The sequence below is a fragment of the Lissotriton helveticus genome, chromosome 3_1, assembly GCF_964261635.1.
Source record: "Lissotriton helveticus chromosome 3_1, aLisHel1.1, whole genome shotgun sequence".
NCBI lineage: Eukaryota > Metazoa > Chordata > Amphibia > Caudata > Salamandridae > Lissotriton > Lissotriton helveticus.
In genome coordinates, this window is record NC_136061.1 from 1,572,212,175 (window position 1) to 1,572,284,263 (window position 72,089).

The following is a 72,089-nucleotide window of genomic DNA, read 5'->3' on the forward strand; positions in this document are numbered from 1 at the left end:
GAGACTTGCCAACTATTGGCCTGGCTTCTTTGCAGCACATGTCCCTGCACACCAATCACCTTGATTCCCCAATCCCCAACCTATATTGTTACTAGTTAGTCGGATATCCATAGCACCTTTACAACATATTACAGATCCCTTTATGACCCTCCTGCCACCGATCGTGCTGCCAGTATACAGACCTCTTTTTGAGGGCCTCTTGCTGCCAACTGTTGTTCCGATGGTCTGAGAGAATCTGCAGCTGGTGTGCAGACAGAATATCGAGTTTAAAATATCGAGTTGCACAATTAGCGCGTCAGAAATATTGTGGTTCAGAAATATCGACAGCAATAATATAATGGTCAAGAATACCGAATTAAGATAAGTAATATAGATTTTAAAAAATTCGAAGTGTTTAATATTGTTTTAAAAAATATAGTTGTTACAAATATCGATTTTTTAATTAGTGTTATGTTCTTTAGTATATGTTTTAACCCCTTGGCTGTGGCGGTAATTCCGCTGCAGCGCTAGGGGGGAGAGGGGCCGCGCGGCGCCGCCATGCTCGTGACGGAACCACTCCATCACGAGCCACGGGCGCGCTGTGCTTGTGACGGAGTGGTTCCGACACGGCCCCGCCCGCTCAATAGAACGCTCAGAGCAGATGCGAAATCGCTGCCGCGCAGGCGTAGCAGCCCGGGCTGTGATGGAACCACTCCGTCATTAGCACAGCCCGTCCGTGGCTGGTGACGGAGTGGTTCCGTCACCAGTACTCAAAGGGTTAAATGTATGTGATGTATGTTTTTGTATAAGAATTGTTTGCATTTTTTATATATGTGTTCCATTTTTAGTAGTTATAAAAAAAAATCTTAGAATTTTGCTTTTTTAGTTCCCTAGGGGGTTGAGCGCTTTATAGGAGAATCGGGTGGAAAGTAATTTACTCATAATAAATTAATTGATTATTTTTAATTGACTAATATGTGTTTAATTGAGATGTTATAGTGTTAAACATGTAAAGTAAATTATTATTCATTAATAATTTGCTGTTAATAAATTAAAATTATTTAATTTGTAATTAATTATGGTAATTGTGTAATTAATTTTAGGTGTGTGTTTTGGTGTTTATAGGTGTGAAGGCTGGGAATTAATTTATTTTTAAATGACAAATTATTAGTTGGTTGTTGATTAATTATAATGAAGCAATTGGTAATTAATTATGGTAGCTGTGTGATTCATTTTGGGTGTGTGCTTTGGGGTTTACAGGGGTAAAGGGTGTTAAGAAGTTTATTTATGTTTTATTAATAATTATTTGTGAACTGATAGTAATTAAATTAATTAAACATTTATCATGGTAATTGTGTAATTAAGTTTAGGTGTGTGTTGTGGTGTTTATAGGGGTAATGGATGGGAAGTAATTTGTGTTTAATAAATTAATATATAGTTGTTAATTAATGTTAATTATTTGATATTTATTTTGGGTAATTGTTTATTATGTGTGTGTTGTTTTTAATTTTAAAGGAGTAAAGGGTGGGTATTAAATAGATTTTAATTACTTTATAATTAGTTGTTAATAGTAATAGTTGTTTAATTAAAAATATGTTTTAATTGTGTTTTATTATTTGATAGTTTAATGTAGGTGTGTGTTGTGGACATTATAGTGTTAAAGTGTGTGTGGTTAATGTTTTATTCGTTTTTTATATTCTTTCTATTGATTATTAATTATGTTAACTATGGAAGTAAATTTAATTTAACATTTTGAAGTGTGTTGTTATTGGTCTGATGTTATAGGGTAGGAAATAAAATAAATACATTTATGTTTTAAGTAATGTTTTTCTTTGTAAATATTTTCTAGTTGAAACGTTCTTTTTTTAAATTATATTTATAATTTTTTTATATAATATTTGTATGTCTTTGTTATATGTAATTAATATATGTTTTCTTAATATATATTCAATATATATTTTTTCAATTTTTAAAATATTATTTATTTATTTTTATACGTTTTTCTTAAATTTTAATATTTTTTAATAATTTTTTAACTGTTGGAGCGTGAATAGTAATTTTTACCCCTCCGCTACCCAGCACTTTCCCAATTATTGCACTCACTGGAGTGGGAATAGTTATTTGTACCCCTCTGCTATCCAGCACTTACCCTACTGTTGCACTGACTGTATTGTGAAATTTAAGTGTAAATATTTATACAGTTTAATGTTTTCATTTATTATAGATTTTAGTTTTTTAATATTTTAAACCATTGATAAATATTTGTATTTTTTATATAACTTTAAACATTTAACATAAATAAAAAATAATAGTTTATTAATTGTTTTAAAGTAAATATATAAGTACAAATAATTGTTTGTGTGTTTATCTTTTTTATTAAGTTTATTTGTTATATTTTATTACGAGGTATATTACATTTATTTTATTTAGTTAAAATTAAATCTAATATTTAATATATTTAATATGTATTCTTTTATTTTATATTAATATTAATCGATATTTTTAGTTGATATATTTGTACTTACCTGTTTAAGTATAGAATTATATTTTTGTTGTCTATATTTTTTATTCAATATTTTTTTCATCAATATTTATTACATCGATGTGTCAAGGAACCTCTGCAGCTGCCCAGCACAGAACAGGAGATCAGAGCAGCCATTCAGGGATCAGCTACATGTAGAACTCCCGACTAGATAGCTTTCCAGTTACATTTTACAAAGCCAATGAAGACATTCTGGTCCCTAGGTTGCTGGAGTTGTATCAGACAGTGCTGGAGGAGAGCAGCCTACCTCTGACACTTTGCAAATCCCTTATAGTTTCATTGCCGAAGCCTGACAAGTACCCGCTGGAAGTGGCATCTTACTGTCCTTTGTCCATGTTAGGGACAGATTATAAGATACTCGGCAAGGTAATTGTGAGCTATCTTCTGAAGCACATACCCCAACTAGTTCACTCAAATCAGAACAGTTTCAAACCCAATCATTCAACTATCCTCAACATCTGTAGACTCCATAAAGTGTTGGAGGTAGCACCGGCCCACTAGCCTTGTGCAGCTTGCTTAGTAAACGACTTGGAAAGAGCGTTTAACACTGTGGACTGGACCTACATGTTTGCAATGTTCTTGTGGTCCGGCATCCCAGGGCACCTACTACATCTCATCCGTCTATTCAATATAATCCCCATGGCCTGTGTAAAAATAGGTCCACTATTTTTTTTTTAACGCTTTATTTAGATCGGGGCATAAACTAATCACAGAGCACTTACATACATTGCAGTTCATTGTTACACATTCCTTCGACATTTTACCCCCTTAATGTCACAATACAAAAGGCATAGTATTATTCCACATATTAATCTTGCAGCGTCCCTCTATCCTAACCATCAGATACCTCGTCTGTCTGCATTCTTGGTGGTTCACAGATGTAGCCCCTAAATTTATTCCAGGCCCCCTGTAGAACCGCGTATACCCATTTACTGGGTCTCGGTGACGGGGGAACCCCCCAAATCTACCATACCCATTCTTATATAGTAAACAGGAGACACCGGAGCTTTCGTCTGCAGGAGGAACAAAGTGTTATTAGAATAGCCCGGCCGGGCTATGGAACAGAGTCCCAAGCTCATCAGAGACAAGACAGAGGAGGCTGCTGCTTCACTCTGCAGCTTACAGGCCTTATATACACATTTCCCCACCCTAAGAAACCAGTTTGGGTGGTGCTTGGCGCCTCCGAGTCAGAACGCAGTTATGCCATTCTTTGTTCAGGCAGGGCGGTGTTGCAACAGATAGTGCAATAGATCACGGACAGATCTTGCAAAACAGGATATGTATCAAGTCTTTGTTCTCTTCCAGTGTTGAAAGCAAAATGACAATCGTGAACATTGCCTGCGCCATCTTGTCTGGTGGAAATTTCTATGTGGATATAAGCTGCAGTCATTTTAATCTATCACAGCCATTTTGTACTCTGTTGGTTAACTTTGTTTCACCCTGCCCTTACTAGTATCCCTCTGACCCTCTGACCGACCTGGTATGTGTGCTGGGGGCTATAAACCCTATTGCCACGACAAACCTCAGCGCCACTTGCTGCCACAAACTAGTTTTTCCTTTCATCTCTATTTGCAGGCAAACCTTTGGATACTCTACCCCTCACCAGACCTAGTTACACAAACAGGTTCCAGACACTAAAAAGACCCTTTCAACATGATTTATTGCACTGCAAACAGCAAGACTTGTTTTTACCAACAATGGGACCTGTTTTTATCAACAGAACGGACTCTTGGATCTGCCCGGTCTCATGTGTTTTAGACCCTGAAGCAAGGTCCAGCTGCAAGATAAGATTGTCTGTTTGACCTGGGTGGGAAGAGAATTACTGTTGGCTTGTGTGACAACCTCCCAGGGGCGGGGACCCCAAGCTTGTGTAACCATGTTGATTAAACAAATGCATTGTGTTAAACCTACATAAAAGGAAAAGCCAAAGGAGTTATCAGCAGAACACCTCCCTCAGACATCCCGGTGTCTGCAGTTTATGTGGTCTCCTCATGAGAAATAAACCTTTTTCTTGTCTTCCAGTTCCCAGCGCTTGCCTCATTATTTTGATAGCGAACCCGAAGTGAATTAGAGGTGAAACCCTGCACCGGGCAGCATTGAGGGTCTTAGAAGGCTCGCTGCTTTTCACAATTTGGCGCCCAAACATGAGGGCCCATCAGCGACGCGTGGGTCTGGTAGAGAGGTCCTAACGACGGAGTAAATGTTTAAACGATTGGGGTATACCTGCCTGAGAAGACCCTTGTCTAGCTGCCGATCGACTGAACTTCACCGGTTCCGAACGGTCCTCTCTCTCGTGACCTGCGGTCCTGTCTGGCACCTTAGAGGAACGCCGCATTGATTGTTGGAGTGAGAGGACAACCAGGCACTGGAAGGGGAAAACGAAGAACTGTCCATACGGTCCGGGTAAGGTCGTGAAAAAAACGACTTAAATTGATTGATTGATTGAATAGTTTGATCGAAATACTAGTATTCCTTTTTGATATAGAGTTATTTGAGACATTCCCTGCTTGCAAACAACGAAGATTAGGAATATTGTCTCTCTTTGCAGACAGCAAAGGACAGGTAGTGCAGACTTTTTGTCTAAATTGATTGATTAAGATATTCATTTTGACCGATAAATACGTCATGCCTGTTTTCTCTAGATTGTTTGATTGTAATTGTTTTAGACCGGACCGTTTGTTAGAGGTCAGTCAGCCGGCGCCGCCAGAAGGCACCCCTAAGAAGGACATCTACGTAAAGTATGGATTAGCCACCGTAGCTTATAGCAAACTGTGGCATAAATACACTAGGAAGGACCGGGTAAATCAGTGGCCACTGACGGGATATTTCGATCCCACTAAAATAGAAACATTAGAATTAGCTCTCCACAAAAAGAAAACTAGACCAGCCATGCTCGACAGTTTTGGTTTATAGCGAAAAGAGGCAGCTCAAAGAAAGAAAAGAGACGAAGCTAGACAAAATAAAGAAACGCGAAAATCGGCTTACCAAGCCTGTAAAAGATTAGAAGAAGAACTAAAAGAAAAGGAAACCGATAAAAAGGAATTGGAAGCAAAAATATCAGGTCAATACCCTGTTAGAACGCCCTCAACTCTTTACCCCGAGTTACCAGCAAAACAAAGGGTAGATGATGATTTATTATTAGGTCCCCCAATCATATACATGTCACCCCTTACGCCCCTACTCATCGCCTCGGTCTCCACCACCTCTGCCCCCACCGAGTCACTCACACCAAATGCCTCATCAAAGGATACAGTAGTAGAAGTAGGATCAAATGAAAAATGAGTGCCCAGGGTCCCGCGATTAAGTACAAAAATGAGCGAGCAGGCATTGATTAAATAGTTAAATACCTCATGGATAGGAAGGAGACAGAAGAGTATGTAACTGACATGCAAATCCTATGCCGAAAACCACAAACGAGACTTTATTGTACGTCTCTGTTACCACACTCTTACTGCATATGAAGAGAAGTACCAGGATGTAGGGCCCGAGCGACTAGTGGCTCTCTATAGGACGGTAGACACCGAAGATAAAGGCGACAATGATGTGACAGAACTCTTTTCATCCACACTGGAAGTTTTCCGTCACCTCGTGGAACAAGGACGGATAGCTAAGGACAGGACATCTAAAATAGCAGGACCCCCGGTGGAAAAACCAGATAGCATGATGCCGATAAAAGAAGCTGCCCCTTATTGGGTACCTCCTAGAGGACAAGGGACTCATGACGATATGACCCATCAAGACGCTAGAGGAAGGGTGGTCTACAATTGGGTGTATAAGCCATGGGACAGACCGGACATCTTGATGTTCCGTAAATCTTTACCTGATTTACCAAATAACCCCAGTACTATGAGCATTAGAAAAATGAAAAAATGACAGGGCTACAGAAAGGAGAAAGAAGGACTTGAAGGAAAGGGTAATGATAGCACAACTCCAGGGGAAGAATACAGGAAGGGAGCAATATAAGGGAGGATACCAGCTGAATACCCCTAGAGTACAGCCACCTAGAAACAATTCATCGACATCAAATGTAGGACGCGAAGACCTAGGACAGGATCAATGTGTATTTTGCAAAGAATATGGACACTGGAAATCCCAATGCCCGGCTTTGTTAGGAGCTGGTAGGGGCAGAGGGGCAAGGGAAATAGCAAGTGAACTGAGAGGAAGAGGACGTGGGAGAGGGTACGCGAGTGAAGCAAGAGAGGAAAGGCCAGGAAGAGTGAACGCATTTGACCATCCCAAACAGAATCAGTACCAACAGACAGATTATGACAATACGTACGACTTTGCATAGGACAGCCAGGGGCAAGGGAGGGATCCAGTCGAGCTCTATGTTGATCAGCAAGGCCCTTATGTTACCGCTGAGGTCCTGGGCACAAAGTCACCATTTTTGGTAGACACAGGAGCAACACGTAGTGCACTATCCAAATGACTGATTCCAAGGGCACCCTTGTCAGGCTCACATGGACCTCAATAGGATTTGACGGTACGCCCTCCACCAACCCTTTGTCCCGACCAATCCCTTTTAACCTTGACAACAATATAGTCGAAACAACATTCCTCCTCTCTTCTAACACCCCAGACGCCATTATGGGTCTCGAACTTTTGAAACACTTCCATGCGACTATCTGATGCTCACCGGACGGAGTGCGTGTCATCCTGTATGACAACCCCCAGCGCCATAGAGAGAACCCTTCTCAGCACATGTTTCCCTCTCTGAGACTGACGCATCTCTACTGGACACTTTGCCCTCACACTTATGGGTTAGGGCTGATTCAGATGTAGGACGAATGATGATTGACCCAGTACATGTAACAATACGACAGGACGCAACCCTACCGAAAGTACCGCAGTACAAAATATCGCCAGAGGGTGAGAAGGCACTGACAGAGATCATACACTCTTTGGTAGAGGCAGGGGTGGTAGAGGAAGTAGTGAGCAACGTTTGTAATAGTCCCATACTACCGATTGTAAAGAGACAGGGAGAGGGAGACGGAAAAGCCTACCGCTTCATCATTGACCTGCGAGAGATAAACAAAATCATAGTACCACAATACCCAGTAGTTTCCAACATCACAACAATTTTGACTTTAATCCCCTCCACTGCCACCACCTTCACTGTGATTGACCTCAAAAACGTGTTCTTTTCCATACCTATACACAAGGACAGCCGCTATCTATTTGAATTCACCCTAAACTCTTGTTCGTACAGATTTTGCAGAGCACCTCAGGGGTATACTGAGAGCCCAAGCATCTATAGCCAGGCACTTAAAAGACAGTTGGACGCCATACAATTGCCAGATGGAGTGGCACTAATACAATATGTAGACAACATCCTTCTAGCAGCAGACACCATACCAATAGCCGTCACAGCCAACATCAAACTACTCAATTTTCTTGCTGAGAGTGGTCACATGGTCTCCCGAAAGAAATTGCAGTTCTGTAAATCACAAGTGACCTATTTGGGTCACCTTTTATCAAAAGAAGGGAGGAAACTCACACCTGACAGGATCCAGACAATTCTAGACACCCCTGTCCCCAAAGATCAGAAGCAAGTCCGCTCTTTGATAGGTCTCACCTCGTTTTGCCGACAGTGGTTACTGAACTTTATCCTCGTTGTCAAACCCCTTCTCTCCCTCCTAACTAAAGACATTACCTCACCTCTCCCCTGGACCCCCGAATGCCAGTCAGCCTTTAAAGAACTACGCAATCCCCTTTGTTCAGCGCCTGTCCTACGAACTCCAGATTACTCCAAACCATTCTTCCTCTACATGCACGAGAGGGAGGTATGTGCATTGTCTGTCCTAACACAATCAATTGGTCACAAACAACGCCCTTGTGCATATTTCTCTGCCACCCTCGATCCAGTAGCCAGAGCACTGCCAGCATGCCTGCGCGCTGTGGCAGCTGCAGAAGTATCAATATCAATACACCAGAGTGAAGGAATAGTGCTCTCCAATCCAGTCACTGTTTTAGTACCCCATGCAGTCGACACACTGCTAAACCAGACCAAAACCCAACACTAGACTAGCGCCCGACTGACAGGATATGAGTTGATCCTGCTAGCACTGCACATTACCCTAAAACGATGCACCACCCTCAATCCAGCCACACTGTTACTCCTACCCGAAAATGATCCTAGAGTGACTCCACTACACGACTGTGTAACACTAACCGATGAACAAACAAAGAGTAGAATAGATCTCAGAGACACTGCCTTTCTAGAACCAGATGGAGAACTAGGGGTGGGTGGTTGGTGCATCAAACTCCCCGACTGCACCACCTCAGCTGCATATGCTGTCACCACAGTCGGAACCGTTTTGGAAACAGCCCGTATTCCCCAACGTTCAGCACAGGCTGCAAAACTCATTGCCCTCACACCAGCATGTTTCTTAGCAACTGGCACAACAGTTAACATATACACCGACAGCCAATATGCCTTCGGGGTGGTTTCCCAGTTTGGGATCTTATGGAAAGAAAGAGGGTTCCTGACTTCACACAGTACACCCATCCTGCATGAAGATTTAGTCTCCGCCTTGACGCAAGCAGTCCTCCTCCCCAAGAAGTTAGCAGTGATAAAATGCCAAGCACATAGGAAAGTGACTGTCCTCATTGGACAGGGAAATGCACTAGCAGACGTTACTGCCCGAGCCACGGCAAGAGACAGAACTACGACACAAATGTATGTAACCAGGTCACAAGCTGAAAAATGGACTGACGCTAGGACCACTGTAAGGGACATACAGACTACAGGCACACAAGACGAATTGACAGAGTGGGAAAGGGTGGGACTAAAAGACGAGAAAGATTGCTGGAGAACTAAAGACGGAAATAAATGGCTGTGACTCAATGCCTACCTCAACCCCATATTGACCATGGCACATTTACCAGCACACATAGGCTCCACCCCCATGATTGAACTAATCACCAGAGTATGGCATAATGTCAAGATAACAGAATCTGCAAAACACCTAGTACAACAATGTATAGTTTGCCTACAACACCACCCAGGGAAGGGGACAGTAGTACCACGGGGAGGGTTTGTAGTCCCTGACCACCCCTTTGAAATCCTTCAAATGGATTGCATCCAACTAGAGAGATGCCATGGTCTAAAATATGTCCTGGTGGTTGTGTGCGCTTTTAGCAAATGGGTGGAGGCATACCCCACCCACGACAATACCGCCTTAGCCACTGCAAAAGTATTGCTGAAAGAATTCGTCCCCCGATACGGCATTTGCAGAATTTTATGGAGCGACAACCACCCTCACTTCGTAGCCGAGGTGTTATCGAACATACTGAGAGGGTTGGGGGTAAAGCAAAAGTTCCATGCCTTCTTCCACCCCCAATCAGCAGGCCTGGTAGAGAGACACAATGCAACATTGAAACTAAAACTAGCCAAAATAGTTGCCACTACCGGGTTGAAATGGCCCAACGCCCTCCCATTGGCGTTGCTGTTGATGTGCTCCACCCCAATCAAACACAGACTGACCCCGTATAAGGTGGTCTTCGGCAGGCCTATGAGCCTTTAGGCGGCACCAAGACCCACCTCCATTAGCAATGTCCCGATCATATTAATGTCGGATTATTTGCATAAATTGACAAACGAGCTAACAATTATCCACCAACAGGTGCAGCAAGCCTTGCCTGACATATCCAGGGTCCCGGGACATGAAATAAAGCCTAGCAACTATGTATTGATTCGCAACTTCCAAAGAACGAAGAATCTGGAGCCTAGGTGGACGGTTCCCTGGCAAGTCCTGATCGCCACCCGAACTGCCCTCCAAATGGAAGGAAAACGAAACTGGCTGCACGCTCATCACTGCAAGCGATTCCCTCCAACACTGGCAACCTGTGAAGAAGTGGAGGAGCAAGAGGAAGTACTCGCGAAGCACCGACCAGCTCTAAGTTGCTATCAACAAGAAGACACCCTCGTACTATCAGAATTTCCTGACCCCACGGTGCCATCCAAGAAAGGGTACAACCTAAGATCGACGAAAGGAGGGTGCTCCAACGACCAGGCCACTGAGTCAAGGTCTCAGATCGGTAGCACAGTCAACCAATGCTACCAGGAAAGCGCCAGACAAAAGTCTCTGGTCCTAACAGTTATTGAGCCCCTCGAAGATGATGGAAGAAACTGAGCACCTTCAAAGCCGCCACAAAGACACCAAGACTGCCAACCTGCACAGCACAAAGACAATTGCACTTGTAGCTGCATTTCTCACCTGTCACCTGCTAATGGTCGCATTCTGGATCATTGAAGAGAATGCACCTGCATACAGAACATTGTCACCCACTATGCAACCAACCACCAAGAAAGAACACTACCTGGTATCACTACTGCCACATCTCCGAGAACGACACAAAGAATTCTGGAATAATTCTTTCGTGCAGATGCTGCACCAGCACAATCTTGCCACCAATGCTACCAACTGTTGGGTCTGTGGGCTGTTACCACATGCCACTGAACATTCCATCCCATTCATCCCTTCGCCCTTTTCTATTCACGGATCTTGCCTTGCCTGGATGATGCTCCTACAAGAAAGTTACAAAGACAATGCCACTTCCGACGGACAATCGCCCAGTTCTACAACGAGTTCTGGCTAAACAAAACAGGTAGAACAGCCGCCCCCTTCTGCCCTCACACCTCCAATGCGACATTCCCGATGAATGTCCCCTCCAAAGAATGAGTGGAAATACAAGTGTTCAATAATCCTATCAGAGCCACATTTTCCTACCTGAAGAAAAGAACTGCTGCAACACTGACTGTGGCCCTATCTGTGGTGAACGTCTCTGGCCTTGTATTCATTAAAGGCCGTGGGACTAAGAATGTGGGTCGCAGCACTTGCAGCATTGTAAGGACTTTGAACACTGCCAACCCCCCAGCGCTTGTTGCATCCCCCAATATGTACTTTGTTTGTGGAACCAAAGCCTACACCTGGCTCCCAAGAAACTGGGGGGGCACGTGCTACATCGCCTTTGTTTTGCCACCAACCTACACAGCCCATGCAGAGCATCATCGAGAAAAGCATTCTAAAGACACTGATCAAGCAGACTCTGCCTCATCACAGTTCCTCAACGCAGCAAAAGGGCTTGTCCCGCTATGGGGTCCAATGGCAAACAGCCGAGCCATCAGACATTTGTCCCAAGCGGTAGAGACCGCCCTAAACATCACTGCTGGCATCCTCACCAACAACACTGCTGAGCTCCAAGCGGTCCGTCTGGTTACCCTGCAAAATCGCATGGTCCTGGACGTGGTACTTGCGGACTGTGGAGGAGCATGCCGCATCATCGGAGTCAGCTGCTGTGTATACATTCCTGATAATTCACCTTCTGTCTATGAAGCAATCGAACATCTCCATAGACTGTCTTCAGAAATTCATCAAGGATCAGAGACTTGGAAAATTGGAAGTTGGCTTTGGGGCATGTTGAAGGAGTGGGGTTGGAAAATATCAATGATTCTCTTGATCCCAGTATTGACAATATGTGATTGTTGTCTGGGTATACACTGTATACCACCTTTGTGTTCTCTTTGCATAACTACCTTGCACCCTAAGACTATGGACACTCAGCTAACAAAAATGAGAATAATGTCTGATCAAGAGATACAGGACATTATGGAGATCGAAATAGACTGGCAAGCTGGCTAGTTATGTTTAAAGGGGCCACTGTTAAAAGCAAAATTACAATCGTGAACATTGCCTGCGCCGTCTTGTCTGGTGGAAATTTCTGTGTGCATATAAGCTGAAGTCATTTTAGTCTATCACAGCCATTTTGTACTCTGTTGGTCACCTTTGTTTTACCCTGCCCTTACTAGCATCCCTCTGACCCTCTGACCGACCTGGTATGTATGCTGGGGGCTATAAACCCTATTGCCACGACAAACCTCAGCACCACTTGCTGCCACAAACTCGTTTTTCCTTTCATCTCTGTTTGCATGCAAACCTTTGGATACTCTATCCCTCACCGCACCTAGTTACACAAACAGGTTCCAGACACTAAAAAGACCCTTGCAACATGATTTATTGCACTGCAAACAGCAAGACTGGTTTTTACCAACAATGGGACCTGTTTTTATCAACAGAACGGGCTCTTAGATCTGGCCGGTCTCACGTGTTTTAGACCCTGAAGCAAGGTCCAGCTGCAAGATAAGATTGTCCGTTTGACCTGGGTGGGAAGAGAATTACTGTTGGCTTGTGTGACAACCTGCCCGGGGCGGGGACCCCAAGCTTGTGTAACCATGTTGATTAAACAAATGCATTGTGTCAAACCTGTATAAAAGAAAGAGCCAAAGGAGTTATCAGCAGAACACCTCCCTCAGACATCCCGGTGTCCGCAGTTGACGCGGTCTCCTCATGAGAAATAAATCTTTTTCTTGTCTTCCAGTTTCCAGCGCTTGCCTCATTATTTTGATAGCGAACCCAAAGTGAATTAGAGGTGAAACCCTGCACCGGGCAGCATTGGGGGTCTTTGAAGACTCGCTGCTTTTCACACCAGGAATCGGCTTAGCCGCAAGGAGCGGGGAGGGAAGGGGGTATGTGACAAAAGGAACATCAGCAGAAAATCAAGCCAGGCTTTTTGTCACGGTATGGCAATCAAAATGGAGCCATGAAAACAAAATGGACACTTGAAAGGAGGCATTTCTTCAGACCCTCCTTTTGCCATTGAGTGGAGAAAAATTTGTATCCTCCATCCCCACTGGGACAGAAGACCCCACATCCAACTGGTGAGGGACCAACTGCCTACATCCTGATGGACTTCGGTAGAGAGCCGATGCAGGCGTTGGATGGCATCATAGAATGTAGGCGCGTTGTCTGGAATATACACACAGCAGCTGGAGCCGATCAATTTGCATACACCACCACGTTCAGCTAGGATGACGTCAAGTACCATTCTGTTCTGCAACGTCATAAGGCGATCCGCCGGAAGCTCCGCGGTGATGTTGCCCAGTGCCCCTGCCATTTTGTTAATGGTGGCTTCCACCACCCGAGTGAGATGGTGTAAATTACGGCTGTTGGTCATAGGGCCCGAGAATGTCAGAAAACCTTTGAAGAAATCACCCGCCTCTTGTCCTGCTGTATCGTCGGCATATATGACCCCGCACTTGGCCCGACCAGGGCGGCGGTGGTCAGTTAGATGATAAGCAGGTGTAGTTGTATATGTTGGTGGGAGCAACCAGGCTAAGAAACAGGTGCCTGACCAGGGCGTTGGCAACCAGGTATATGCCTTTTCGCCACACACAAAATAGGTATTGAGTGATGAGACCGCCGCAGCTGTTGAGGCATTCAGTTGAAGTGTAGCTGTACAGGTACTTACTCCTACCGAAATCTTCCCAGGGCTCTTGATGCAGAACAGCCCATGGTGGCGGTAGACTGGTATTGTTCTGAGTGGTGGGGACCACCTTTCCCCTGTCCCACCATTAAAGCTGGATGGGTAGAAGGACCTGTGGTTGTTTTCGTATTCATTCTTTTCGGGCGAACTATTATTCATTCGTGGCCATTCTGTACGCAGGATGTGTAGACGAGCCTGTTTCGTACTATTCACCTCCAGTGTCCCTCTGCTCTCGCCATCCTTTGAGCCATTCAGGGCCATATAGAAAGCGTCAAAGTATACAGTGTACCAGGCATAATCTGAGTCGTTATAGGAAAAGGGTGCGGGTATCAGAGGTATCCCTGTCTCGGCAGCATGAGGCAGCAGGCCGCATATCCAGCAGTTAGTAGTATTTACCACTAGCTGATGTTGGTGAAGCATTTGGATAAAGGTGTTGTTGAAGAATTCCCTGCTGTGTGGCTGTTCATAGACAGGCAATGTAAAATGCTGATGTTCTACAGGACTTGGTGTTGGCGTAGACATAGCAGGTGGGTAGGTTGTTAGCAACACTCACCCAATGACAGACAGAACGAGGAAGACAGAAAGGGTCACCACAGTAGTCATGAAGCATTTGTTATGGAGAAGGCTGACATATCTCTTCTGGACTGGAGTGTACTGAACAGCTGCCATTGTGCTAAGCCAGATACCACTAGCGGCTGTCTGTGATTGGTGATTGCTTCACTGGATGCAGATAACAAGAGCCCTAGAGGCGTACCTCAGTCTGACACGCCAGCACAGGTCTCAGCCGGAGAGATCACAGCCCTACAGCCTATAGGTACCGGGCGAAGTCAAGGGCCAGCCTTCTTGCTTGACCAAAGGTTGTAGCCAGTTGAAGAGGGAACAGTATGATCTGGAAACAACTGTGCTTGCGGCGTGGTGAGGTCAGGATGGGGTACTACAGTCCCCTTCAATACAGCATCACTTTCTGCCTCTGTAGATGTAAAATGCAGTCTTGCAACACTGAAAGGAACAAATGTAGGAACAGTTTCTGTCTCTGAATCTCCTTGTCCTTCCCTTACCCACTGATCATAGGGGAGGGGCAGAGGCACCCGTTTGCAGTGGGTCGCATGTATCCAATTTTTCCGACCTTCAACTTTCACAGCTGTGCGGGTGGCCAATAAGACTTGTCGAGGTTGTGTCCATCGAGCCTCGAGGCTCCTAGTGCGTTGGAAATTTCGGATTAGGACCCGGTCGCCTGGTTGGATGACGTGTCCTGGGCCTTCACTTTTATCTGGGATAGCCTCGTGCACCTGGTGGTAAAGAGTACGAAAGTTATCAGTCAACTGGTACAAATAATCCGTCAATACAGGGTACTCGACATCTGACAATTTCTTAGGACGTGGAAGACCCCATACATTGGCAGGCCTATCAAACACTATCTCATGGGGGGGATAGTCCTATCCTAGTATGGGCTGTTGTCCTGACAGATAGTAAGGCTAGGGGCAATGCATGTTACACCTGTCTCTGCCACTATTTTGGCCATCTTTGTTTTGAGGATACCATTGTATATTTCCACTAGACCTGCTGACTGGGGATGATTAGCTGTATGGAATTTCTGCTTAATACCCAGCCCTGAACAGACATACTCAATTATCTTAGCCGTAAAATGTGTTCTGTTATCACTCCAGACCAGACGGGGTAAACCAAATCGTGGGAAGTACTCCTTTAATGACACTTTAGCAGTAGTGATGGCAGTGCAGTCCTTAACGGGATAGGCCTCCACCTACCGACTAAAGGTGCAGACCACCACCTGAACGTACTTCAAGTTATTACACCTGTCCATCTGGATATAATCCATCTGGAGAGCTTCAAAGGGAAAGGTGGGAGGAGAGAATCCCCCTTGTGGAGTAACTGTGCCTTTCCCAGGATTATGCATAAGGCACACCATGCAAGTCTTAACTAATCTCTCGACATATATGGGAATTTTTTAGTTGTACCAGGTGGGTTCCAATAATTTGCATATTCCCTTCGCACTGATGTGGGCGGGACCATGGGCCATTGTGACTACTGGTAGGACATGGCTGTCCGGGAGCATTCACTGCCTCTCCATAGTAATGCAGGCCCAGCAGCCATCAACTTCCTTTACAGCCAGATGCTCCTCCCACATCCTCAGTTCCTCGGGAGTAGCATGGGACTGTATGTCAATCACACTCTGTACCGTGTCCTCAACCATGCCACCTTCAACCACCCATCGGGCTGGACCTCCCACATACATCCCATTTATTTTGCCAAGAGCTGTTTGGCCGTCTGGTCTGCCAGGGCATTGCCTCTACCGACATCATCCGTCATTTTCTTGTGCGCTTTACATTTTACGATGGATACCCTAGCGGGGAGCATCAGAGAGTCCAATAATCGATGATGTGTGATGTAAGGAAATCCCTCTCCTTCCATAACCTTCTAAAATTATGGGCCACCCCAAACGCATACTGGCTGTCACTGTAGATATTAACTGTTAACCCTTTACTTAATTCACGGGCTCTTGTAAGGGCCACAAGTTCCGTGGCTTGGGCAGAGCATTGCGGTATCTGGGCTGTTTCCACTACTCGCTCTAAAGTTGTAAGAGCGTAAGCGGCAGACGCGTTTCCATCTTGTTTCCTTGGGCATGACCCATCAACATACAATGTGCCTTCTGCATCTGCTGTCGGGGTATCCTGCAAATCCACCCATCCCTTTGTTTCCTCCTCTGTCCTTAATATGCAGTCATGAGGGTCAGAACGTAAATCCTGAGTGTCAAATGGAAGCAGGGTAGCGGGGTTCAGTACAGTACACTTTTTGATGTTTATGTGGCTGGCAAAAAGTGTCAGTTCGTATCCTGTAAGCCTGGCACTAGTGAGGTACTGGGTCTTAGTGTTATTAAGAAGGGTGTCCACGGAATGGAGAACCATTAGTGTCAAGGGTGAGTTCATTACAATGCCCGCACTCTGACAGACCAGAAGGGCAGCTGCTGCTGTTGCTTGAAGACACCCTGGAAGAGCCTTGGCCACAGGATCTAAGGTAGCTGAAAAATACGCACAGGGTCGGTGATGGCCCCCGAACATTTAGGCCAAGACTGCGCAAGTGCAGCCGTCCGTCTCATGTGCACAAAGAAAAAACTTGCTTGCTGTAATCTGGGGTGCCCAGGACCGGAGCAGTACATAAAGCCAGTTTCAAACAGTGAAAGGCCTGTGCATGCTCGTCTGTCCATGGAAAAGTACTATCTGATATTTCCTTAGTAGTAAGAGCAAGGAGGGGCTTGACTATGGCTGAATAATTGGGAATCCACTGCCTACAATAAGAGGTGAGGCCTACGAAAGCACGCACCTGATTTTAGGTTTGCGGGGCCGCCAAAGCATTGATGACAGGCACACGATCCGCTGTGAGTTGCCTTCCCTCCTTCGAGAGGAGATGACCTAAATAGGTCACCTTCTCTTGACAAAACTGTAGTTTATTTAAGGAAACCTTATGGTGGTGTAAGGCGAGGTGGTGCAACAGGCGAAGGGTGGCATCCTTACGTGCGGAGTCACTATTAGCAGCTTTAAGATCATCAACATACTGAAGTAGTGTGGAGCCGTCAGGGAGTCCCAAGGAATCTAACTGGTTTTTGAGGGCTTGACTGTAAATACTAGGGCTTTCTGTGAACCCTTGAGGAGCAGGACAAAATCTGAACCTCCGCCCACCAAGAGAAAATCCGAAAAGGTGTCTACTGTATATGGGTGTATAGGGATACTGGAAAAGGCATTCTTTAAATCAATAACTGAGAAATGTGTGGCATCGGAGGGGACCATGGTGAGTGGTGCAGTAATGTCAGGGACAACAGGACATTGGGAATGGTAATTTTGTTAAGGGCTCGACGGTCAATCACAAATCTGTATATTTTTGGCATAGTGGCATCTCCAGTTGACTTTTTAACAACTGGAATAATGGGGCTATTACAGATATTCCCTCGTGTCTCTTCCACCCCACCTTTGTCCATAAATTGAGATATTATTGTAAGTAAAGCTTCTTCTCCCTCCGCGGGCAGGTGATACTGCCGGAGGCGGGGGAGAGTGGTACCTGGCTGAATATGGACCACATGAGAAGGTATGTTAAGACACCCCACATTAGTGTCTGACAAAGCCCAAAGGGACGAAGGTAATGACTAACTCAGGCGGGAGGGGACCAGACAAATACACATAAGAGGCCTCTGTGGGGCTAATTGTTAGAGACACACCTCGCAGACTACACGATATTGTTGCATAGAGGGCTTTCAGTAAATCCAAGCCTAGTAAATTCTCACTGCAGCCGGTGGTGAGGACTAGGGGAGCATCAACATGTGCAGGGCCGAAATCTAGAGGAAGAGGCTTGGAGAAAGGACTGGTCACGAGTGTTCCTGCAAAAACCACAGAGACATTCATTTTGCCAGAAAGGGGTGCCTCCTGGACTGATACGTGTGCAATAGAAGATCTGGTGGCCCCTGTGTCTAAGAGGAATTTCCGAACATCCTCTGCAACTGACATTTGAACATACGGGCCCTTCTGGTCCACCGGAACTTGCACTTCTGTAATACCCCTTTCCTGGCTGTCCTATGCTTGATAAAAGACTGTTTCTTCCACTTCTTCATAATCATCATTGTAATAAGTGCGTGTAGCTTCATACCCATCAAACCTGTTAGGGGGACGATGTCGTGTTGTGGGCTCATCCCTATACCTTCCTTCCTTGTCATTAGGGCGTGGCTGTCTCTGATCCCGGGCCTGCTTTCTGTCTTTAGGGGGACGAGACCGTGTCTTACCAGACCGTATATTTTCCGCTAGGACATTCCTCCACCCAATGACCGTAACCCTTACAATGGGCGCACTGGTTCGTCTGGAGAGGCCCAGACGGGCCAGATGGTGTTAACCGATGAGCCCTCAGGGGCTGCTGGGGAAGTGATCTGAAGTTGCCACAGGAATCCGAGCCTTCAGAACTGTAGGCCTGCTGCAGGAGTACCTTCGTTTTGAGGTCTTTATTCCTCCTGACCTCCTTTTCTTTGTCCTCATTCTCCCTATTCTCGTGATACTGAGCCATAGCCAGGATGCCAGTCATAGTCTGTGCAGACCACGTACTCTCAACCTTCTTAAGTCAAGCAGAAATTTCAGGAAGTAAATTACTGACAAATTTGTCGACAAACACTGGACCCGACTCGGGGACACAAAGATCCAACCAACTGTGTCCTTTATACTCTGTCTCGAAGCGAGTGAAAAAATCAGCCACACTTTCATTCTTCCGCTGTCTACAGGCGTTTATTTTATCTCAGTTGATGACAACCTCTGGCAACATTGTTTTCATGAGGGTCAGAATCTTACCCGGCAAAGCCAAAATGGCAGCTTCTGGTTTGGTCCCCCCTACCCTTGCGTTTTCCATTGCCACTAAATCAGCCCATTTTCCTCCTAACTCTTGTTCATGATCGGTTTGTTGAATCTTATCCCACACATCAGAGGGGACGACCGGGCCGAAGAGTACATCTATATCGTCCAGGATAAGAACGCCTGTGGAACATATTTGACCCAGCTCCTGGTAAAAGGCAGCTGGATTCTTTCAGGGATCAGGTAGTTGACCCTTTAATTGCATAACTTCCGATCTTTTCCAAGGAACATGAACCCATACTCGGCTCCAATGCGCATCTTGCGCTTGGCCGCCATTCTGTTGTGCAGTGAGTGGGGGAAAGTAGACCAGGGTGGCCTCTCTCATAGGCATAGCTGTTTCAAGAGGGGGGTCAGGGAATGACGTAGCATCACGATACGCAATTAGAGTGGAGATGGCATTATACATCTCCTCGCCCTGTATATGTCCCTCCCTTTTTTGTAATCATAATTCGATCAAGCCTGCAAGTACTTGCAAGAGCAAGGCCTCAAATCTTTTCATTACCAAAGTGCACATATATTCGGCCATAGTGGTCTGCTGCATAATCGTCCACTGAGAAAAGGTGGACCATATCTCTTTAAATCTGTAAATATTTCCATTAACAATCCAAAACTGACACTACTTCCTTTGTACGTCGTCCTCTCGGAGAGTCGAAAAGCTCACTGCAGTCCGCAAAGATGCCATCCGAGGGGAGGCGAACAGTCTCTGTAAATCTGGTCCTATAGAGGACCAAAAGGAAGAGATGCAAGCAGGAGTGGAGGGCATGGAACTTAGGGTGCAGGGATTAGGTGGGCGTGGGCCCACGGCTACCCCTAAAATAGGAACAGGGAGGGGTCTGTAGGCGGAGGTACAGGTGCCAGAGCGGGCGGTGGAGGAGTGACAGGAAGGGTAGTGGAAGGGGCAGTAGGAGCAGGGGGGAGTCTGGGGTGAATAAACTGTTGTGGTGGGACATGTTGGGGCCAGGTCGTAAGACAGGATACATGGGAGCGTAGGCAGGAGGGCTCTCCAACATGGTGTCGAGCAAAGAATCTCCTTCACCCCCATCTGTTTGGCCCTTTCCCTTCTCATCCAGGGTCGAATAAAACCCCTGCGTCCGGGCCCGATGTTCCCTATCAGCTCTTTCGACTGTCTTTCCATTCTATCCTGCAAATGCTCTCTAGCATGATTGGCCATTGACATACGCTCCCTTTTCTTTTCTAGGGCCTTCTGTTTTTTGGCTTTTTGCTCAATCTCTTTTCTCCAAAATTGAACAGACTCAAACATAGAGGGGCGAGCCTTTCTTTTTAACAATTGTTCCTCCAAGTTCGCAAGAACTTCTGGATTAAAAGACCCATAAGGTGGCCTCTGCAATTCTAAATTACTTTGTTTGGTATACTTAGTCCAAAAGGAGAAAAACATTATAGCAGAAGGTCCATGCTTAATTTAATTTAATTAATTTAATTGTGGGTTTATATAGCGCTAGAATCAACTCCCGGAGGAGTATCTCCGCGCTTCGACCGCTGGGGAACCCGTCCTGGCTCACCCTGAGAGATGGTCCCTAATGGGTATCTCTAAGGTGCGACCAAGCATCCCCGGCGGTCTGGGGGGCCGTTGTGAAGATGAGGCAAGCTAATGCCCAGAGTTGCTTAACAAACATGGTATGATTAGGGGTCCCTTCTGGGGGAAGCGGACAGGCCGCCTCCAGTTAGGAGTCCTGAGTGCACATACAACAATATAATTTCCTGAACTTACTGCTAGCCGGCATTTTCAGACAGACAGCAGCGGGCCTTTAAACAATATCTCACCTCGCTGGCTTGGCTTTTGCAATAGTCAATAAGAGCGCAATCATACAGACTTGGTGGGTGATTAGCCACCCTTACCTGACAGGGTTAGTTCTCTTCTGCAGACGCAGGGTTGTGTCCTGTTCCAGAAATCACCGTCAGGGGACCCCAGGGAGGACACGGCCACTTGGCCCGGGGCGGGGAGGAACAGCGGACGAGTCATTCGGCTACCGGACAGCAAGAATCCCTCTGGTAGGGTACCTCCGTCGGAGTCTTCCAGTGCAACTCCTCACAACCACCGGGCCTGGCCTTCATGCTCGTGGGGTCCCTGTTCAGGCACCATTTGTAGAACCGCGTATACCCACTTACTGGGTCTCGGTGGCGGGAGAACTGCCCAAGTCTACCATACATACCCTCCTTATATAGTAAAAAAGAGACACCGGAGCCTTCGTCTGCAGGAGGAACAACGTTTTTATTAGTATATCCCGAGCTATGGAACAGAGTCCCAAGCTCGGCAGAGACAAGACAGAGGAGGCTGCTGCTTCACTCCACAGCTTACAGGCCTTATATACACATTTCCCCACCCTAAGAAACCAGTTCGGGTGGTGCTTGGCGTCTCCGAGTCAGAACGCCGTTACACCATTCTTTGTTCAGACAGGGCGATGTTGCAACAGATAGTGCAATAGATCACGGACAGATCTTGCAAAATAGGATATGTACCAAGTCTTTGTTCTCTTCCAGGAATCGGCCTAGCCGCAAAGAGCGGGGAGGGCAGGTTGTATGTAACAAAAGAAACATCAGCAGAAAATCATGCCAGGCTTTTTGTCACGAGATGGCAACTCAAAACAGAGTCATGAAAACAAAATGGATGCCTGAAGGGATGCATTTCTTCACCGCTATGTCCTATTCCACTTTTGAGGACAGCCTCGATTAACGAACACTGCTTTTTCGGCCACCATAGCGGTGTCCATGTCTTTAGACCATCCGGTAAGCGTCGGTGACTCCTCTGAACCCCATTTTTGGGCAATATTACGCTTTGCAATCGTTATCCCCAGCGTGGCCCAATCCTGTGCTGGGTGAGTAAGGTCATTCAGCCCCCAGACATTCAACAAACACCTCTTGGGCTCAGACACCAGTGACACCTCCTCTGTCTGTGATATTGTTCATCCCTTTTACCCAATATGCTTCTATCTTCGGACATTGCCTTATGGTACCCACACTTTCGTAGGCAGAATGGGTGCTGGATTGCCTGGTCCACTAATTTTGATTGTGATTAGCTGGGGCACCCACCAGGGCTGCCAATTGTCAATGCTCCTCTTTGCATTATCAATGGAACCAACTCACTCACAGACTACGACGCAATGGATAGGAATAGGGTATTCTTTTAAGGGACAAGCTACATGCTGTCTCCCTCTATGTGGACAACGTCCTTATTTATATTTGAGACATAAGTCTGGGGCTCCAAAGTATAGAGACAGCCCTTGGAAAATACCGAGCGGCTTCGGGACAAGGACGAAGACCTGCTTGTTCCCTTTGTGCCCAGTATGCCTTTCACATCAACTAACGGTGGGACCCCACCCTGTGCGATGGGAGCCACGCACATTTCATTATCTGGATATTCAGGTTTACCATGGTACCCAGGACTTAATAGATGGGAATCTTATGTGGGCAAATGAAGTGGTGGTGTGGCACACCGTAGGGTTTAGAGTGTAATCCAATAAGTAAAACACAATACGATTTTCTTAACTTTTTAGGGCGCCTCAAGAATGTATCTCTTCCGGCCGGTAAGAGAATAATTTGGATACAATATCATGAGGGGCGTAGGAAATCCCACGCTGAAACTTGAGGAGCACCAATGGGCCTTGGCCTCGAAAGTATCAAACGTTACTCCAGTTTGAAGCTGAATATATTTTATTCCAATTGTATCTTGATAGTTGTATATTTAAACATCATATAAACAACCGTAGATATGTCATTGGTATCGACATATGGGTTTCAAGCCATGGTAAGTCCCGTAATTAATCCCAATGCATTTCGGGACATAGCGTCCCTTCATCAGGGGATCTATGAGGAGATAAACATCCTATTAGAGGGGGGCATGAGAAAAAGGCTCATCTTACAGACATACGTGAAAGGAAAAAAGTGAGTGTTTCCCATGGAAACACAGTATGTGGCATCTCTGATCTGAAACTAATTTCAGACCCCACAGAAGCGTTTGCAAAAATTCTGAAAACTATCCTCGACAAAGCTCTACTCATGGGAACGCTTTCCCAAAAGGATCTGAAATATTTGATTCAACTCAATCCGAAATGTCCCAGCATCCACATGCTGCCTAAAATTCATAAGAGTCCACAACAACCACCATTTAGACCCATTGTCTCAACCAAAACATCGATCCATGAACCCATCGGGAAGTTTGTGGATATGTACCTCCAACCTATTGTTAAAGAAATGTCCATATGTCGATACCAATGACATATCTACGGTTGTTTATATGATGTTTAAATATACAACTATCAAGATACAATTGGAATAAAATATATTCAGCTTCAAACTGGAGTAACGTTTGATACTTTCGAGGCCAAGGCCCATTGGTGCTCCTCAAGATTCAGCGTGGGATTTCCTACGCCCCTCATGAAATCTTATGTGGGCCACTGCCTCCCTCCGACCACAGCTTGCATTCTGGAACACACTTCCACTTACAGTGCAGGGCAGGCTTTTACTGTCTAAGATGGTGATGCTCCCACATCTCCTTTATTACTTTCATAACCTACCAGTACACATTTTGAGATCCACATTCCATACTCTCCATGGTATGCTAAGGACCTTCATTTGGAATAGGGGAAGGCAGCGAGTGGCTCTTTGGAAGCTCCAGTTACCAGTAGAAAAAGGGGGACTGTGTGCTCCTAACTTTGAACACTATTATTTGGCAGCACAATTACATTGGACGGCTCGGTTGTTGACGGGCCATCACTTAACTTTGTTGGGCCATTCCTCACTAGATTGCAATGGCCGATTGATTCATGAGCTGTTGCTGCCATCAAGCAAACTCCCCTCAGCAGTCAAACAAACTCCTGACTGTGGCACATGCTAGTTACACTAAAAGACTGAGACTATCCGTGACTCTAATGCTGTACACGCCGGAGATCCAACTAAGCTCCATACGACCACTCAGAGAGCTACTTAGGAGGGAGGGGATAGACACTGGGAGTCAGAGGGAGTAAGAACACTAGGAGAACTGTTCCAGAATGCTACCCTTGTTCCATTTGCTCTTCGCCAACCACAATCTGACTGTGGGACATTTTCTGGCTTACTGAGCTTTGCTGGCTGAACTACAGCGCAACTGGCAAATCACAGATCTTGAGCCAGACACGCATCCCTAGTACACGTGCTTCACATAATGGAAAGTAGACGTCGCCTTATCTTGTGGTTCACACATGCATTGGCACACTCCCGCAAGACTTGTTGCACCACATTAGACAGGATTGAGAGCATTGACATTGTCGTGCCATGTCGCAGAAGGAGTGGGATAAGCTTTTATATACCCGCGTAAGCTCTCTTGCACTGCAAAATTTCAATATATACAGCATAACATTTTGCACAGAGCGAGGTACATATATTCTATGCAAGTGTGCACGTGTGCACTTGCATAGAATATATAGTACAGCACCAACTTGTCCTAGATGTAGCTCCCAAAAAGCTGACATGGCACATATGTTTTGGACTTGCCCAGAGGCAATGCCGTTGTGGAAGGCGGTCATGGATGCCCTGACAACCCTCATAGGGAGGGAGAACCTATGTAGTATGGACGTGGGATTAATGGGGCATTATAGGCATGGAAAAGAGGGCAGCACCACTAATCGCTTTATAGGACTGGCACTACTCATAGCAGGGAGAGCCATTGCAATGAAGTGGAAATATCCTCATCTTCTGGGACTGTCTTACTGGTAAGCAGCCACCCTGAAATGGGGTAAGGCAAAATAGGTTGAACTCCATAGGGAAGAAGTTCGGGGATTGCACAAAGTCCCCACAGCCTTGGAGTGGGACACACTTCTTCACGAGCAACAGGTACCCCTGAGGAACCTTGGGGTCCTGCGGTAGCTGGGGAGCTGCAGCACCAGATGCACTCTTTCACACACTATGAAGGTCTCCTACTCCCCCCCCTCCTTCCCTCCCCCCCCATTTTCCTTTGCTGTCTCTTGGTCTGAACAACATTCTGTAGTATGTTTATCTAGGGACCTGTATCAATACTCCTATTTCTGACCCTTGTCCGGTTAATAAATCACTAATAGCCATACAGCCGCACAGAAACCCGTTTTCAGATTAAGTCATAGCGCATGCTATCACATTAGGCAAGCACTATTCCTCCAGCCCCCCTAGAAAGCACACCGAGTTCTCAAAACAAACCAAACCTCCAGCAGACCTGGGAAATCCCCCGCAGCTATTGTTTTGATTTCGTTCGAGAACTCCTGTAAAGAATGTAAGAACGACCAGTTCTTATGACATCCTTACTGACGTATTATGTCCATCCTTACGTCAAACTCGGCACCTTTCAGGTATAAATATACCGACGCTGCCCTAAGCAAAGACACGGTGGTGATGAGCTTGGAGCAGCGCTACTTGCCGGAGAGCCCAGCTGATGCAGGAAGCCCACGGACGCTGCCCCTCCCTTTTGACGCGCTGAGAGAGACGCTGCCTTTTCTCTTGCCGAGAAATCCAGCCTCCGGCGTTTCCAGCTTGCCCTCGCGGGTAACTGGGATACCGAGTCCTGAGAAAGAGATACCAGCCCTCCTGCCTTCTAAATCCCAGGTACTGAACTGACTAACCCCTTACAGAGAATTCTTGAGTCAGATTCTTGGCAAACCAAACTTAACTTAAACTGCTACTTATTTACTCCCGCCCACGTATTAGGCTTAGGTCAGGTACACCGGGGTAGGCGTAGTTAGAAGCACCAGTTGAGTCCGATTAGTCAATGTATATATGTATGTATAACTTTTATCCATTTTAAGTATCATATGGCTAAGAAACCATATCAATGCTTTTACAGTATTATTTTATAATCCTGCTTTTACTGTATGCACTTTACTTAACTATAAGTATTGCAATAATAGCGATTCATTTCTCTTGTATGAGAAAAGAGACTGATCAATAAATAACACCTTTTTATTGAACACGCCCGTCTCTTCTTTTCTCTACAATGTGGTGAAACTAAGTATGCACGTATTGACTGAGTAAAATAGCTGTCTTTTGTTTTCACACGACTCTAGAGATATACTCTTGATTAGGGAGAGCAAAGTTGTCATGTTCTATGGTTGTCAGAAACTAAATCCCTTCTTGTCTATCCAGGGAGGTTAAACTCCTCCTTGCCTATTCGAGAAAGTTTCTAGTGAACTCTGAGCTAGCTGGCACACACAAAACTTTAAGTCTAATATCATCAGTAGAAGACCTAGTTAACCTCTGTCCTACGTCTATACTATTGAAGATATTATTCCAATGCGCAGAGCCTATTGGGATAATAGGAACTACACTACACGGCGCCCAACGGTTTGGATAGGCGATAAATCTAACCCAAGGCATTAGAGTAACTCAGTTGTGCTTTTTCACACAGACCCTTTCTCCCGTAACACTCCAAAGACATCTGGAGTGGGTCAAAGGTTAAATCCGCCAAACTTAGTAGGAGGAGACTCCTATGTATAGTTTTTGGTTTATTCAACGTTGAAGGATACACTGTTCCAAAATATTGTGCACCTAATCTTTGTTTCCGTGGAAACCTGATCTGCAACAAAAAACCTTCCTGTCAGTAAAATGTCAGACAGCGAAGGAGAAAGGGAAGCGGCTAGAATAGCAGCTCATCTCCTAAAGGAAGACACAAGTCTCCTGCAAACTGACCCAGGTGCAATAATCATCCCGGTCAGCATAAGAAAAACTATAACTTTAAAACTTATAGAAAATGGACTGACATCAAGAGGTGGTACAGTCATATTCGTAATTGAGGCACATGAATATCGGCAGACAGAGGTATTCTATGCATGGATAAACTTTCCAGCAGCAAACGCTGTAACAAAGGAATTCCACTATTACAAGATAGAGGAACCTCCGGATGAGTACACTCCTTTCGAGGAGGTGGAAATACCACTAAAATACCAAGAGCACCTGCTCTGGTTTAATGGCGCCCTAAAACATAATGATCACATCACCAGGCTCGGTCCACTAGGTAGACCAGGAGCAACGTGGCCGGTTCTAGCCAGCTACACACCACATCCAGACATTGAAAAAATGTCAAAACCAGAACTTTTAACACAGTTAAAACAACTGATTAAAATACACAGACAATTAGTCCAATATGTAATGCGGACTTCAACAGTCCAACCAGCTATTAAAATTCCACAGCTGACCCCTCATCAGGGGAACACAAATAAAATCACACCACAGAACATACAGTCCTGTCTAGGTAAAGTACCCATTAAAAGGGAACAAATTCCATTCTGGTTAGCACAAAAAATCACTCAAATAGAGGCGGTATTTCCGGATACTACCCCTATTGAGAAACACAGAATTCTGACTATCTGTCTTCCAATGGGGATCGCACCACATGTGGAGGACTGTGACACTTGGGGTACAGTCTTTTCTTCCATTTACACAAAAACACATGGTGTTCCATCCATGGCAGTAATACCAGAGGTGCTAAAACAAATTCAAAATGAATACGGTCCAGAACCTGCTTTAACTCTGGGTATGAAATTACTGAAAGTCTTCAAGCAGGTCTCGGCAATATTACTAGCCAACATAAAGGGAGAAGCAGCAAATGTGGCGATCCGCCAAAGGTTGAAAGAGACGGATATAGCAGACCAACCATTTGAACTTGCCAGAATCATAGAAAAATCCTATGAAGAACTAGGAAGAGATAGTTTGGGTAGGAAACCAGTGAAACCCCAACTAATTGAAAATCCCGAAAAGGTATTTATTAAAAATAATCTAAACACTTCAAAAAAGAGCTGGGATGGAAATAAACAATCCACTCCCAAAGAAAAAAGATTCCAAACCAGAAGAAGGTCTCCTCGGCGGAGAGAAAGATCTCCGGATCAAGGATACAAGTCTCCCCAGAGGGAGCCCTCTGAGAAAAAATACAACCTTAGAAATAGGGATAATCTGAAGAAACCTGATAGATATCAAGATATTGATACACGTCCATCTCGATCTTTTCAGACTTCCTCGCAGAAATCGGAAAGAAAAGGACGGTCAGAACACAGGGAAGAGCACGTCAAGTCCAAAGACAAAGAACCTGCTCATCAAAATAAAAAGTTACAATTTCCAAAGAAGAAGGTAGCCAGCATCAAAGTAATCAAACATGCCGAGGATACTGAGGACTCAGCTGAAAAACGGAGAGTGGGCTCAGACAATGCTAGACAGCGCAGCAGAAGTGAGCATAGCTCGCAAGATCCGGATGAATCATCTGGAGACAGTGGACACGAATGAATACATTCAGGTGGAAACTGCAGATACCAGAGTTAGCAAACCTCATAAAATATATGAAATAACATTACGTATAGAGGGAGATAAGACTAGGAAAATAAGGGGTCTATTTTGGGATAATCTCTCCAAAGGCTATGACATCCTTTTAGCTGAAAAAGACTGGCCACCGGAGTTTGTCAGGGAGTGCCCTCATGGCGAAGAAATGATTATGCCTGCCTTCTCAAATCATATTCCAATTCATAAAAAATATACACTTGCAAGAAAAGGGGCAGTAGCCCAAGCTCCTGCATTATATAAAAACCATGTGGGATGGGATGAGGACTCTCCTCCTCACAGAATCCAGTTAAAATCTCAACCAACTGCACAGAGGCAGTACCCAATTAAGCAAGAAGCTAAAAAACAGGTCAGGGAGATCTTAGATCAACTTGAATACCAGGGGGTGATTGAAACTTGCACCTCACAAATGAACAATCCTTTGTTTCCTGTCTCCAAGCCAGATGATTCATATCGTCTTGTTTTGGACTACAGACACTTAAACTCATGTTGCAAGACCTTTGCAGTACAAAATTCACACAGTGCAGCACTAATGAATAGCATAGTGCGCAAAAAATACAAAACAACATTAGACATCTCTAATGGATTCTTTTGTCAAAATATAGCACCTGAAAGCAGATATTTGACCGCATTCTCAATAAACGGCTTGCAGAAAAATTTCTGTCGTTTGCCCAAGGGGTTCATGAACAGCTCAGGATTATTCTCAGCGAGAGTATCAGAGTTATTACAAATGTATGATGATGAGGCATTATCTTATGTCGATGACATCTATCTAACAGATGATGACTTGGATACTCACTTGAAAAGAGTGAACACCATATACTTGGGTTCGCAGCAGAGGGTTACAAATTCAACTTCCAAAAGTCAAGAATTGCCCATCCAACTGTCCTATTTTTAGGATATGAACTATCAAGTGAAGGCAAAAGCCTGGCTGACAATTTCCTAGAGAAATGTGCTGTAATCCAAGCACCAAGAATGCTGAAAAACTTACAATCAATTCTAGGTTTCCTGAATTTCGGAAGAACTTACATTATAAATTACGCGCAGAGGGTTAAACCTCTCTATGACCTAATAAAACCAGATTTTAAAAGAATCAATTGGACTCAAAAACACACAGAAATTGTGAGATCCTTACAAACAGACATGTTAGTTAAAACAAAACTACAAACACGCGATAACACACGCAACCTTGTGATTCGAGTCATCCCAGGAAGATGCGGATTCACATACCTAACCTCTAATGAGGGAGAAACGGTACCAATAGCATATAAATCTCATTTGTACACAGAAGCTGAAAAAACATTCAGCATTAAGGAAAAGATTGTTCATGCGGTTCAAACAGCTGTAGCAAGAGAAAAAGACCAAGCTGACGGCAGACGGATTACTGTTGTAACAGCAGAATCAGCCTTTGAGGCATTAACAAGACCATGTAATTTACCTAATATGGCATTAAATCCAAAATGGTTACAATGGGAAAATTCCCTTGATAGAGACAAAGTAAATTACTACTTTGGACCGAACATGAAAAAATTAAAATATCTTGAATATGAAAGAGAATACCCTCTGCCAATCAACATTCTGCCCATACGACAGTACGCCTGTGTAATATATACAGACGGACATGCTCAACCCTCGGTTTGGGGAGAGCAAGCATACAACGCCACATGCGAGATTGTAAAAAACGTGTGGCGCGGAGGTAAATTGAGACCTCTGGTGACAAAATCACACTCGATAGAAAATAATTCAGAACAACAGACTGAAATAATAGCGTTAAGAATGGCGCTAGATAATGCCGATCGCGAATTCCCGACACTAATAGTGTGCGATTCGTATTACTGCGTCAAATCATACAATAACGATTTACAGAAATGGATTCAAAACGGTTACAAAGATGACACAGGTGCCACAATCAAGCAAAAATCACTTTGGGAACAAGTAGTTCTTTTACAGAAAGAACTACCAAAGACTCACGTGATACACTCACTGAGTCATCAGCGTGAGGGCGTTAACGCTGCAGGGAATTCATTGGCTGAAACAACCACAGCGGAAGCAACTAAATCGGCTTCCGTAGCTACAAAAAAGCGTTCAGGAAAATACATTGATGGGGAAACAATGCTGGCGGTGAAAACGTCATCAAAAGGCGACTGCTCAGCGCTACCCATCAACTATCCACTCAATTATACATACATAATCGATGCAAACTCCGTTCCTTTTGCTCAAATCCCTGGAGTGGGGGATAGGGTAATTCCAAACACGAACAGGAGAGGCTTGTTAATAGCAGACGCACATATGGGTGAAGGTCTTAGACACCTCAAGCTTAAAGATTCTCTAAAAGAATTGCAATCCACATACTGGTGGCCAGGAATGAGTCTGCAACATCACATATTTGCAAAAAACTGTCCAAACTGCAACAGAGATCGCAGAGGCGACCGAGACGGTGTTTTACCATGGCGTTTCGCGCAAGATGGGATTGAACAAAAAATATATAAAACCCAGTATGATTAATGCGTCAAATTAACATATAGAGACTATCAACACTAAAGATGTAGACCCCAGCTCTCGGCTGACGTCTGAACTGTTATATAAAGATTTGCGAGTCTAAAATGGCATATACGCATGGAGCATGCTACATTCTGACCAATGTCCTGCTTTTAGTTCTCGAGCTTATGGGGGGGGCATGGACATGCATGGGCACTGCATTGCGGGACTCTTGTCACTTCCTTCCTGAGGGAAATGGGATGGTGTAAAGAAAAAACCAAGGCATAAAGCAATCTATAACGGCAAAGGTATTAGGTTCGGGAGCTGGGTGGGTCAAACATTTAATAAGTGTCCAACGTAGTCTTAATAATCTGCCAAGAAATTCTCTGAGAGGTCTCAGTCCGTACGAACTATTGTTTGGGACTAGAATGTTAATCCAGGACCTCGATAGTCAGACTTCAGTGGTGAAAGAAAAATGCTTTGATATCAAAGATCGTTTGGCTATTTTACAGGACTTAAACGAAACAAGAAAAGACCTGAGCAACATAAAGTTGAAACAACAGCCAACAACCACTGAAGAGAAACCACCTGTCCCAGCAAGGCCTGTCTGGATTCCAAAAATCGGGGATCTGGTCAGAGAGAAGATCGCGGTAAAAAAGGAATTTGGGCCTTCTTACAGAAAAGCAGTACCTGTCTTGTCTGTCAACGGGACAAGATCAGTAGTATTACCGCCCCTTGCTGGTAAAAAGGAGAACCGAGTTGTATCCATCGACCTGGTTAAACCACAATCATGTGGCCGATAACAAGTAGTAGGCCAAGTGGACTCCCAAGAAGTAGTAGAACACCAAAGTTTGCTACAAATACAGAGGTTCAAACTGAGAGACTAATCACAATTGATAAACCTACAGTGAATCAACAAGGACTATGCAACAAAGCCATGGAACTTAAACCTCTTGAAACCCAAATCAAAATCTTACATCAAGAAACACCAATCTACAATGATGTAACCATTGACTATGTTAATGAAACAAAGCAAATTCCAAAAGCGAAAAGGAATCCAGAAGCAATTGAAACAATTGACAGAACAGCATCAGGCTACTTCATCAACTTCGATGATTTTTCTGAGGATCCAAGTGAACCTGGGGAACAGCCAACACCAAAAACTTTTAAAGACAAAACACAGGAACTCTTTCACCAATTAAAAGAAACCTATCTGATTTCTCCATGGATTGAACTTTGGGTGGTACTAGGAGTATTCATCCTCATACTTTGGCTCATCATGGTACTATGCTTGGGACATTTCATTGAGGGAAAATATGTTACAATGGACACAGCAAGTCAGAATATCAACTTGGTCCTGAAACCACACAAATCTTCACACATCGAGAAAAGAGAACTTTCTTCAGTGAACTTCACAGCCAATCCTATACCCGGTGGGGTAGCATGGGACAAAACTGATAACGAAATCTATGGTCCGGTTGAGCTCCTGAAGTATCCACATCAATTCAAGATTTCATTAAGTGACTTTGTAAAACCAAGCACATTCGCTGATGATTGGGACTTTGAAAGTATTAATGATATGATGTCTGATCTAGTGATGTCAGCTAAATTTACAGAACATGATTATTTACAGGGTTCATCTAATTATGACCAGATTTATTGTTTTAACCACTATGGTAACCATTATCTGCATAAATCTGCTCAACCTAGAAATGTTTTTAATTATAATCAATGGGAATATTGTGCAACTCCACCGAAAGGCAGTTCAAAAACATTTTATGAAAAATGTTCATACTTCTCAGGGTTTAACACAAGTGATGCAGAAACGTTTTATTTCAAATTGTTAAATAACACAGGAATGAAAACCATGCTTACAAATACAAAATTAATCTATTCAGAATCATTTTTTGACAAAATGAATACATTCGGTTTTGATTTCTGGAACAATAACATTGAAACAAAGTCAATCTGGGGTACAAGAGATTGGCAGGTGCAAGGTATAGAATCATTTTTTAGAGCCTGCATGATCCCAGAACAAATTATATTCTTGAATGATACAATTCAACAGACAACCTGTCTTGGCCTAGCCAAAATTAAAGATTTTAACAAACCATCTATTCCAAAGCCAACACCTGACAGTAATAGCAGTAATAGCAGTAATAGCAGTGACCACTGCGCCTTCGGCCTGGTCACCCCCACGCTCCTGTGCCTGCTGCCGCTGCCGCAGCCCCAGCCTCCCGAGGGCCGCCGAGCCCACACCAGCTTTTACCGCCGCCCCAGCCTCCCGAGGGCCGCCGAGCCCACACCAGCTTTTCCCGCCGCCCCAGCCCGTGGCCCCGCCCCCCCAACAGCCGATTGGCTCGCGCTCCCGCCTCCCCGCAGACCCTCCCGACCGGCTCCCTTCTTAAGGGGAGCCAGAGCAAGATCCAGGGAGTGACCACTGCGCCTTCGGCCTGGTCACCCCCACGCTCCTGTGCCTGCTGCCGCTGCCGCAGCCCCAGCCTCCCGAGGGCCGCCGAGCCCACACCAGCTTTTACCACCGCCCCAGCCTCCCGAGGGCCGCCGAGCCCACACCAGCTTTTCCCGCCGCCCCAGCCCGTGGCCCCGCCCCCCCGACAGCCGATTGGCTCGCGCTCCCGCCTCTCCGCAGACCCTCCCGACCGGCTCCCTTCTTATGACGTCCCCAGAGCGACCGCGCAGCGGACACGCGCAGCGGGAGCACCGAATGAGCGCCAAAGGTGCGCCAAAGGTAAGCCCGTCTACGCCCGTCCGCGCCTGGACCGCGCCCAGCGCCAGGACCCCTGGCCCCCGCAGACCCCAGCCCACCCGCCGGACGTACGATGCCGCCACCCTCAACGCACTCAATGCCGGCCGAAACCCCGGGATGCTACCGAGCCACCCCGAGACGCACCCACGGACCCTTCATCTGCCAGTCCTGTAAGTTCTCCTGCACCCGGACCTGCACTGCACCAGCACCCACCAAGCCGAACTCCAGCAGCACCCACCTGAAGTGCATCCTGCTCAACACCCGCTCCGTCCACAGACACGCCGTCGAGCTCTGGAACCTGCTCAACACCACAGCCCCAGACGTCGCCTTCCTCACGGAAACCTGGATGAACGCCTCCTCAGCGCCCGACATCGCCATCGCCATCCCGGACGGCTACAAGATCATCCGGAGAGACCGCATCAACCAGACAGGAGGAGGCATCGCCATCATTCACAGGAACACCATCCGCATCACGACCAACACCGACGACACCATCGCACCTGCCGAACACCTGCACTTCCAGATCCACGTCAACCCCAAGACCACCCTCAGAGGCACCCTCATCTACAGACCCCCGGGACCACGCACACAATTCAGCGAGGACATCGCCGACTTCATCAGCCCGCTCGCCCTCCCCTCAGCCGACTACATCCTCCTCGGGGACCTCAACTTCCACCTGGAGAACAACGACGACCGCAACACCACCACCCTGCTGGAAAACCTCGCAAACCTGGGACTCAAGCAGCTGGTGACCACCCCCACCCACCTCGCCGGACACACACTCGACGCCGTCTTCTCATCCAGCAAAGACATCGCCTTCAGCCACGCCACAGGACTCCACTGGACGGACCACAGCTGCGTCCACTTCACCTTCAGAAGAACGACGACCCACCACCACCAGCAACAGGTGGCCCGAAGAAGCTGGAACAAGATCACAGCCGACCAGCTCGCCGCTTCCCTGAGTCAGCACCCTCCCGCCAGCTCAGCGAACCCCAGCCAGGCCGCCGACAACCTCACGAAGTGGATCAGCAACTGCGCGGACGAACTCGCCCCTCTGAAGACCCCGCCCAGCAGACCCGGCAGCAAGAAAGCCCCATGGTTCACCGACGAACTCAAGAGCTCCAAGAAGAACTGCCGAGCCCTCGAGAAAGTCTGGAGAAGGGAACCAACACCGGACAACATGACCACCCTCAAGCTTGCCACCCGGAAGCACCACCAACTGATCCGCGCCACCAAGAAAACTGCATTCAAGGACCGACTGGACAACAACGCACACAACTGCAAGGAACTCTTCAACATCGTGAAAGAGCTCTCCAACCCCAACGCCGGAAACAACGACATCACCCCATCGCAATACCTCTGCAACTCCCTCGCCTCCTACTTCCACAACAAGATCGCGGACATACACAACAGCTTCAGCATTCAACCATCGCACACAACGACCGCAGCAACGCCGCCCACCACCACCCTCCGCGCCTGGACTCCGATCAGCACCGATGACACCGTCCGCATGATGAACTCCATCCACTCCGGATCTCCGACCGACCCCTGCCCTCACCACGTCTTCAACAAGGCCGACGCTGTCATCGCACCCCACCTGCGGGACATCGTCAACACCTCCTTCGACACCGCCACCTTCCCGGAGAGCTGGAAGCACGCCGAACTCAGCGCTCTACTAAAGAAACCAACAGCGGACCCCACCGAACTCAAGAACTACCGCCCCATCTCGCTCCTCCCGTTTCCAGCCAAAGTCATCGAGAAGACCGTCAACAAACAGCTGGCCGCCTTCCTCGAGACGAATGGATGCCTTGACCCCTCACAGTCTGGCTTCCGAGCCAACCACAGCACCGAGACCGCCCTCATCGCTGCCACCGATGACATCCGAGCCCTGATGGACAACGGAGAAACAGCGGCCCTCATCCTCCTAGACCTCTCCGCGGCATTCGACACTGTCTGCCACCGCACCCTAGTGCAGCGCCTCAGCAACGTCGGAATTCAGGAGAAGGCACTGGAATGGATCGTCTCCTTCCTCGACGGAAGAACACAGAGAGTCCGTCTACCACCGTACAAGTCAGAGGCCACCGAAGTCATCTGCGGCGTCCCTCAAGGATCCTCGCTGAGCCCCACCCTCTTCAACGTCTACATGAGCCCCCTCGCGCCCATCGCACGCCAACACAACCTGAACATCATCTCCTATGCCGATGACACCCAGCTGATCCTCTCCCTGACCAACGACCCCGCCGCTTCCAGAGCCAACCTTCACGAAGGGATGAAAGATGTAGCCGAGTGGATGACGACCAGCCGCCTGAAACTGAACTCAGACAAGACGGAAGTCCTCATCCTGGGCTCCTCGCCCTCCGCCTGGGACCACTCCTGGTGGCCCCCCGTCCTGGGCACCGCACCCACACCGACAGACCACGCACGCAACCTGGGCTTCATCCTGGACTCCTCCCTCTCCATGACCAGACAAGTCAACGCCGTCTCCTCGTCATGCTTCAACATCCTGCGCATGCTACGGAAGATCTTCCGGTGGATCCCCACCGAGACCAGGAAGACGGTCACCCAGGCCCTCGTCACCAGCCGACTGGACTACGGCAACGCCCTCTACGCCGGAACCACCGCCAAGCTCCAGAAGAGACTCCAGCGGATCCAGAACGCCTCAGCCAGACTCATCCTCGACATCCCCCGACGCAGCCACATCTCCGGACATCTGAGAGACCTGCACTGGCTCCCCGTCAACAAGAGAATCACCTTCCGTCTCCTCACCCACGCACACAAAGCCCTACACGATTAAGGCCCGAGCTACCTCAACAACCGCATCAACTTCTACGCTCCCAAACGCCACCTCCGATCAGCCAGTCACGCCCTCGCCGCCGTCCCCCACATCCGAAGAACGACAACAGGAGGAAGGTCCTTCTCCCACCTGGCCGCCAAGACCTGGAACTCCCTCCCGACCGACCTGCGCCTGACCCAAGACCACCTCTCCTTCAGGAAGAAACTCAAGACCTGGCTGTTCGAGCAGTAGCAGCACACCCCCCCCCCCCAAGCGCCTTGAGACCCTCCGGGTAAGTAGTGCGCTCTATAAATGTCCTTGATTGATTGATTGATTAGCACTACAGATGTTGAGATAGACGTATCCCATATTTTAAACCAAAACAGAACACATCCTGAATGGAAAAAATGGTTGATCTGGCCCGCAGACACAAATAACTGTCAAGATAGATTCCTGAACAAAATACAGGGGTTCACATTGACCAGGCCAGACCCTAGATACTCCCAAAGACAACATCCAGGGATAGTAACTACTTACAGTGTAGGGAAACTCTGCCTCGAATGGCTACAAACATCCACACTGGCAGAAATTAAGCAACACTTGACTTTACTTAAAGAAGGTGCTGACTTGCGTGATTTCATTATGGGACCACGCAAACAGCGTCAAAAACGTTTCATAGCGGCCTCTATATATGCAGCTTACAACGAAGCTTGGAAAGTAACTCAAATTGAAACAGCAGAGAAAATACGGGAAATTGACCGTGTTAATTTGGAAAAATCACTTTCTGTTGTGGACAGTGGGTTAATGACTCTGTCTTCCAGAATATATTCACTGGACAGTATTGTATCTTCTGCAATCGATATAATAGAGCAAGACTTACTAATGTTGCAACACGGTCAGTCCCAATTACGTTCTATTGTACAGCTTGGCTGGACGTTACAAAATCTGCGTTCAGGCTATGTGCCTTGGCGTTTAATCAACACAACGTCATTATTCAGTATCTTTAACCTTACTGATACACAAATCTGCTTGGCACAAAAGGGTGCTGATTATACAATTCTGAGCATTGAAAAACTTGAGAGATTACCATTGACAATGTCAGAACGACCTGTCATTGAATCGATAATACACGGAATCATAACTATTCCAATAACGACTTTCCAGTTTCGGTACTGCCAAAAATATATACAGGCAGGCCAGTATGAAAGGTTGGGTAAAGGATACATTAAGTCAACATGGAACTTACCTTATACACACACATGTTATAGTAATAAAGGACAGAGTGTATTTCTTAGTGGTAATAATTGTGAGACATCACTAAGTCGTATACTTCTGTGTAAAGGTATAAGTTTGCATGGGGCCTGTGAAGGAACTTCAAATAACCTTTCATGTCACCAGCTCGGCACACCTGCAACACAAATAGAACCATTCTTTGAAAGACTTGCTAACGGAGTTACATTCTAATTGTAGATCACAGATGTTGTGGCTTGCTGCCAGGAAAACCTTATCTGGTAAGCGTGACTTCCATGGTCATTTGCTGTGAGCGAGTATTGTTCCCGAATGACACCCCAGACAGGGAGGGAAGGTTATGGCCCAGTTTGAAAATCTCTTCTATTCGAATTGATACTTTAAGCAGAATGAAGACTGTGCTCCTACAGACGCCAACCCATTTGACGTCATCAAAAGAAACATATGATCTCCAAGTTGCAAGGACAACGGGAGAGATACATGCATTGTTATCAACAAATTGCCCCCTACACTTTGCAGAAATGCTAAACGAAATCTTAAACATTTCTGATACAAGTGGTATCGCGAGTGTATTTAAGACAGTTCTTTCGGGACTGTTAACCCCATTCGAAGCAGTCCTGGGTATTTTTCCAAATTTCGTCCATTCCATCTTTGGCGGACTTCCACTCCTGTTGGGACTCGTAGCAGGCATTTTATTTTTGCTACTCTTGCTTCGTTATGGCAAGCCGTGTCACAGACAAGACTCCAGCAACAATGGACGAAACGTTCCTAGCTATACGCTACCGGGACCGCATAACTAAAGTCCTTGGATTAGCCCGGCTAAGAGATCTAAATATGACCTGGTTTCTTTCGTTCAGACCCATATGGCAGAATTGTGTTAAGCCTGTATTGAGGTGCATGCTATGCGGCGAAGAATGCGTGTTGGACACCTGTCTTACACTACAATCAGAAGTACCATTGGATGCAGATACTTTGTTGAGTCCAGTAAAGGCTCATGCATTATGCTGTCCCCAGCGGCTACCTATCCTGATGACGGCATTCGTGGAGACTTCACCACTACGATTGAAGGGTAGTGAAGTACAGGATGAGAGCAGCATCGACCAGGTACGACCTTCTGTGAGCAGTTCTGATCAAACCATCCTTGAAAGCGAACATGCGCATGACTGCATGGTAGCGACATTTTCCAACCTAGTCGAACTTTCACCAGAAGCTGTAGACTGTTTTTTCGAGAGTCTGTCTGAAATGATGTTTTCACCAGAACAGAGAGAGTGACTTTAAGCAAACGTGCACACAGCGTTCCCTGAACTCTGCATTTGGCCTTCAGCTTTAAAAACAAAGCTACTGAGAACTTTTTTCCTTCTTCCCCTGAAAACGAAAACTTGTTCTCCAAATCCAAAATATTTACCTTTTTGGCACTTATCTTCTGCTTAAAGTAAAACTATTCCTAGAGAACAGAGCTGCTATTTTTAGGAAACTCTAGAGACATTACGTTACCTCAACCTCTAGTTTATTTACAAATAATTGTATTTATATGTGATGAAGTGGCCTCGCACTTTTTTTCTGTATTAAGAGCCATTTCATGTGTAATTTTCGCAAATCATTCATGCTGATATATAATGTGCATCTCCTTTTTGAATGATTATACTGCTTGAATGTATACAGTACCTATACTCATTTTCGTGTATTTCGCTAAAGCCATTTTTAAATGCAAAAAATGTATTTTGGGGTGGTTCGGTATACACATGCACTGTTAGTTATGTTTACTATTGCTTAGGTTAGTGAATATGTACATAAATTCGTGGAGTGGGTGTAGTATGTTTATCTAGGGACCTGTATCAATACTCCTATTTCTGACCCTTGTCGGGTTAATAAATCACTAATAGCCATACAGCGGCACAGAAACCCGTTTTCAGATTAAGTCATAGCGCATGCTATCACGAAGAGGCTGAAATGCCAGAAACCGGTCCCCGGTAGCTTGTCTCCTTTCTGGTGAAGAATTGGCTTGGTAGTTTGGTCTGCCCTGTTCCCATGATGCACTGGGCCAGGGACAGACTAATTTGCATATAGCCAGGTTCTGAGCTGGGATGGGGCAGTGAGATAAATAACGGTGATGGATCAAGCCCTGATCTTTGGACTGGGTAAGAGTGGTCTGCTTAATTCAGACACTCTGTTCATCACCACCCCCTTTTCTGTATCGTTTTTGGCCACTATAGGTGTGGCAGGGTATACTCAGACATGAGTCCCTTTCTCACTGCTCCATCAGGATTCAAGCAAGCCGGGCCGAAGAGGCTGAAATGCCAGAAACCGGTCCCCGGTAGCTTGTCTCCTTTCTGGTGAAGAATTGGCTTGGTAGTTTGGTCTGCCCTGTTCCCATGATGCACTGGGCCAGGGACAGACTAATTTGCATATAGCCAGGTTCTGAGCTGGGATGGGGCAGTGAGATAAATAACGGTGATGGATCAAGCCCTGATCTTTGGACTGGGTAAGAGTGGTCTGCTTAATTCAGACACTCTGTTCATCACCACCCCCTTTTCTGTATCGTTTTTGGCCACTATAGGTGTGGCAGGGTATACTCAGACATGAGTCCCTTTCTCACTGCTCCATCAGGATTCAAGCAAGCCAGGCCGAAGAGGCTGATTGCCAGAAACCGGTCCCCGGTAGCTTGTCTCCTTTCTGGTGAAGAATTGGCTTGGTAGTTTGGTCTGCCCTGTTCCCATGATGCACTGGGCCAGGGACAGACTAATTTGCATATAGCCAGGTTCTGAGCTGGGATGGGGCAGTGAGATAAATAACGGTGATGGATCAAGCCCTGATCTTTGGACTGGGTAAGAGTGGTCTGCTTAATTCAGACACTCTGTTCATCACCACCCCCTTTTCTGTATCGTTTTTGGCCACTATAGGTGTGGCAGGGTATACTCAGACATGAGTCCCTTTCTCACTGCTCCATCAGGATTCAAGCAAGCCGGGCCGAAGAGGCTGAAATGCCAGAAACCGGTCCCCGGTGGCTTGTCTCCATTCTGGTGAAGAATTGGCTTGGTAGTTTGGTCTGCCCTGTTCCCATGATGCACTGGGCCAGGGACAGACTAATTTGCATATAGCCAGGTTCTGAGCTGGGATGGGGCAGTGAGATAAATAACGGTGATGGATCAAGCCCTGATCTTTGGACTGGGTAAGAGTGGTCTGCTTAATTCAGACACTCTGTTCATCACCACCCCCTTTTCTGTATCGTTTTTGGCCACTATAGGTGTGGCAGGGTATACTCAGACATGAGTCCCTTTCTCACTGCTCCATCAGGATTCAAGCAAGCCGGGCCGAAGAGGCTGAAATGCCAGAAACCGGTCCCCGGTAGCTTGTCTCCTTTCTGGTGAAGAATTGGCTTGGTAGTTTGGTCTGCCCTGTTCCCATGATGCACTGGGCCAGGGACAGACTAATTTGCATATAGCCAGGTTCTGAGCTGGGATGGGGCAGTGAGATAAATAACGGTGATGGATCAAGCCCTGATCTTTGGACTGGGTAAGAGTGGTCTGCTTAATTCAGACACTCTGTTCATCACCACCCCCTTTTCTGTATCGTTTTTGGCCACTATAGGTGTGGCAGGGTATACTCAGACATGAGTCCCTTTCTCACTGCTCCATCAGGATTCAAGCAAGCCGGGCCGAAGAGGCTGAAATGCCAGAAACCGGTCCCCGGTAGCTTGTCTCCTTTCTGGTGAAGAATTGGCTTGGTAGTTTGGTCTGCCCTGTTCCCATGATGCACTGGGCCAGGGACAGACTAATTTGCATATAGCCAGGTTCTGAGCTGGGATGGGGCAGTGAGATAAATAACGGTGATGGATCAAGCCCTGATCTTTGGACTGGGTAAGAGTGGTCTGCTTAATTCAGACACTCTGTTCATCACCACCCCCTTTTCTGTATCGTTTTTGGCCACTATAGGTGTGGCAGGGTATACTCAGACATGAGTCCCTTTCTCACTGCTCCATCAGGATTCAAGCAAGCCGGGCCGAAGAGGCTGAAATGCCAGAAACCGGTCCCCGGTAGCTTGTCTCCTTTCTGGTGAAGAATTGGCTTGGTAGTTTGGTCTGCCCTGTTCCCATGATGCACTGGGCCAGGGACAGACTAATTTGCATATAGCCAGGTTCTGAGCTGGGATGGGGCAGTGAGATAAATAACGGTGATGGATCAAGCCCTGATCTTTGGACTGGGTAAGAGTGGTCTGCTTAATTCAGACACTCTGTTCATCACCACCCCCTTTTCTGTATCGTTTTTGGCCACTATAGGTGTGGCAGGGTATACTCAGACATGAGTCCCTTTCTCACTGCTCCATCAGGATTCAAGCAAGCCGGGCCGAAGAGGCTGAAATGCCAGAAACCGGTCCCCGGTAGCTTGTCTCCTTTCTGGTGAAGAATTGGCTTGGTAGTTTGGTCTGCCCTGTTCCCATGATGCACTGGGCCAGGGACAGACTAATTTGCATATAGCCAGGTTCTGAGCTGGGATGGGGCAGTGAGATAAATAACGGTGATGGATCAAGCCCTGATCTTTGGACTGGGTAAGAGTGGTCTGCTTAATTCAGACACTCTGTTCATCACCACCCCCTTTTCTGTATCGTTTTTGGCCACTATAGGTGTGGCAGGGTATACTCAGACATGAGTCCCTTTCTCACTGCTCCATCAGGATTCAAGCAAGCCGGGCCGAAGAGGCTGAAATGCCAGAAACCGGTCCCCGGTAGCTTGTCTCCTTTCTGGTGAAGAATTGGCTTGGTAGTTTGGTCTGCCCTGTTCCCATGATGCACTGGGCCAGGGACAGACTAATTTGCATATAGCCAGGTTCTGAGCTGGGATGGGGCAGTGAGATAAATAACGGTGATGGATCAAGCCCTGATCTTTGGACTGGGTAAGAGTGGTCTGCTTAATTCAGACACTCTGTTCATCACCACCCCCTTTTCTGTATCGTTTTTGGCCACTATAGGTGTGGCAGGGTATACTCAGACATGAGTCCCTTTCTCACTGCTCCATCAGGATTCAAGCAAGCCGGGCCGAAGAGGCTGAAATGCCAGAAACCGGTCCCCGGTAGCTTGTCTCCTTTCTGGTGAAGAATTGGCTTGGTAGTTTGGTCTGCCCTGTTCCCATGATGCACTGGGCCAGGGACAGACTAATTTGCATATAGCCAGGTTCTGAGCTGGGATGGGGCAGTGAGATAAATAACGGTGATGGATCAAGCCCTGATCTTTGGACTGGGTAAGAGTGGTCTGCTTAATTCAGACACTCTGTTCATCACCACCCCCTTTTCTGTATCGTTTTTGGCCACTATAGGTGTGGCAGGGTATACTCAGACATGAGTCCCTTTCTCACTGCTCCATCAGGATTCAAGCAAGCCGGGCCGAAGAGGCTGAAATGCCAGAAACCGGTCCCCGGTAGCTTGTCTCCTTTCTGGTGAAGAATTGGCTTGGTAGTTTGGTCTGCCCTGTTCCCATGATGCACTGGGCCAGGGACAGACTAATTTGCATATAGCCAGGTTCTGAGCTGGGATGGGGCAGTGAGATAAATAACGGTGATGGATCAAGCCCTGATCTTTGGACTGGGTAAGAGTGGTCTGCTTAATTCAGACACTCTGTTCATCACCACCCCCTTTTCTGTATCACATTAGGCAAGCACTATTCCTCCAGCCCCCCTAGAAAGCACACTGAGTTCTCAAAACAAACCAAACCTCCAGCAGACCTGGGAAATCCCCCGCAGCAATTGTTTTGATTTCGTTCGAGAACTCCTGTAAAGAATGTAAGAACGACCAGTTCTTATGACATCCTTACTGACGTATTATGTCCATCCTTACGTCAAACTCGGCACCTTTCAGGTATAAATATACCGACGCTGCCCTAAGCAAAGACACGGTGGTGATGAGTTTGGAGCAGCGCTACTTGCCGGAGAGCCCAGCTGATGCAGGAAGCCCACGGACGCTGCCCCTCCCTTTTGACGCGCTGAGAGAGACGCTGCCTTTTCTCCTGCCGAGAAATGCAGCCTCCGGCGTTTCCGGCTTGCCCTCGCGGGTAACTGGGATACCGAGTCCTGAGAAAGAGATACCAGCCCTCCTGCCTTCTAAATCCCAGGTACTGAACTGACTAACCCCTTACAGAGAATTCTTGAGTCAGATTCTTGGCAAACCAAACTTAACTTAAACTGCTACTTATTTACTCCCGCCCACGTATTAGGCTTAGGTCAGGTACACCGGGGTAGGCGTAGTTAGAAGCACCAGTTGAGTCCGATTAGTCAATGTATATATGTGTGTATAACTTTTATCCATTTTAAGTATCATATGGCTAAGAAACCATATCAATGCTTTTACAGTATTATTTTATAATCCTGCTTTTACTGTATGCACTTTACTTAACTATAAGTATTGCAATAATAGCGATTCATTTCTCTTGTATGAGAAAAGAGACTGATCAATAAATAACACCTTTTTATTGAACACGCCCGTCTCTTCTTTTCTCTACAATCTGGTGAAACTAAGTATGCACGTATTGACTGAGTAAAATAGCTGTCTTTTGTTTTCACACGACTCTAGAGATATACTCTTGATTAGGGAGAGCAAAGTTGTCATGTTCTATGGTTGTCAGAAACTAAATCCCTTCTTGTCTATCCAGGGAGGTTAAACTCCTCCTTGCCTATTCGAGAAAGTTTCTAGTGAACTCTGAGCTAGCTGGCACACACAAAACTTTAAGTCTAATATCGTCAGTAGAAGACCTAGTTAACCTCTGTCCTACGTCTATACTATTGAAGATATTATTCCAATGTGGAGAGCCTATTGGGATAATAGGAACTACACTATAATTCTGGCAGCCTAACTGCTCTGCCATGTGATTTTTGCTTTATGATTCAACTTGTACTTGTATTTAGATCCTATGGTAGTCGCTTGTGAGTGCCGATATAATTACATATCCTTGGTGCAGTGATCTTGAATGTTTGTAACTGCTATGACCTGTCAGTTCTAACTTTTTCCACCAGTTTGTTGATGTTTGTAATTTTTTTTTAACCATTGCCTCCTGCAGTGAATGATGTTACCACCACGGATATCTGGACCCTTTGGAAAACGGTAATATGAAGTAGATTATGACACCTACTAATTTGGATTTAAAGTTGTCTGTATAGATTAAAATTAGTAATAATGGTTTTAAAAAATCTAGGCATAGCATAACAAATAATACTTTTCAACGCAGGGGTGTCCCTAAAAGTTGACCGTTGAAAAGTCATCAATAAAATGGATTCAATTACCAAGCAAGATTCAGAAGCATAAGTGACTCAAGGCCTTCAGGACAGAGGGAAGAAGCAGTGTTCTTTGCAATAAATGGGATTAAGCAGAAGCTTTGGCAGAAAACATCTTCTCCTGCTGCCCATATCATTCCAAACTCATAGAGGCCTTTTTGATTTATCTGCGCTGATTTAGCTAAGAGTGCTACATTGTTTACAGCCTGATTATCATTTGCATCTTCAGCCTTTTCACTTGCTGGCAGCACTTGAGAAAAGTCTTCCTGTTTGTGCTGTTTTCCACTCCTAAAACATCCATTCCATATCAGGCATCATTTCCTTCCAGACCCTTATAAGAAAGAATGTCTCAAGTATTTTGGTATCTTAAGGGCTGAAGTCCTGCAGTAGATCCCTGATAACCCTTCTGGACTACCTAAGGTAGAGACAAAGACGCAGATTTACAAGAAAGTGACGCATCTGTAGAGATGCATCACTTTCCCACCGACACCCTGAGAAACTCTTGCTCCACCATGGATGCACCGTATTTACAATAGGGCGCACCATGGCGCAAGGATTGACAGATGCGTCAGAAATTCTGGCGCATCTGTTGGGGCAAAAGTCACGCATGGCTGGAGTCGTGTCGCAAGCACAACGCAACTTCATCATTGCATTTTGAGGCCTATTCACACTACACTGCGACACTCCATACGCATGCTTCAAGCAGGCTTAAGGGTTTGTAGCAGTGGCGTCCAAGAAGTGACACAGTGAAATCTTGTAGATTTCACTGCGTCACTTCTACTAGGCTTTCCTATGTGGGAATGCCCATCCTACATACATTATACCTGAAGCAGGTATAATGTGACGCAGGGCTCAACAACGTGACGCATTTCCCTAGATGCCTCAAGGGGCATGTGAATCTGCCCAAAAGTATTTTGTAGGCCCCGTGCCCGTACACCGCTAACAACCTATTTACACCGGGTGACCACAGATGCTATCAATGGGGGGGAAATGAAGAAGCAGAAAAACCCCTTAAACAAAAGTGGAGATTAAATGAATGGAATTCGCAGTATAGTGCCCACTGAACACAACAGTGAACAAAAAGGTCAGGCAAGGCCAAAATACCTGAAAATGGCCCCACAGCAGCAGTAAAAAGGCACAAAATAGACAGGGTGAAAAACAGAGGCAAAGGAGGCGACAAACCCACTGCAAACATAGACCACACACAAAGCTCAGTCTACTTCTAGGCAAGGCTTCTGTTGTCATAATGTCATCGCCCGACAGGAACTTCCTTCTAGAAAGTAAACCCTACGTTGATTTGGGTCTGATACAAAAAACAATTCACGGATGGGTGCCATGTTGAAATATGAACAATAAGTCAGTGTCCTACCTACCACTCCTCCCGCACTATAGGAATATGTTCACAGTTGCTAGTCCTTTCTTTATTACTGATTGGGAAGACCAATGCTACTGGAGAAGAATAGGTGAGACGCAGGTAAGTGTGCTTCCGTATAACTGACAAGCAACACGAGGAGCCCCGAAATGGGGCTCCTGACAAAATGCTCATTACCGTGAGAGTGTGCGCCCACTTGGATCCGATACCCTTGGCATCTTATCTTCATGAGTGCGACCTGATTCAGTGCTAGTGGGCTACTGTTCTTGCGCAGTTATCTATGGTAGGAGAAACAGCTGTGACACTATAAACACATATCCACCACTAGTTTTGAAAGCTTTTTTTCAGTGATAAGAGCAGTTTATATTCTATTTCAACTATGAGAGATTAGTATTCTAAAATCGGATATTTTAAAACTTCGCACGGTCACGAAGCTGAAAAGTTTGTTGAATTAGCACAACTTTCCTCCCAAAAATATTTTGCAAGAGATCTTTTTCTAAAAGATTATCAAATAAGGGAAGACATGGTAGCTTAAAATTGGTGCGCCTCTTCTCTTTGGTTCTCTGACTCCACCGAGGCAAATTTTCAGTTTGTGTTAGGTCAGTCTCCCAGCTGAAAATCATATTTGTGAGAGTTTGGCTGGACCCCAAATCCAAAGCCCCTTCACAGCCTTTTACGTAGCGACTGTATATACAACTAGCTATTAAAACCAGCTCAGGGAGCATACTTCGGAGTTCCACTATATGGGGCTAGCAGCCAAGACCACCAGTTGAGAGCAAATACACTACTCTACTGGACTTAGAGACGCCAGTTATCTGCAGGGTGATAGAGAAACCCTGCCCTCCTGGCCTGTCAAATGCACAATGCAACCAAACGAGGTTCCGACCTAGTGCACGTCACTAACGACTGTTCTGCAATCCAACATAAAAAGTGTCTTCCTCAAAATCCTAGAAATAGATTTAGACATAAAGTTAGCTTCCCCGAGAAGTGAGTCAGTTTAGAACTATATTGTTTATATATGCCACAACATTTCGGGTTCTTAATCACAAATATCTCTTTTTCTCTTTTACATTGCAAAAGCTGGAAAGAGCTAGGCATGATACATTATACTTGTTTACAGTTCTTAATTTGTTCCTGTGGTTGCAGGTCGTGTACACTGACACTCAGAGGCATATGTACAAGCCCCTATCACCACGGGAACGTCACTTTTTGAGACGTTCCTGTGACAATAGGGGCTGGGCCTTATTTACAAGGCAGCGTTAAGCCACTTAACGTGGCTTAATGCTGCCTTGTAAAGAAGGCACCCTTTCACGCTATACTTAGGGTCCGATTACGATGCGGTTTGGAAATCTTCCCAATCTAATCGGTTTGGAAATGGTTTCTGACCAACTCGGATCGGGAGAGTCCGACAGACCGAGTAGGATGCATCTGGGTGCTTCCAGATGCGATTTGGTTGGACTCTCATTGACTTCTATGGGAGCCTATTTTCCTAATCGCATCGTAATCTGGCCCTTGGTCAGGGAGACATGTCCCCGATCAGATTCGGAAGGAGCAAATGCCGTTAGGAGGCCTTCCTAAACGCATCTTAATCGGGCCCTAGGTGGGAATGCTTTCCTAACCGCATCGTAATTGGGCCTTTAGCGTGAAAGGGGTGGGCAATGGGTGTTGAGGTGGGAGTTCCACCACAACACTCTTTGATTTTGACGCTGCCCCCTATTTACAAGGGCAGTGTAAATAGGAGGAAGCACCAAAATTAAGATCAGGGAAAACCTGGTCTTAAGTTGGCAAAACAAGAAGAAATGCTTTATTTCTCCTTGTTTTTGCTTTTTCCATGTATACTGCCTTGTGCAGCACACATGGAAAAAGCACAATGCCTTGGATTGTTTATGTGCAGGAAGGTCCCCCTTCCTGCACATACGCAATCTTTTTTTTTAAAATGATGTTTTGTGACTTCCATGTGTTCTCCATTAAGCAGCACACATAGAGGTGACAAAATGTAATTTAAAGATTGTTTATGTGCAGGAAGGAGGACCTTGCTGCACATAAACAATCTTTCCCTGCACACAGACACCCTTGCACTTTGTATTGTTGTCATCGTCATGTGCTTCCCTCCTCATTCTTTGTGCCTCTTACACGCACTTTTTCCCCACAGCCTGTGTTGCTCTCTCCATAACTCCCTGCCACCTCCCCATTGCTTCCCCCAACTCCTTCATAAACCCATGACATTTGCAGGGCTTTGATTATACATATATATATAAATATATATATATATATACATATATATACATATATATATATATATATATATATATATATATATATATATATATATATATATATATATATATATATATATATATATATATATATATATATATATATACACACAAAACTCCTTCTCAAAGAAAAGGAGGCAGATTCCCAGGAGGAACAGGTAGGAAACGCTTCTTTATTGGCAACTTGGCGAATGCATTTCGGCAGCACACCTGCCTTCCTCAGCGCTCAAAGCGTCCCATGGGTTGAATGTCACGCTGCCTGTGAGTCCCTCGTTGATGTTCTTGCTGGTGCAAGCTAGCTCCGCCCTTCGAATGAAGTCCTCGCACCTGTGGGTAGTCCCGAGTGTAGCGCAGGACTACAGGCCCCAGAATGCAAGTTAATAGGTGATTGGGACACAGGAGCAGGGGAACGACTGGAGTAGAACAAAGTCATTGCGGGCTGGTCGGGGAACAGCGTGGACCCGGTGGAGACTGCGGAATCAGTCCCGCTTTGATGTGCCAACTGGAAAGCGCCTCCTCCGGTCCCCCAATACCATCGCAGCCACGTCGACCTCAGAGTCCAAAAAGCAGGGGATGGGCTGCAATGAGTCCTACCCAGCATGGGATGGAATATCCCAAAACTGCCAGCCTTCCTCCTTGGTTTCAATGGCGGGCTCCCAGCCTTTCCAACTAACGCTGGTAAAGGACATGGACTGCAAGAGTCCACAAGTTTTCCCAGTGAGGCTGGTACTCCCAAAGCGCGATGGGGGTCTCTGCAAAGGCGCCCCTGGGTGGCGCGAAATTGATGCACACAAAACTCCTTCTCAAAGAAAAGGAGGCAGATTCCCAGGAGGAACAGGTAGGAAACGCTTCTTTATTGGCAACTTGGCGAATGCATTTCGGCAGCACACCTGCCTTCCTCAGCGCTCAAAGCGTCCCATGGGTTGAATGTCACGCTGCCTGTGAGTCCCTCGTTGATGTTCTTGCTGGTGCAAGCTAGCTCCGCCCTTCGAATGAAGTCCTCGCACCTGTGGGTAGTCCCGAGTGTAGCGCAGGACTACAGGCCCCAGAATGCAACTTAATAGGTGATTGGGACACAGGAGCAGGGGAACGACTGGAGTAGAACAAAGTCATTGCGGGCTGGTCGGGGAACAGCGTGGACCCGGTGGAGACTGCGGAATCAGTCCCGCTTTGATGTGCCAACTGGAAAGCGCCTCCTCCGGTCCTCCAATACCATCGCAGCCACGTCGACCTCAGAGTCCAAAAAGCAGGGGATGGGCTGCAATGAGTCCTACCCAGCATGGGATGGAATATCCCAAAACTGCCAGCCTTCCTCCTTGGTTTCAATGGCGGGCTCCCAGCCTTTCCAACTAACGCTGGTAAAGTACATGGACTGCAAGAGTCCACAAGTTTTCCCAGTGAGGCTGGTACTCCCAAAGCGCGATGGGGGTCTCTGCAAAGGCGCCCCTGGGTGGCGCGAAATTGATGCACACAAAACTCCTTCTCAAAGAAAAGGAGGCAGATTCCCAGGAGGAACAGGTAGGAAACGCTTCTTTATTGGCAACTTGGCGAATGCATTTCGGCAGCACACCTGCCTTCCTCAGCGCTCAAAGCGTCCCATGGGTTGAATGTCACGCTGCCTGTGAGTCCCTCGTTGATGTTCTTGCTGGTGCAAGCTAGCTCCGCCCTTCGAATGAAGTCCTCGCACCTGTGGGTAGTCCCGAGTGTAGCGCAGGACTACAGGCCCCAGAATGCAACTTAATAGGTGATTGGGACACAGGAGCAGGGGAACGACTGGAGTAGAACAAACATATATATATATCCCTATAAATCCCTATATATATATATGGCGGCGATGCAGGGTGTTAACTAAATAAATCCATTTGCACTAAGAACTTTGGGTCTACGAATATTCTTCTGTCCGGCTGGATTGGATGTTTTTGATGAAAGGTAAACAAGCGCTTTCTAAGCGCGAAACGCGTCACAAAGGTTTATGAGTTAATAAACCTCTTTGCTTTGACAAAAGAACCCTGACCACTGTGGTAATTTAGACCGAGTGCTCGACGGAACTCCGTTTTCGAAGGAATATTTATTCATGCGCACTAATACTTGCTGGCGCAACATTTCTACTTGCTTTGTGACCCTCCCCTGATGAAGAAGCCGCCCTGGCTTTGAAACGCGTTGGGAACAAAAGAAAAGAATTACGGACTGACACGCTGATTCAAATAAAATTCCTGGTGTTAAACCTCCCTCCTTGAGTCTTGTTTCCGCATCAGGGCATCGTTTTTGGATTTACATGCGGCAGCCTGGCCGCAGGAAACTAGACACCACAACCCAGTGGGGCTGTTCGAAGGGCATACTGCACGTCGGACTATGGCGCAACGAGGGTGTGAACAATGAAAGGATCAGCTTCTCATTTCTGTCACCCACACGGGTGTTTTATTGGACTTCACATCGCAAACAAGACAGAAAGCCCACTGAGGTAATACTAGCGCCGAGAACACTGAACTGCAAGTACCAGCATGCTCAGTACTCAACCCACCTGGGATTAATTAATTCATGCGCACTAATACTTGCTGGCGCAACATTTCTACTTGCTTTGTGACCCTCCCCTGATGAAGAAGCCGCCCTGGCTTTGAAACGCGTTGGGAACAAAAGAAAAGAATTACGGACTGACACGCTGATTCAAATAAAATTCCTGGTGTTAAACCTCCCTCCTTGAGTCTTGTTTCCGCATCAGGGCATCGTTTTTGGATTTACATGCGGCAGCCTGGCCGCAGGAAACTAGACACCACAACCCAGTGGGGCTGTTCGAAGGGCATACTGCACGTCGGACTATGGCGCAACGAGGGTGTGAACAATGAAAGGATCAGCTTCTCATTTCTGTCACCCACACGGGTGTTTTATTGGACTTCACATCGCAAACAAGACAGAAAGCCCACTGAGGTAATACTAGCGCCGAGAACACTGAACTGCAAGTACCAGCATGCTCAGTACTCAACCCACCTGGGATTAATTAATGCATGCGCACTAATACTTGCTGGCGCAACATTTCTACTTGCTTTGTGACCCTCCCCTGATGAAGAAGCCGCCCTGGCTTTGAAACGCGTTGGGAACAAAAGAAAAGAATTACGGACTGACACGCTGATTCAAATAAAATTCCTGGTGTTAAACCTCCCTCCTTGAGTCTTGTTTCCGCATCAGGGCATTGTTTTTGGATTTACATGCGGCAGCCTGGCCGCAGGAAACTAGACACCACAACCCAGTGGGGCTGTTCGAAGGGCATACTGCACGTCGGACTATGGCGCAACGAGGGTGTGAACAATGAAAGGATCAGCTTCTCATTTCTGTCACCCACACGGGTGTTTTATTGGACTTCACATCGCAAACAAGACAGAAAGCCCACTGAGGTAATACTAGCGCCGAGAACACTGAACTGCAAGTACCAGCATGCTCAGTACTCAACCCACCTGGGATTAATTAATGCATGCGCACTAATACTTGCTGGCGCAACATTTCTACTTGCTTTGTGACCCTCCCCTGATGAAGAAGCCGCCCTGGCTTTGAAACGCGTTGGGAACAAAAGAAAAGAATTACGGACTGACACGCTGATTCAAATAAAATTCCTGGTGTTAAACCTCCCTCCTTGAGTCTTGTTTCCGCATCAGGGCATCGTTTTTGGATATATATATATATATATATATATATATATATATATATATTTGTATATATATATATATATATATATATATATATATATATATATATATCCCTATATATCCCTATATATATATATGGCGGCGATGCAGGGTGTTAACTAAATAAATCAATTTGCACTTTGGGTCTACGAATATTCTTCTGTCCGGAGTCGGCATGGTCGAAACTGACGACCAACAGAGCTTCCTGAAACTGCCAGATCAGCCACAACCTTTGATAAAGAAGTATGAACTTCGAAACGCGTCAGGTCTTCATTGAATCAACTGCAGAGCAGCATTGCGTGTTCCTTCCTAATAATAAACGGCGGATGGTGTAACTCTTCAAGGTGAGGCCTTATGTCTGTTGCTTGCCGTGTGTGCGCCCCCAGATGCTTTGGGCATTTTGTGGTAAATAGACTTGCACGGCAGCCCTGCCGTGGGGGGCAGCAACGTCCAGTTAAGAAAGGAAGCCGAGGGTGGAACAGAATCTGCCCGAATTCGGCACAGCAAGTTGGACTAACCACGAACACGAAAGCTGCTTTGGGACTCACTCAGAGATTAAATATGATGGATTAAATGCCAGTAACAGGACCTACTTAAGGTTTTAAACATTGCTCTGCCATGAACTCAAGGCTCCAGAATGCAAAGCGCAGACTGAGCGCAGGTAATTAAAGGCGGAGTCGGCATGGTCGAAACTGACGACCAACAGAGCTTCCTGAAACTGCCAGATCAGCCACGACCTTTGATAAAGAAGTATGAACTTCGAAACGCGTCAGGTCTTCATTGAATCAACTGCAGAGCAGCATTGCGTGTTCCTTCCTAATAATAAACGGCGGATGGTGTAACTCTTCAAGGTGAAGCCTGATGTCTGTTGCTTGCCGTTTGTGTGCCCCCAGATGCTTTGGGCATTTTGTGGTAAATAGACTTGCACGGCAGCCCTGCCATGGGGGGCAGTAACGTCCAGTTAAGAAAGGAAGCCGAGGGTGGAACAGAATCTGCCCGAATTCGGCACAGCAAGTTGGACTAACCACGAACACGAAAGCTGCTTTGGGACTCACTCAGAGATTAAATATGATGGATTAAATGCCAGTAACAGGACCTACTTAAGGTTTTAAACATTGCTCTGCCATGAACTCAAGGCTCCAGAATGCAAAGCGCAGACTGAGCGCAGGTAATGAAAGGCGGAGTCGGCATGGTCGAAACTGACGACCAACAGAGCTTCCTGAAACTGCCAGATCAGCCACGACCTTTGATAAAGAAGTATGAACTTCGAAACGCGTCAGGTCTTCATTGAATCAACTGCAGAGCAGCATTGCGTGTTCCTTCCTAATAATAAACGGCGGATGGTGTAACTCTTCAAGGTGAAGCCTGATGTCTGTTGCTTGCCGTGTGTGCGCCCCCAGATGCTTTGGGCATTTTGTGGTAAATAGACTTGCACGGCAGCCCTGCCGTGGGGGGCAGCAACGTCCAGTTAAGAAAGGAAGCCGAGGGTGGAACAGAATCTGCCCGAATTCGGCACAGCAAGTTGGACTAACCACGAACACGAAAGCTGCTTTGGGACTCACTCAGAGATTAAATATGATGGATTAAATGCCAGTAACAGGACCTACTTAAGGTTTTAAACATTGCTCTGCCATGAACTCAAGGCTCCAGAATGCAAAGCGCAGACTGAGCGCAGGTAATTAAAGGCGGAGTCGGCATGGTCGAAACTGACGACCAACAGAGCTTCCTGAAACTGCCAGATCAGCCACGACCTTTGATAAAGAAGTATGAACTTCGAAACGCGTCAGGTCTTCATTGAATCAACTGCAGAGCAGCATTGCGTGTTCCTTCCTAATAATAAACGGCGGATGGTGTAACTCTTCAAGGTGAAGCCTGATGTCTGTTGCTTGCCGTGTGTGCGCCCCCAGATGCTTTGGGCATTTTGTGGTAAATAGACTTGCACGGCAGCCCTGCCGAGGGGGCAGCAACGTCCAGTTAAGAAAGGAAGCCGAGGGTGGAACAGAATCTGCCCGAATTCGGCACAGCAAGTTGGACTAACCACGAACACGAAAGCTGCTTTGGGACTCACTCAGAGATTAAATATGATGGATTAAATGCCAGTAACAGGACCTACTTAAGGTTTTAAACATTGCTCTGCCATGAACTCAAGGCTCCAGAATGCAAAGCGCAGACTGAGCGCAGGTAATTAAAGGCGGAGTCGGCATGGTCGAAACTGACGACCAACAGAGCTTCCTGAAACTGCCAGATCAGCCACGACCTTTGATAAAGAAGTATGAACTTCGAAACGCGTCAGGTCTTCATTGAATCAACTGCAGAGCAGCATTGCGTGTTCCTTCCTAATAATAAACTGCGGATGGTGTAACTCTTCAAGGTGAAGCCTGATGTCTGTTGCTTGCCGTGTGTGCGCCCCCAGATGCTTTGGGCATTTTGTGGTAAATAGACTTGCACGGCAGCCCTGCCGTGGGGGGCAGCAACGTCCAGTTAAGAAAGGAAGCCGAGGGTGGAACAGAATCTGCCCGAATTCGGCACAGCAAGTTGGACTAACCACGAACACGAAAGCTGCTTTGGGACTCACTCAGAGATTAAATATGATGGATTAAATGCCAGTAACAGGACCTACTTAAGGTTTTAAACATTGCTCTGCCATGAACTCAAGGCTCCAGAATGCAAAGCGCAGACTGAGCGCAGGTAATTAAAGGCGGAGTCGGCATGGTCGAAACTGACGACCAACAGAGCTTCCTGAAACTGCCAGATCAGCCACGACCTTTGATAAAGAAGTATGAACTTCGAAACGCGTCAGGTCTTCATTGAATCAACTGCAGAGCAGCATTGCGTGTTCCTTCCTAATAATAAACGGCGGATGGTGTAACTCTTCAAGGTGAAGCCTGATGTCTGTTGCTTGCCGTGTGTGCGCCCCCAGATGCTTTGGGCATTTTGTGGTAAATAGACTTGCACGGCAGCCCTGCCGTGGGGGGCAGCAACGTCCAGTTAAGAAAGGAAGCCGAGGGTGGAACAGAATCTGCCCGAATTCGGCACAGCAGGTTGGACTAACCACGAACACGAAAGCTGCTTTGGGACTCACTCAGAGATTAAATATGATGGATTAAATGCCAGTAACAGGACCTACTTAAGGTTTTAAACATTGCTCTGCCATGAACTCAAGGCTCCAGAATGCAAAGCGCAGACTGAGCGCAGGTAATTAAAGGCGGAGTCGGCATGGTCGAAACTGACGACCAACAGAGCTTCCTGAAACTGCCAGATCAGCCACGACCTTTGATAAAGAAGTATGAACTTCGAAACGCGTCAGGTCTTCATTGAATCAACTGCAGAGCAGCATTGCGTGTTCCTTCCTAATAATAAACGGCGGATGGTGTAACTCTTCAAGGTGAAGCCTGATGTCTGTTGCTTGCCGTGTGTGCGCCCCCAGATGCTTTGGGCATTTTGTGGTAAATAGACTTGCACGGCAGCCCTGCCGTGGGGGGCAGCAACGTCCAGTTAAGAAAGGAAGCCGAGGGTGGAACAGAATCTGCCCGAATTCGGCACAGCAAGTTGGACTAACCACGAACACGAAAGCTGCTTTGGGACTCACTCAGAGATTAAATATGATGGATTAAATGCCAGTAACAGGACCTACTTAAGGTTTTAAACATTGCTCTGCCATGAACTCAAGGCTCCAGAATGCAAAGCGCAGACTGAGCGCAGGTAATTAAAGGCGGAGTCGGCATGGTCGAAACTGACGACCAACAGAGCTTCCTGAAACTGCCAGATCAGCCACGACCTTTGATAAAGAAGTATGAACTTCGAAACGCGTCAGGTCTTCATTGAATCAACTGCAGAGCAGCATTGCGTGTTCCTTCCTAATAATAAACGGCGGATGGTGTAACTCTTCAAGGTGAAGCCTGATGTCTGTTTCTTGCCGTGTGTGCGCCCCCAGATGCTTTGGGCATTTTGTGGTAAATAGACTTGCACGGCAGCCCTGCCGTGGGGGGCAGCAACGTCCAGTTAAGAAAGGAAGCCGAGGGTGGAACAGAATCTGCCCGAATTCGGCACAGCAAGTTGGACTAACCACGAACACGAAAGCTGCTTTGGGACTCACTCAGAGATTAAATATGATGGATTAAATGCCAGTTACAGGACCTACTTAAGGTTTTAAACATTGCTCTGCCATGAACTCAAGGCTCCAGAATGCAAAGCGCAGACTGAGCGCAGGTAATTAAAGGCGGAGTCGGCATGGTCGAAACTGACGACCAACAGAGCTTCCTGAAACTGCCAGATCAGCCACGACCTTTGATAAAGAAGTATGAACTTCGAAACGCGTCAGGTCTTCATTGAATCAACTGCAGAGCAGCATTGCGTGTTCCTTCCTAATAATAAACTGCGGATGGTGTAACTCTTCAAGGTGAAGCCTGATGTCTGTTGCTTGCCGTGTGTGCGCCCCCAGATGCTTTGGGCATTTTGTGGTAAATAGACTTGCACGGCAGCCCTGCCGTGGGGGGCAGCAACGTCCAGTTAAGAAAGGAAGCCGAGGGTGGAACAGAATCTGCCCGAATTCGGCACAGCAAGTTGGACTAACCACGAACACGAAAGCTGCTTTGGGACTCACTCAGAGATTAAATATGATGGATTAAATGCCAGTAACAGGACCTACTTAAGGTTTTAAACATTGCTCTGCCATGAACTCAAGGCTCCAGAATGCAAAGCGCAGACTGAGCGCAGGTAATTAAAGGCGGAGTCGGCATGGTCGAAACTGACGACCAACAGAGCTTCCTGAAACTGCCAGATCAGCCACGACCTTTGATAAAGAAGTATGAACTTAGAAACGCGTCAGGTCTTCATTGAATCAACTGCAGAGCAGCATTGCGTGTTCCTTCCTAATAATAAACGGCGGATGGTGTAACTCTTCAAGGTGAAGCCTGATGTCTGTTGCTTGCCGTGTGTGCGCCCCCAGATGCTTTGGGCATTTTGTGGTAAATATATATATATATATATATATATATATATATATATATATATATATATATATATATATATATATCCCTATATATCCCTATATATCCCTATATATATATATGGCGGCGATGCAGAGTGTTAACTAAATAAATCAATTTGCACTAAGAACTTTGGGTCTACGAATATTCTTCTGTCCGGCTGGATTGGATGTTTTTGATGAAATACGGTGATATATATGTATATATATATTCTTTACCCAATTTCTTCTTCACACTGAAGAAAACCGCACACCAAGGATTCAGCAATATTTGTTTTTATTACAGTAGCAGTGCAAATTTCCACACCCAACCACCACCAACGCGTTTCAACCCCTACGGGTCTTGCTCACGGTATGTTAGTCCTTTCTTTGTGTTTCAATTTATAGTTCCCCATATTAGCCTATTAGGAGGCATTATGGTACTTGTAGTTCAGTTTCCTTATTTCACCGTTCGCGAGTTTGTTTTTAGATCTGGTTTAAATAGCGAAAGTTCTCGGGTATTGATATTATTTTGACTAAGTGTCATAAATCGCCAGCTGTGATGGTTTCGAGTTATGGAGCTGGCCCTATACAAAAACATTTTGCAGACTTGCAAACTATTGTTTTTATTTTGCCTTTCTAAGTGGTGCCCACTATCAGAGTAGTCTATAGAAAACTGAAGAAAATGGTGCCTGCAGCATTCTTTAGGTGTGCATATGTATAGTGATGCATGCACATGACTACAGAATGGCATGACCTCCAAAATCTGCTGCATCATTGCACTTTGTTTGGTGATACAAAACAGCATAGGCAAAAAGCATTTGAAAAGTCACTAGGTGCTGAAGGTAAGACCTATTGCCTTTACCTATGATTCATTGTTTTTACAGTTGACTAGACACGTCATAGCCCGAGTGGAATAAGGACATTTGGGACAGGCTTTATATTAGAATTTCAAGCTTAAATCAAGCTTAAATCTACTATATATACACTTTATTTGCCAGGGAAAAATCTATGAGGGAGAGGCTAACAATTTACAGACTTTTTAAAACTTTGCAAATGCTTCACCTAGTAGTGAAAATTCTTGTTGTAAAAGTTTTTGTAGATTCATTTTAGTTCTCTCAAAAAATAGAATTTGTTTTTATTCAAATCTATATTTTGTAACACTAGTAACGTTTGTAAAAGTATGGAAAAAAAAGTTTCAAAGGTTGCTACGAAAAAAGTTTCTGTACTTTTGCCCCAGGGTTTGAGAACGTATTTCTCCTGCAAAATATGTTTTTTTGCTGAAATTTCTTTCTTCAAAATGTTTTATTAAGACACACCATGTGTACATGGCCGCTGGTAAGGTGCGATTGGACTTTTTGTATAAGGTTAACCATGTGGCTATTCAAGCCAAATGTAAGGGATAGTGAATGAGAGAGAGAGAGCGCTCAGAGGGAGAAAGACAGAGAAGAAGGTGAAAAAGAGCTATAGAGAAAGAGTGAAAAAGAATATGAAAGAGAGACGGAAAACTCAAAAAAAGATGCTTGAGGCATCTGGTTTTACCTCCAGCCATCCCAGTGCTTAATTTGTAAAATAATAAGTGTTGGGCCCAAACTTTTGCTCAGAAGCATGTGATTGGTGCTATCGAATGTCAGGGTGCTGAATATTAGGGCCACATACTCTTGATTCCATACATGTTTCATCCACCGCCAGGCACTCTGTGCCCCTTTATTCACTCTTTCATGTTCTTTTTAATCCCTGCTTTCTTTATTTGTCACTGTTTTCCCCTCTTTTGCTTCCTCCTTCTTTCTCCCTTTTAAGTTTTCTACCTCTTTATCTGAGTTACAGTCTGATGAGGAAAAACAAGTGTTGGTCCTCAAAAATAAATGCTGGTGAGCCCCACCTGCAGCCACCGAACATCACTGTACTGCCATTCAGACTGCAGGCTTCACTTGGTCTAACAGACAAGTTCAATTAATATATTTAAGACTATATTGGACAAAATACTGACACACCTACATTGTATCCCTTGCCATGTCATCAGTGGCAGCCGGCATGGGTGGCGGGGATTGCAGGAGGAGGGGGTGGTTCGGTGTTGTGATTGGTCTGAGCATCATGGTTCGACGCTCAGCCAGGGAATGGGGGCCTGGACATGTTCTCCACGCAGGATGTAATGTAGCCTGCATGGAGAACAGGGAAAGTGAGCATGACTGTGGGCGGCCCAAGAGGGCCAGCCAAAGAGTCATGAGCACTTAGGAGTGAGTAAACCACTCCTCCCCTGTCCTGTTCCGAGAGCAGAGCAGCCCCACCCACTCGCCCGCCCACAAGGCAGCTCGGAAACATAAAATGATAATAACTTAAAGTTATTCTCATTTTATGTTTCTTTTACATTGCACTGCTTAATAGCAGTGGGGCGATGCTCCTCCACCAAAGCAGACTGCATGTCAGGTACCTAAGACTGAACACACCAACATGTTCGGAAGAGGGTAACTGACAAACCTTGTCCTTACTGGGTTCAGCCTGATAGGGTTTTTTGTATATGTAATTCCAATTAAATTAATTATTCTCTCCTTTATGTATCTCTACCCTAATGAAGTTTGAGACCTCCATAAGGTGTACTATTGCCCCTTACAAAAACAATAGAAAAATAAACGCATCAATAAGTGTTTCCTATGCCCAGTAGGCGCCCACTCACTGGTACATCTCTAGGCACCCAAATCTAAAGAAACAGACGACCCACATTTCTGTTCAGATTGCTTTTCACTTTCACTGCTCTTAGGGGGCTTTCAATTCACAATATTTTGCTGAAGATGCCGTTGCTTGCCAGTGAGAAACGTGCCTACACTCTTTGGGAGGGCTGTAGTGGGCAGACCCCCCCCTACACTCTGAGTGAGCAGTGCTTGAAATTGAGACATAGAGGTGCAAGTAATCTACTCCCAGTCCCCACAGTGATTGTTTAGGAAGGCATCCCTGCAAACACGGTGCCCACATTTTCCCTCTATGGAACCCATTGGCTTGCGCCGCTACAGTAAGCAGGCTGCTCGCGCTCTCCCTGATGCGACAGGCAGCTGTAGGCTGCTCGCGCTCTCCCTGAAGCCGCTGTAGGCTGCTCGCGCTCTCCCTGAAGCGACAGGTCTCTGTAGGCTGCTCGCGCTCTCTGTAGGCTGCTCGCGCTCTCTGTAGTGAGCAGGCTGCGGCGCTGCGCGCGCTCTCCCTGAAGCGATAGACCGCTATAGTGAAGCAGGCTGCTCGCGCTCTATAGTGAAGCAGGCTGCTGCTCGCGCTCTCCCTGAAGAAAGAGCTGCTGGTGCCACGCCACTCTAGAGCAGGCATCGGGGTAGGCCTCAGACGGAAGGTTTTCGGTAAGCCGGCGGTCCACCCTCTCCACAGAGGACGTGGCGCAGCTGCCCACACTCCGTGCAGGCCTTTGGCTGGCAGGGCGGCACTGTTGTGCCACATCACATTAGGTTCTCTGTAGCATGTCTAGTGTGCTGTGACAAGAGTCCTGACATGTAATCTTTGTCCGAGGGCGACACTACAACCAAGGAACAGGGCCTTCCGGGAGCAGGCGAACAGGCGGCCATTGTGACGGTTTGTAAAGAGATGAAAGCAGGAGGTTTAGGCGCAGTCTCTCTCTCGCTGGCCCCTTGCCCTCTCCTTTCTGAGCTGCTTGGTAAAAATGAAATCATTGACTTCTCTTTTTCCAGCATGAGGCTCAACACCCTCGTGTCAGCGGCGTGGCTCATCTCCCCTTTGAAGAGTGGCCATCACTTTCACATTCCATCTGTCACTCTCCCGAGGGTTCCCCATGAGCGCCGCTCCCCCGGCAGACATCACACTCCCGTGGCCCAGCTTTGAAGCGGCGCGGGCTCAGCCGACAGGAAATTAAGAACCGTCTTCAAACAAAAACTACACTCCCCTGGTAGCAGGGACAATTTCCTCTTCGTCTCCTCCCTCCCCATTCTTCATGCTCTTATCCCGTCCACCACCTCACAACATTCCCACTTTTCATTTTCAGTGCACCAAGGCGCTCTGTCATCATTCGCTCATTCCCATTCCTTCTTTGTGTTTTTCCTTCCTTCCGTTATTTTGTTGGGCGTAGATTTTTTTTGTTGTTGCAACTTTTATATAGCGCGAATTCGACCCGAAGGTTTTGGAGCGCTTTATATAAGCGCCAATTACATTAAACAAGGAAACATTTATTTTTGGTAGGCACGAGGACATTAAGTGATTTTTCCAGACTCAAAGGATGTTGAGTCGACGCCGTGACTCTAACCTTGTTCCTCAACTCCAATGTCGGCAGCTTTGGCTTTTACGCATTCTTCCTTTGTTTATTCTTTCCCCTGTTTGTTTCTTGCTTTCAGTACTCATTTCAAACACCCTTTCTTTATCAATTTATATATTTCGTTCAACATTCCTTTCATATCCTCTAAATGTTCCTATCGTTCACTGTTTCTCTTCCATTTTGTTTATTCCCTTTTTTGAATCTGTTCATCTTTTGTTCAATCCCATTGGGTTCTCCTTTTACCCTTGTTTTCGTTCCCTTTAATTATTCACGTTGTCTTTCAATTAACAACTTTTCGACTGTTTCTTATGCTTTTTCTTTGTCCCTTTCTTCCAATGTTTGTCTTTCATTTTCATCCTCTTCACCATGTTAGTCATTCCCTCTTTTCATCCCTATATTTTTCTTTTACTTTCAGGGATTGCCTCTTACTTAATTTCTTTCTATTCAGTTCTTTCCGTTCTTTCTTTCACTTTCTGTCATTCTTGCTTTTTTTGCTGTCCTTTATCTTTATTTCTATCTTCTCTCTCAGTGCACTTCTATAGTAATGCGTTATTTATATGACTCAGGATTCACAAGTACTAACAAAGGTTCACAGATTCACAGTCACTGCACCAGTTTTGCATGTGGGAATTTCACTCTGGGGTTATATTCAATTATGACACACATTTTGCTGCCTCTTCTGCTGGATTTAATCCCAGTGGGATGCGGCTCTTGTATTCTTCTTCAAGCTCAAAGAAATTCTGCCTTCTGTGTTAATGATTCGGGCCTCTTTATAGGGCATGTCAGTCAATGGTGTAGTCTCTTAACACTTGCGGCCTATCGAGATATGCCACACTCTTTTAGGCCTTCTATGGTGTCTGTTACCGGAAATTCTGGGTTTTTTAAGAGTGTTAACACGTGGCACCTGAAGACTTGTAGGCATGTACCATCCGTATGGGTATAGCTTAGAGCATGTGCTGGTGAGGATGCTAGACAGGCTGTCAGGAATGTGCAGGCCAGCATGCAGAATGTACTGTTGTAAGCTGGGGTAGAAAAAGCAGGCGAATGGTGCGCCTAAAGTGGCGAGTCATGTTAAGTCTAGCGTTGAGAGCTGCATCTTGCCTGTTAGAAGGTCTTTGTGCTGTTGCGGTTGGAGTGCCGTGGTGATTGTGTACACTCAGATGGGAGGTGGCTGTTTGATGACATGGAAATTGTGATGGGTAAGGGACATTTAGGCCTGAAGTCGAAATGGAGGCCCAGTTCATTTTAGTGTTGTGTTGACCATGACACATCCAGTGACATGGTCTTTGGTGCTGTGGGAGATGTACAGAAAATAAAAAGGCATGAGACATAAAAGGGGTGTGGTCATTTTGGTATCTGGAAGAGGAGAAATAATTGTAATCAATTATCCTAAGTGCTGACCAAGTGAGGAACATTCTGTAGAGGGTTTTGAAGCTTTACATAACATGCATTCCTTCTAAAACACTTATAGGTGGGCGAGTGACTGAAAGCTTGGCCTAGGCTCGAGCCTGTGCCTGGCTCTGCTCGAGGCCCTACTGGAACCGCGAGCCCATAATGAGCCAAGCTTTCATGTGGCTTTTGTCCACCTCCCACGCTATACACAGAATGTGGAGATACAGTCCAGAGCTTCTGACTTTGGGGTAACAAGCTGCTTTCTTGGGGAACCAGGTTCATGTCTCTGCATTGGCTCATCATTCTGTGATTCTGGGCAAATCACCTAATTTCACCTGTGCCTAAAAAACAAGCATGGGAAAGAAAATAAGTCTCGCCTATAAGACAGCTATTGGGTTTGCCAATGTCTTTTAACCATGTTGCACAGCAGCTTGGCAGCTGTTCAGCATGGCTAAAAGTTAGTGACATAGCATAGAGTAGAGTGGTGTAAAGGAGAGTGGAATAGAGTGGCATAGAGGGGAGCTGGGTAGAGTAGCACGAAGTGACGTAGAGTGGAGTGGGGTAGTGTGGTGTTTAGTGGTGCACAATAGAGTGGCATAGAGTAGAGTGGGATACAGGAGAGTAAAGTGGCCTAGAGTAGAGTGACATAGAATGATGTAAAGTGGAATGGAGTAGCATTGAGTAGCGTGGCATAGAGTGGAGTGTTGTAGAGTAGAGTGACGTAATGTAGAGTGGTATAGAGTGGCGTAGAGTGGCATTGAGTAGAGTAGAGCGGCGTGGAGTGGAGTGGTGTAGAATGGAGTGATATAGAGTGGCGTAGAATGGAGTGGCGTGGAGTGAAGTGGCATAGAGTAAAGTGGCACAGAGTAGAAAGGTGCAGAGTAGCGTAAAGTACGGTGGAGTGGACTAAAGTCACATGATGTGGAGTAGTGTGGCATAGAGTGGAGTGGTATACAGTGCAGTGGTGTAGAGTAGAATGGTATAGATTAGAGTGGTGTAGAGTGGCGTAGAGTAGAGGGGAGTGGCGTAAAGTGGCACTGTGTGGAGTGAAGCTGAGTGATGCAGAGTGGAGTGGCACATAGTGATGTAGAGTAGAGTTGCATAGAGTAGAGTGACATAGATTAAGGGGGAGTGAAGTAGAGTGGTGTGGAGTGGCATTGAGTAAGTGGCACAGAGTTGATTGGTGCACAGTGGAGTGGTGTGTAATGCCATGGAGCGGCATTGTGTGGAGTGGCATAGAGTAGAGTAGAGTGGCGTAGAGTAGACAGGGATGGACTGGGAACCGAAGGCAGTACTGGCAAATATTGTCAGACCAGCCCCCACGAGCCTGATCACTCTAAAGGGAACTTGGGGGGGTCTGTCCCCAAAAAATGTCATAATATATCCGAATGTATTAACTTTTAAAGCATAACAAATGATAACCTTACAACCACCAGGATACCCAATCATACCCGCAGATAACATTTTGACAGTGAATTACAATAAGACCAAGAAAATCATCTGGTACCTGGACGGGTGCATCCTAGACCAGGTAATCAACTACAAGTACCTCATAGTTTTACTGGATAGCAGAGGCTCGTATAAACCCCAATTGGAGGCCCTGCATCAGAGAGGCACCACGAGTTACCACGCAATGAATCCCCTGAAGAAAGTTCTACCCGACCAAACCCTAGATCCCTTATTACAGGTGATTTGAGCACGATTGCAGCCAATGCTCATATATCAGAGCGAACCAACGCAAGGGAAAGATGTGATAGTCCTAGACAAAATAATTAGTAGCACATATAGAGCAATTTTTCAGCTACCAAACTGCGTCACCCACCCAAATACACCTGGAATTCGGTCTTCAGAAGCAAACAGTGGAAAGAAGGGGTGCTTATATAAAAAGCTGGCATAAGATCACAGGTGCCGAGCAAGGATCTCTAAATGTGCATCTTTGGACCGAGCTGTCACATCGAGAGAAATCACCTGCCAGAGAGTACTTGGTCGAATCACTGGAAAGGCTCGAATTGACCAACCACTGGCAATCCTCCACAGATCATAAGAGCTTAAAAAGGTCGTAACCAAAGTAACAAAACTGATGTTGATGACAGAAGACAAGGAAACTTTGGCTAAGAGGGCTCACGGATAGATAGTGCTTATTGACTATAAAACTCTTACGCCACAAGCCTATTTGAAAATGGGAGTTAAACAGAAGATAAAAGAATTTATTTTTAAAGTTGCGCTTTGGCATTTTACCAATTCTTCCGCATCTGTCACCCTGGAAAAGGAGACAAGAAAATCAGTCCTGTCGTCGTTGTGGAACAGGAAATGAGGACCTAATACATATCATTTGCATCTGCCCAAGCTTGATGGACATAAGGTGTGCCTTACTTCGACCAACATTGAATCAGAAGGGCATCAGGATCAGTAGGCTGGCTGTAAAATTGTGTTTCAATCCAGAAGAGATTCAGCTAAACTTCCGACTAACAAAGTACTTCAATATAGTCGCTGAAAGACTCAAGTCCAAACAATAGGTGATAGCAGAATAGCAAGTAGCCAGTCTACTCTTATTGAGGACTTTAACAGCTAACCTTCATGTGGGCCCGCTTCATTGAACCCATGTTTGCACCTTGAAGCACAAGCACTTTATCCATGTTTTTACTCACTTCAAAGGATTGAATAGGCACTCTGAAGCACAAGCACTTTGTCCATGCTTTTACCCACCTTAAAAAGGCTCGAATAGACAATAAAACCGAGTCTCGATATTACCTCCACTTATAGCATAACATCAACAATCTCAGCTGGAAGACTATATTTTAAATGTTAAAAGTATACATTGAGACAAGGATTGTTTTACATACTTTTAATGTCTTGATGATTTTAAATTGTGTGTTTTACTTAACTGTTCAATAAATTATTACTACTACTACCACAGACAACCTAGCAAAAACTTCAAGCGGTTGAGGATTGCTTGTGCATCCAAGAAGGTGGAGTAAGGGCAACAGGGCAACAGGCAGAACACACAAAGCAGTGTTGCTCTCAATATGTACAAATATGTAAAATAGACAAGTATTGAAGTTAGTGACATGACCAGTGGTCATGCACCTTTTTAGAGGTAGGGATACCATTGCCTATTATACAAATACACCTCGTAACTTGGGGATGAAGTGGAAAAGCAATCAAGCTTGTTAACCTAAGCAGAAACTACACATTTCTAAAAAGGCCCAGTTTCCACCAAGTCCTGTTAGTCAAAAGGCAGGATGAACGATATTTGTAATTGCTGAACATCTCTAGAAGGTGCCTTTCTTTGTCCGACAAAGTGGTGTGAATGTGGCATGATGAGGCATTATGGCAAGAGCTGTCAACTTTGGAACTTGAACCATGGGGCATATTACCAAGGGCCTTATCGCCTCTTTAGCGGGAATTTTATCACCCTATTACCTAGCTGTTGCTAACACCAGTTAGCGACAGCTAATAGGCGATAGCGGGCATTTAGGGGCCCACTATGCATGTCAGCGATAATTATCGCTAATGACATGCAAAGTGGGCGTGCCAAGATGTTAGCGACTGGAAACATTCGCTAACATCGCTAACCCCTATTACCAACTTTTGGAAATAATCGCGCTAAGCACGATTATCTCCAAAAGCTAACGCCTGCCCAGAGCAGTTCTTAGCCATGTTATCCAATGGAAGGTGGATAACATGGCTAAGAGCATTTGCTCAGTAATGCATGAATATCGCTGACTTTTCAGCGATATTCATGCATTTTGGCTGATTTTTATCGCTTAGGAGATAAACCTTGATAATATCAAGGCTCCTAAGCGATAAAAAATAGGCGAAGCTCGGCGATATAATTTTGGCCGCTAACCAAGCTGAGCGATATTTTTCGCTTATGCTTGGTAATATGCCCCCATGTTCTAAGCCCGGCGTCAGCTAAACATCCTGTGATTCTGAGCAAATCACTCAATCTCACTGTGCCTTAAAAAAAGAATGTGACCATGTGAAATATAACAGCCACTCATATAGAGCGTGCCACTGCCCTTGGGACGAGTTTCCGCTATATGAAACTTTTAAAAGAAAGGATAATGGTAGAGTGCTAAGCTGCTTCCTGGAAAAAGTTAATCACATAAAAAATACCAAAGCCCAGTTTTGATTCCTGGAATGAAGCTGCACCATCAGAGAGTTTTCCGCGTTTAAACCATTTCTGGTCCCCTGTGACAGTGATGGTGAACAGGGATTCCCAGACATTTTATATGTTCATGTGGTTGCTCTGTAATCCTTAATACAATTCCACAGTGAGGTTGGTGAGGGTGCCAAAATGCAAATTCTTGAAATGTGCCGGGCAGAGGCTCGGACCTGGGTGAACATGAGTTCAGTGATTTTGTCAGAGGCTGAGCTTCTTAATATTTGTAGAGAGCACATAACTGTACACACTGAGACTTTCTGAACTGTCCAGTGAAAAGAGGAGAGTTGAAACACCAAACATTACTCACAGGCATTCTGGGCAAAATATGACATTTAAAAGAGAGATTTATTGTAAAACAGGGTACTTTGTCACTATTCCATTTACTTTTGTTGGAGTTTCGGCACTTTAAATCAAGAAACGTTTTTACCAACCCTTCCTCCGAGTACAAAAGGTCTGTTATAGCATTCTGGGAGGATAAAGTGCTTAGTGCCAATATCGGCACAACCCCTGACCGCTCTTCCCCCAACTTTCCGAAATAAAAGACACCACACTATGAAATGTTGGAGAAAGTTGTTGCAGCTTTATTAGCATATACATTATGCCAACATGTTGGGTTATCTTACGGGCGATCCAGGAGCAGGCCGCCCCTCGCGACCCGCCCACCTGATGAGCCACAACCCCCCCTGTGGTGTTAACCGAGGGGGCATTGTCAGTTAGGGGGAAGGTCTAACCCCTCCCCTGGCGGACCTACAATTCGCCCCTTGCTCACGCCCCTCCCCCTACGGGGGGGCTGAGCGTTGCTGGCAACCCCCGGTTGCTCAGGTATACAACCGCCCGAACGACTAACGGGGCGCCGTCACTCCTCCAGGATCCCACCGTGGATCTCCCTGGGGATAATTTGCTCTCACACCCTTCCGGTGCTCCTGTAGAGGGTACCCTTCTATACCTTCCTGCATTGGATCACCCTGTAACTCCGCCTGCAACACAAAATACAGTAATATTAGTAGCAACAAGCCACCCCCTTAATGCCCGAAAGCAGGGTAAGCGAATGGGCAGGAAAAGCGCCAGGCATGCACACGAACGTCGCGAGCGAAGGGGGGGGTGAGGGGGCGAGGGTCAGCTCGCCACCACGTCCAGGAACAAAGAGGGCGCTTGACCCTCGCCCCCTGGGTCATATAGACACTCCCGCCCCGCCCCTGGCCATACATGACATCACAAGGGGGACCCTCCGGTCCCCCAACGACTAGACCGCTCCTGGGTCTGTGCCATCCTATGGCACTAAGGGTGGCCGCCCGCGTAGGTGGCCACCTTTGGTGCCCCAGGGCAGCCAGACATTGCAGAAAGGCCCATGTGCTTGCGTGACCCAAAGGCGTTCGTCAGCAGTGCAAGCCTGCCCGGTGTTGAAGGCCATATATCGCGGCCCAGACAGTGCAGTGCTTGGTCCCCTCCCATCTAGCAGCAATTCCAGCTATCAGCTGTCAACAATTTAATGTCACAGGATGCCTCAAAACCAGGGATTACGTAACTCTTCGGTTCCCCACAGCCCATGCAGAAATAAAGCTCTGGCAAGTGAGTACAACCTGCTCGGACTCCCTTTGAAAAGCCATCCGTAAGCAGAAACCCAGTGGTGGACCCATCCAGAATGGACCCTGCTTCACTCACTGCATAGCTCAGGAGCGTATCTGTGACTAGGCACACATACTCAACGTATGTGCTTGTGGAGGTCTGGAGTCTGTAAAAGGCATGCACACACTTTCAGAGTGTGAATGGTGCTGCCCTAAAGCTAGCACTGACACCAGATAACCCGGGAGGTTGGAAAATGCTTGGTGGCCTGCTGAATTTGGTACTGGAGACCAAAACCAAACACCTGTCACAAAATAGGCCTCCCTTCCTTCCAGCCTCCTGGGCAAATGCCCGGGGCCCGGCATTGCAAGTCCGGCCCTAAGAGTAGAGTGGAGTGAAGTGGAGTGGAGTGGCGTAGAGTAGAGTGACATAGAGTGGAATGGCATAGATTGGGGTGGGATGGCATATAGTTGAGTGTAGGGGCGAGAGTGGAGTAGAGTGGAGTGGCACAGAGTGAAGTGGCTTAGAGTAGAGTGGAGCGACAGAGAGTAGAGTGTCATAGAGAGGAGTAATGTAGAGTAGCCTAGATTAGTAAAACTGTGGGTGTAAGTAACTAAAGTGCCAACAAAGATGGCAGATTGAGTGAAAGCAACATAAATAAGAAGCTGTATGCCAGTGTTAAAAGTAGAAAAGCACATTGCATGTCCTGGAATAATCCCGAAATACTTATGAAATAAAACAAATAGTTAGTTGCAAAAAGACGAGGAAGAACACATGTACTTGGTCCATGCTCCTGGGGGAACTAGCACAAAAATGGACGGGTAGTCTACATAAGCTAAGCAATCAAAATATTGCAAGTGAGAGCAACAATGAAAACAACTTAGGAATGCTGTGGGCGGGTTGTGTATGCGATACCTAAAAACGAATATGACTTTTTGTAATGTAACTGGTGCTCATGAAGAGCTCCCATACCTTCTGGTTAAAATCGCACTATATAAAATCTAAATAAAAACAAGCATTTGCAATGCAATAGGTCTCGCATGAGGTAAGTTTGAGCTATTGGTCTTGTAAATGCCAAATTTTTAATTTATGTGTTGGTTTTCAAAATAGCGAAATTAATAGCTTTGCCATTAACAATGCCAATACTTTTATTTTTTGCAAATGTGACACCTATAGCATTTGTAATGCAACATGTTTTGTATTTACGTGACTTAGATTTATTGATATTACAAATAACAATGGCTTTTAATTTTTTAAAATAATTAATACTTAAATAAAAGTTATTGTAATTTATAATGCCAGTAGCTTAAACTTTTGTAAATAACTTTTGTGAAGATTATGTTCAGTGTATTTTATTGTGACGAAAATCCAAGAACAGAAGTTAAATATTAACATCTTTTTGTGACATTTGTAATAAAGCTTGAAACATTGAGAGAACATATTTGAACCAGTTGTTGTTGAATGGTTGCACAGATTGATACTGTGGTGGCGCTGAGTGATGTTGTGGTGGCGACGAGTGATGCTGTGGCGTTCAGTGATGCTGTGGTAGCGCATACTGATGTTGTGGTGCCCCTGAGTGATGCTGTGGTGCCCCTGAGTGATGTTGTGGTGGTGCGATAGATAGATCGAGGTAGGGCGATCGATAGCTAGAGTGAGGACGATAGATAGATAGAGTGAGGGCGATAGATAGATAGAGTGAGGGCGATAGATAGATAGAGTGAGGGCGATAGATAGATAGAGTGAGGGCGATAGATAGAGTGAGGTGATAGATAGAGTGAGGGCGATAGATAGAGTGAGGTGATAGATAGAGTGAGGGCGATAGGTAGAGTTAGGGCGATAGATAGAGTGAGGGTGATAGATAGATAGATAGAGTGAGGGCGATAGACAGATAGAGTGAGGACGATAGATAGATGTGTGTGGTTGTGTGTGTGGTTGTGTGTGTGGTTGTGTGTGTGTGTGGTTGGGTGTGGTTGGGTGTGGTTGGGTGTGGTTGGGTGTGGTTGTGTGTGTGTATGGTTGTGTGGGTGTGGTTGTATGTGTGGCTGTGTGTAGTTGTGGTTGTGTGTGTGGTTGTGTGTGGTTGTGTGTGTGTGGTTGGGTGTGTGGTTGTGGTTGTGTGTGTGGTTGTGTTTGTGGTTGAGTGTGTAGTTGAGTGTGTGGTTGTGTGTGGTTGTGTGTATGGTTGTGTGTGGTTGTGTGTGGGGTGATGTGTGTTAGATTGTGTGGGTGGTGTGGTTGTGTGTTTGTGTGTGTCTGGTTGTATGTGTGTGGTTGTATGTGTGTGTGTGCGTGGTTGTATGTATTTGTGTGTGCGGTTACAGAAGGATGTATGTGGAAGAGAGCAGCAGATCAGCACAGCAGAAGAGAACAGGGAGTTAAACAAGCAATTAACGAGGATCAACTGAAAACAGAAGCGCTATTTAAACAAAGACACAACTTTTTCCCCCATGTAGAGTTATTAAATTGGGGGCTGGGGAAGTTCATAGATCCTTCCTTTTGCTCCTCCCCCTCGTCCATGGCCAAGCTGCAAGCCTCAAAGTGACACGAAGGTGGGTGTTGAGCAGGAGCACTGGCTGCAAACGGAATTGAGCTAGCGCCTTTGTGTGCTGCAGCCTGCAGAGGCAGAGGTTGTGAGGGCTGCCCAATTATTGAAAATGACCCCCAAAAAAATGCAAACACTCTAAAGATGACACTGCGTCCAGTGAAGAAAAAAAATAAGCTCTCACGTCATAGTTCGGCTGAAAGTCTTATCAGACACACTTAGGCTTTCCTGTTTTCAGTTTCTATTTTTGGTAAATTCTGGTGGGGTTTTTTCAGTGTTTTCAATATCTTAAAAAACAACCACTAAAACAACAGAAAAAGTGTTTTTCCGGTGAAATGTTTTACTTTTATTATTGATTGATTTCTGCACTTATAGTGTATATGAGGTACAAATGGATTTTTGCAAATTAATCCTATTGTAGTACACCATACAATACTTCTCCAGTGAGTCTTTGGGTCATGTGCGCTCGCTCTTTCCTTCCCATGTAAACTTCTGTGAAAAGGCCCTCTCAGCATTCATAGCCCATTGGGCTGAGAGCCATCAGCTAAGGGACACAGTTGGGATGACTCTTTCTTTAATGCCACATAAATCACGAAGTGATAAATATTTGTGTTTTAGTTCCTGTGCATAAGAAAAGGCTCTACTACAGGGAATCACTTCAGCTCGGGTATCAATTTTGACAGGTCATCACACATCTTTTTCATATACGTAGCTGAATCACTGCAAATAAAAACAATATCACTCCAATCTTTGTTGAACTTGGAAAGAACCTTTTTTGCCGAGCATTACAAGTGACACTGCGTTCCATGTTTTCCAAA